General features: G+C 41.8%; 7 protein-coding genes and 1 non-coding gene across 8 annotated transcripts; 3 read left to right on the top strand and 5 right to left on the bottom strand.

Annotated features, from left to right (window-relative positions):
• Positions 1-2849: 2849 nt before the first annotated feature.
• Positions 2850-5341, bottom strand: ch25hl1.2 (cholesterol 25-hydroxylase like 1, tandem duplicate 2). Its single transcript, XM_036535545.1, has 2 exons — positions 5241-5341; positions 2850-3789 (listed from the first exon to the last, which is right to left on the bottom strand). Exons 1-2 carry the CDS (start codon positions 5261-5263, stop codon positions 2850-2852), a joined length of 963 nt encoding a protein of 320 aa, XP_036391438.1. The 5' UTR covers positions 5264-5341.
• A 1113-nt stretch (positions 5342-6454) lies between these two features.
• On the top strand, positions 6455-14735 carry si:dkey-24l11.2 (uncharacterized protein LOC100034462 homolog). Its single transcript, XM_036535254.1, has 12 exons — positions 6455-6549; positions 7133-7806; positions 9507-9566; positions 9794-9846; positions 9930-10074; positions 10451-10821; positions 10932-11160; positions 11526-11643; positions 11756-11879; positions 12719-12830; positions 13363-13475; positions 14124-14735. Exons 2-12 carry the CDS (start codon positions 7135-7137, stop codon positions 14188-14190), a joined length of 2064 nt encoding a protein of 687 aa, XP_036391147.1. The 5' UTR covers positions 6455-6549; positions 7133-7134; the 3' UTR covers positions 14191-14735.
• A 2853-nt stretch (positions 14736-17588) lies between these two features.
• Positions 17589-18440, top strand: ch25hl1.1 (cholesterol 25-hydroxylase like 1, tandem duplicate 1). Its single transcript, XM_036535544.1, has one exon. The coding sequence runs from the start codon at positions 17589-17591 to the stop codon at positions 18438-18440; it is 852 nt and encodes a 283-aa protein (XP_036391437.1).
• Positions 18441-26152: 7712 nt separating this feature from the next.
• On the bottom strand, positions 26153-35063 carry kti12 (KTI12 chromatin associated homolog). The gene is made up of 9 exons (XM_036535667.1): positions 34907-35063; positions 32490-32541; positions 30558-30610; positions 29954-30009; positions 29594-29673; positions 28361-28520; positions 28180-28242; positions 27827-27895; positions 26153-26604 (listed from the first exon to the last, which is right to left on the bottom strand). Exons 1-9 carry the CDS (start codon positions 35055-35057, stop codon positions 26461-26463), a joined length of 828 nt encoding a protein of 275 aa, XP_036391560.1. The 5' UTR covers positions 35058-35063; the 3' UTR covers positions 26153-26460.
• A 1740-nt stretch (positions 35064-36803) lies between these two features.
• LOC118781575 (neuromedin-B-like) lies at positions 36804-37720 on the bottom strand. Its single transcript, XM_036534541.1, has 3 exons — positions 37555-37720; positions 37186-37388; positions 36804-36860 (listed from the first exon to the last, which is right to left on the bottom strand). The coding sequence occupies exons 1-3, from the start codon at positions 37718-37720 to the stop codon at positions 36804-36806; spliced, it is 426 nt and encodes a 141-aa protein (XP_036390434.1).
• A 2502-nt stretch (positions 37721-40222) lies between these two features.
• sec11a (SEC11 homolog A, signal peptidase complex subunit) lies at positions 40223-44829 on the bottom strand. Its single transcript, XM_036535195.1, has 6 exons — positions 44654-44829; positions 43484-43593; positions 42720-42869; positions 42137-42256; positions 41477-41534; positions 40223-41178 (listed from the first exon to the last, which is right to left on the bottom strand). The coding sequence occupies exons 1-6, from the start codon at positions 44702-44704 to the stop codon at positions 41128-41130; spliced, it is 540 nt and encodes a 179-aa protein (XP_036391088.1). The 5' UTR covers positions 44705-44829; the 3' UTR covers positions 40223-41127.
• A 3037-nt stretch (positions 44830-47866) lies between these two features.
• On the bottom strand, positions 47867-59279 carry znf592 (zinc finger protein 592). Its single transcript, XM_036535495.1, has 9 exons — positions 58319-59279; positions 54300-56647; positions 52347-52525; positions 52040-52213; positions 51459-51612; positions 50935-51213; positions 49464-49576; positions 48928-49060; positions 47867-48674 (listed from the first exon to the last, which is right to left on the bottom strand). The coding sequence occupies exons 2-9, from the start codon at positions 56625-56627 to the stop codon at positions 48135-48137; spliced, it is 3900 nt and encodes a 1299-aa protein (XP_036391388.1). The 5' UTR covers positions 56628-56647; positions 58319-59279; the 3' UTR covers positions 47867-48134.
• A 10465-nt stretch (positions 59280-69744) lies between these two features.
• Positions 69745-69826, top strand: trnas-aga. The gene has a single exon. It is a non-coding gene; the product is annotated as a tRNA-Ser (tRNA).
• The last annotated feature ends 343 nt before the right edge of the window (positions 69827-70169 follow it).

Raw genomic sequence — 70169 nt, 5'->3', positions numbered from 1 at the left:
GATGTAGGTCTAAATATTCAGCCTGCTTTGCAAAATATTAACCCCACAGTTGAATAAATAGTAAAATGATATTCTGTAAAATATTATCTATATTACATTATCTGTATTATATGATATCAGTGTAAAATTACTTCTCCAAAAATAGAAAAATCTAAAATACTTGGAAACTTTAATGCATACATGTATACCTCAAATTTATAGGTAACAAATATTTGGTGTCACCAAAGGAAATGATGTTTGGAGGGTATTCTATCTTAGAAATCCAAACATACAGAGTGTGCTGTTTGTGCTCCAGGGTACTTCAGTAAGAAAACCTGTGGAAATGTCTTTTGCTAAAACATTTCTGCCTATTCAAGGCTCTCTTTTTAAAAAATACTGCACAGTATTTACCTTTTAAAGTCAGTAAAATTGAGGTAGTTGAATGAGTGTTGTAGTGTATGTACAGTCAATTTGGTACCCCTTTCTGGACAGTCAACATGACAGTACAAAAAGAAAATGAAATGGCCAAGACCACAGCTACCTTTATTACAGGGTACAGTAAGTAACTGATGGAGCAGTATTATGAACAAGATATGTGAGAGGAAAAGTGTTTTTTTTAGTAAAGCTGTATCTATCTGTCAGTATATTGTTGTCACTTAGAACTAGAAAGATGTAACATTTTTTGTAAACCAAATTACTTATATCTTTTGGAAGCACATTCCAGTCTTTTCTTTAATACAAGCTTTTCTGTATTCTCTGCATACTCTCTACTTAGTGATAGGCATTGTATTGTGGACAAATGACCCAGAGTTGCCACTAGTTTGTTATTTACTAAACCAGTATTATTTTGTAGCACAAACATTTATGGTGATGTGATATTTTTTTTTTCGTTTTTTATACTTCATTTGTATTGTTTTGTGTTTCAGTTTATCTTGACAAAGACGGAAATGATAATTATTGCTTTGTTCTGCTTTGTCCACAACTTGTACCGGTTTTATTTGTTTGTGGAACTGCAAGAATGTCTGTCTGCTAAGCCATCAGCTTGGGTCACTGATGTTGGACACTGGCCCATGGGTGTGCTTTGTACAGTATTACTGAATTTATGATGACCCTGATGAACCTGAAACCTGATGAAAAATACTTTTTCCTTTGAAAATGTCAAGGAAATATGAACAAGTGATTACCTTTTTACTGACTCAAAGACACTTTTTTCTAAATAATTAATAATAATAAACTAGGTATTAAAATGAACTAGGTGTGATTATCATTAGACATTATATTACCAGGAAGTTTATCTGAGGTGTAGTAATTTCTCAGAGACAGAATTCAGGTGGTGTGATCCGATTAGATCTGATTTTTTCAGCTCCAGCCGATTATCATTAAAAACTCAATTAAAAAGGTTGCTCTCTGAGAATACATCTTCAGATTATCATAGACTTTTACCTAATGCAAAAATTCAATCTTTTTTTTTAAAAAATGTTTTCTTCAGCGCATCAGAAACACCATGTAAATTGTTGAGTTGAACGTACTAAGCACAAAGGTAAATGCCCTTATAAGGTAGGTTTTGTAAGTACCTAATTTTTCCAGCCAAAATCCAATCAATTCAAACTATGCTGATGATTTAGATAAGACTATGATTGCCTCTCTTCATTATCTCCCTAAAGATCCATGTTTTTAATGATTCTGGACTTCCCAAGTGCTGTCATTTTTTCTCTGTTCACTGCCTTAAATTTACTTTGCCCTTATATATTTGTAACCCCTAATCCCCTAACGGTTTCCCCTTCCCCAAATATCATCAGCTTGCTGTTGACTACCTTTCATGTGAATTGCATTTCCAATTAACTAGTGTAATGGATTCTTTTCACTTAGAATTAATGTATGTAAGATTGTATTTTAATGAAAATTTGATACTCTATTTGTAAATAAAATAAATTGGACAATACCAGTGGTTGCACGTGATTCAGCTTGACAGGGCTGTCGCTGTGACAGTCATGTTAGTGTCATACTCTTGAGATGCAGGAGCACTTCATTCAGTAGGCTCATGCTGACATCTAGTGGCCAAAAGGTGTAATTGGTTCCTTGAGTGCGCTACCAGCTCTTCATATTCTGTGCTTGGTGTTGATGTTGTTGGTTCTTGTGGTGCCCCCATTCCGCAATGCAACGTTCCATTTCCAGATCTGTCTTATTAAGAGGACTACAACTTCCTCTCAGTGCACTAACCTAATTACACTACTTTACGAAGAGTTTAGCAGGGGACCTAAATACAGTATTCCAGGAGGAATGTGCTAAACAATATTATATCAGCATGACACAGTAAAGGTATTCTGAGAATTATGTATTTTATTTTTAATACGTCACAGAAAACAGAACAGGAAAATCTTCTGACGTGGAAAATAGTGAAATGAGATAGACAGACAGGTGTCAAACCCTGGCCGCAGTAATTTATGCGTGAAATGGGAACGCTGAGCTGAAACCACTGTCAGGTTCGGTGTGCGTGTGCACCAGTGAAGGACAGCATGACATTCGCCTGACCCTGTTTCAGTGGGAGAGTCTATGTTTATCTGGTCGACCGAACTGTACCACACTGTACTTGTTCTTCTCAATATTCTGTTAGTCTTTACCACATGCGATGATGAAACATCACAAATCAATTTATCCATTAACTCCTGAGTAATTCCTGAGGCTAACAATATGTTTGTTCATTTTTCCTTTAACCTGACTCAACAACACAGGGTTTTCCCGAAACAAAAATCATTCCTGGAGACGGCACAACTTTTGCAGTTTTTCTTCAGTGAAGTATCACGGACAAGCAAATATGAGCAACTGACTACTGCGTTTAGCTGATGTCAAAAATGTATACAGTGCATCTCTTAATCATCTTTCAAATGGATCCCCATAGTGGACCTCGTATTGTCCTCCTGAGATGCGTCCATGGCATCACCTTTGTCGTCATGACAACCGTCTGTTTTCGCTGGCCCCCAGTGGCCTTTCGAAAAGCTGCACTCGGCGTGCGTGCCAAACAGCTTATCCCAGTGGCCGAAGTGGGGTGCGAAGTTGGTGTTGGGCTTCCGGTGGTGGACGTCGTGTTTGCTGGGACCCCCGTAAAGGCCGAAGGGCAGCAGGCGGGACGTCGACCAGGGGAAGTCGTATCCGCAGTGGTCCTCGACGGACACGTAGACGTGCACCACCATGAAAGCCCAGGCGGTCAGCACATGGCACCTGAGCAGGACGGGGTTGAGGGTGGTCCAGAAGCCCACGGTGACCAGCTCCCAGCCCCCGAGGCACTGGGTGGCCAGGGCGAAGGGCGCGGTGTAGTCGTGGTGGATGGCGTGGAAGGTGACGTACAGCCAGCGGATCCGGTGGTGCAGCAGGTGCCAGATGAAGTACTGGAAGTCGAACAGCAGCAGATTTGCAGTGACCCCACCCATAAACTCCAACAGGGTGGGGGCATGCTCTGGGAGTGGCACTGGCGGGCGCCACGCCCACTGGGCCACCGCGGCGGGCAGCACCAGCAGCAGGTGGTTATACAGCGTGACGCCCAGGCAGCGGAGGAGCATGGCTGGGGTGGGGCCCCGGCTTGGCTGGATCTTAAACCGCTGCACCAGCGGCCACTTGTTCCCCATGAGGTCGCAGAGCAGGTAGGGCAGACAGAGGAGGAAGTAGGACGACACGGTCAAGACGATGGGGAAGAGCGGAGACCTTAAGGTGTCGCAGTGATGAAGTCGGAGGTGATCCCACAGCGGCTGCAGTAAGGAGTCGTTGCGGTGCCAGACGTCCCAGATGTTCTCGCTGACCTTGGCTGCGTCCATGCTGCGCCACGAGAGACACACACACAGCCCTTTTTATCTAAATGTCTCAGAAGAAACCAGCAGGGTTGGGAACTGTAGACTGTGAGGGTGCTGGTCTGAGCTTCAGAGACACCACTGATCTAAGAGTCTACCTGTCTGCTACTAAACCTTGGTGTCAACTGTAACCTGATGAAGATGTGCTGAAATATTTATAGTCTTACCTTAACTGATTCTCTCCTAAATAATAAAGTAGTCACCTATTCCAATTTCAGCTGTTACTGGTTAAGTAGATTGCTCTGTGCCACTTACATGTCTTGGAATAAATTCACACAGCATGTTGGGGGGCAGCAGTGTAGCATGGTGGTTAAGGAGCAGGACTCGTGACCAAAAGATTGCCAGTTCAATCCCCTGCAGGTGCACTGTTGTTGTACCCCTGGGCAAAGTACTCACCGCTCAATTGCCTCAGTAAATATCCAGCTGTATAAATGGATAACATTGTAACTGACGTAAGTTGATCTGGGTAAGAGCATCTGCTAAATGTCAATAATGTAATGTTAATTATTCCCAAAAAGTAGTAAGGTGACCCTCAAAATGTTACTCAGTTATTTTACTATCAGACATCCTTATAATTCAATTTTTGCACCAACATCATTTTTTTCTTTAAAGTTTACGTTTAAGCTATTTTATTATACAAAACTATTTTCTTGGTATTTTTCCACAATCATTCTGTGGAAGTGCTGTTAACTCCGCTGTTTTATTCATGTCTTGGGTCACAGATACTGAGAGCACAAGATTAATAATCTCCCTCATTTTACCATGTTGAAATTTGTCTGAAGGACGGGCAGTTCACGGACAGCTCAATCCTAATGCACAGGCATTATGTTACTAATTATTCTGAAGTTTTCTCTTTCTTGAGAGCCAGCAGAGGCCCTGGAAAGACCTCCTGCCCACCAGCCCTATCTTTTTCTCTGCCTTTTTTCTTTTCTTAGATGAATGAGTTTTTTTTTTAAAAAAAGGATGATCCTTTTGTGACACCTTCTCATTGAGAAAGCTGCCTAAATAGTCATACATGGAGCAAAAAAGTCATGTTTACTGTTACAAAACAACACACGAAGCACTTTGTGATGGGCACAGGGGATCAGCTAAACCACAATAAACCATAGTAAACAGAATTTTCATCTGAGGTAATAATACTGTATTAAAAATGAACCTGTTCTCTTTTCTATCAACGTTAGTGTTACCCAAATTAACACACACAGAGCAGCAGATTTTTACTGTTGTGTATGTTTTTCTACAGCAAATTAAGTCAGACACACCCATCAGATTTAAATAATTAGTTAGTAAATAATAAGTATTTTTGCAAAGCGCATTTCTCCTTTCACATTGCAGAATATTCTGTTTTTGATTATAATTTGAATATAATTAATAAGTTTATATGAGATCTGACAGAATTAATAACATAACCAACCTTACCTTATCAGTAAAGACCTGACCATCTAAAGTTTGCTAAATAAGCATATGTTTATGGTTTATTTTTTCCCCAATAACCATAACAATAATTTTACATCATTGTTTCCTTCACAAGAAATCAGTTTGTAAGAAGATACAACTGTTCATTCTCCACCTTTCACCCACAGGTCTATTGGTTAATGTTTAGCATTCTGTTTAAATAATGCCAAGGCAAGGCAAGGCGATTAGACTAAGCATGCTTAGATTCTCTTTTCAACTGTGAAAGATATAATTAAACAGAATTGAACAGCAGTATAACAAACTGTAATAATATATATGAAAAATTAAATGAAACAAATGTTTCTTTCATTTTTTGGGTAGCTTATTATTCAAATATTTCAACTCACTTATTCATATTATTCAGTCATCTGATTTATTTATTTAGGGCATCACATAAATCTAAGAAAAAACACTGACATTTCACCCACATCTTTGGAAAAAAAAATATATATTTTTTTTTGGCATTGTGCTTTACATTTGGAACCCCATATGCACGAGGTATCATGTTCTAGAGCCTTTGGTCAGCTGACACCGCCACCTCTTCTTGTTTGTGGCCGCAAATCTCCAGTCTCCATTTTTATCTCACTGACCCCCTAGTGGTGGAATGAGCTTCCTGCAATAAAACCACTGTACTGACACACAAGCACAAATACTCACAGTTTATCTTGGTTCTTTGAATACAGTCGAAAATACAGTCGTTTTGTACGTTTATGAGATTTACTTTTAGCCTGTAACTCTATCGTCCTGGGACAATGCAGTTTAATGTCCTTTATGCCTTTTATGTTGCAATGTAGCTTGATATAAAGGGTAGTGTCTGCCAAAAAAAAAGAAAAAAATACACTATTATTGTTATTTTTATGTATTGTATTATTATTATTATTATTATTATTATTATTATTACCAGCAGTTTCAGTAGTATTGGGAGGGGGAAATAGTAATTATAACAATTATAATTCACAATAATATAATAATAATAATAATAATGATATAACAACAATATAACTTAAATGAATTTGTACTTTTGACGTTTGGTCAACAATACTCAGAATTATAGCACATTGTACAGTGAAATCTTTTACAATGACGCTTTTATTTTGGAGATTCACATCTGGTGGCACCGTCTGTCATCCCACCGCATCTTCGTGTGATACCCGGAAGTAAATGTTTGCAGTCGGAAAGCTTTTAGCTACCGTTTGCTGGTGGTTAGCTTAGGTTGTGAAGTTGCAGCTTGCAGTCCAAAGTTTAGTTAAACTCGACCACGGAAGACGTGAAGGTAATGTCAGTCCTTCGACAACACGTTGTTGGGAAAAATATTTTGTTTCACTTGTATTTTTGTTTGCTAAATAATTCAGAAAATGACTTTCATAGCTTACTATTCGTGAACCAAGTTTTCAGTCTGTCTTTGAAGTAGGGGTTTAAATATGGCTAGTAGGTAGGCCTATTCAGTTCCTCCAAAAAACGGACACACGCTGTATCTGTTTTTTCATCTAGCTAGCTTGCTTGCTTGCTAAATATTACATGTCAAGAAACAAAACAAAATTGGGGAAGTAGGTTTAGCAGGTTGGTTAGCAGTATGCTACTTCGCCACTATATGTTTCAAAATTATAGCTTTATTATAACTGCGACCAACTAAGATTTATATCTTATCACACAGATACATATCGAAATAATGTAACTAATAATAACGTAACGTGTTATGTTGACATATCTACGTACAATTCATTTGTATGACGCTGTTTTCGGGGTGCGGGTGCTTGACGAAGCATTGGAGAGAAAGTTGGATTGATATAATGTTGTATGCACTTGTATTTAAACACGGGTTTGATTGTGTTGTCACGGTTTGATCCGAATTTCAGACATGGAAAGCGGAGAGGACTGTCTGTCACCTCCGCACTCCGAGAACAAGGAACAGACGGCGCCCCGCGGCTCGCAGGTCCGGCAGCTGTGTCGTTTCTATTCCCAAGGGAGGTTCTGTCAGTTCGGGAAGAGATGTCGGTTCCTTCATCAGAGAACGGAGGCCAGGCAGGCCCTAAAAGTTGTGGAAAACAGAGCCGACGCGGCAGCAGAATCGGACAGACACGCCGACGGTCATACCGAGGTCTCCAAAGCGGACGGCGGCGCTTCTGAGAACTTTGCGGACGTGGGTCGCGCATCGAGCCCCGGCGCCAGGACTGCTCTGGCCAGGAGAGAGAGAGCCAAACGCCCCTGCCGCTACTTCTTATCTGGGTACTGCGCCATGGAGGACAGGTGCCACTTCTGGCACCCAGAGCAGCTTCCCCCTCTAGAAGACCAGCCAAGACCCAGGAACAGGGGCGCACCGGCGGCCAGGGTGCCCGTGGCGCGCCCCATCACCGTTCAGGACGTGGTGAAAATGAGCGAGCTCACGCCAGACATCGCTAAGCAGCTGCGATACACCGAGATAACCCAGCTGGTGAAGCGCATTCCCAAAAACCAGCTGATCGTGCAGGAACGGGAAGACGGCCAACTGACTTACTACCGAATCGCCGTACAGCCCACAGATCCCGACTGGGTAATCGGTGTTTTTCTATCCTTTAATGAACATACACCCCTCACGGCTGTGTGGAGCGAAAATTCTGCTGAATGCGCGCAGTGAAAACAGCTCAGAGCAAGAATGTTCATACCGGCTAGTGCAGTTAATTTACCGATTAAAGTAACAATGGACCATTCAATTAATCTGGTTGTTTGGTACAGCGATGGGAACATTAGACTATCCAGTCTTTGAAGGTGCTATACAATATATTATTGGAATGAGTGCAGGCTAAACTGCTGTTTTTCTAAAATGTCTGACAATGTGCCCCTGTAAAATTACATTTACATTTATTCATTTGGCAGACACTTTTATCCAAAGCGACTTTCAAGTGAGGCAGAATACAACACAAGCAAAAAGCCACATAAGGAGTCAACAATATTAGAAGCACTGCATGACCAAGTTTCAGTAGCTGGCCAGACAAAGTACAAGCTAGCTGCTAGAGATACAGGTGCATTAAACCATCATTTCCCAAACCTCTCCTGGAGGACCCCTTGTCCTGCATGTTTTAGATCTCTCCCTGCTCCAACACAGCTGATTTAAATGATCAGTTTGTTATTAAGAAGCTTCAAGATTTCATAACGAGTTGATAATTTGAATCAGCTGTGTTGGAGCCGGGAGAGATCTAAAACATGCAGGACAAGGGGTCCTCCAGGAGAGGTTTGGGAAATGCTGCATTAAACCATTAGATCTCTTTTTTTAGTAAAGGAAAACAAAGTTTAAGGCATAAGAAATTGTGTTAGGTGGTGAGTTGAGCATGGAAGAGCTGTGTCTTTAGGTGTTTCTTGAAGATAGCGAGGGGCTCGGCAGAACAAATGAAGTGTGGAAATTCATTCCATCTTCGGGGGACAATGGGCGGAGAAAGTTTTAGATAGTGATTTTATGTCACGATGTGCCGGGAACACCAGACACCGTACTATAGCAGACAGTGGTGGTCAGAAGGGAGAACATAGACTTGTAGTACAGTGTTCAGGTACGTAGGTGCAGTTTTGTTGGTTGTTCTGAACGCAAGCATCAAGGCTTTGAACTTGACGTGGGCAGCTACAGGATGCCAGTGGAGTGAGACATAGAGAGGTGCAATATGGGCCCTTGTCGTTTGGTTGAAAACCATGTCATTGACATAATAGCAGGTATTAAATTATGTTTAAATTTGGACGATGTCAGTGTAAATCTGCAATCGCTGGGGACGAGCCAACAGTCAATGCGCAGGTGTATTACTTTGTTTCCAAAGGTGAAAGTGGCCAGGCTATTTCCTGCAGAAATTTTGCCAGGTCTGCAGATCAAGAAATTACAAAGGGCAAGAAAGGCTTAGCCTAAATACAGTAGCACATAAACAAGCTTTCTTTTTTTCATTCTGGACTTCCAGATTTCTGCAGCAGCTTAATAGCCATTAATTCCCCTGGAGTTCTCCCAAAGCATAATCCATTGAATCACCTGCTGTAATAAAATGTCATATTACATCTTACAGCCTCTGCCATTCCTGCTGTGTCATAATGACACATCATGACAGATCTAACTGATCTAACTGTTAACCACAGTTAATCTGACTGTTACTCATTTTTGTATGGTGTGCCAATTGTGCAGAATGCAAAGCACATTGCCTTGTATATCACTGCAGGACAATATATTTGTTAGTCATTAAGACAATAGATGCTTACTGTCTTTTTTTTTTTTTTTTGCAGCCTTTTGACTTGAGAGAAATTGACATCATGGTCAGTTTCCCAGAGAGGTATCCCCAAGAGGTAAATGCAGTCCTGCACATCCAGCACATTCAATATTATTACTAGCAACACCTCTGTGATTTCAGAATTGCCTCAGGAGCAAAGTGAATGTTAGATGGCGAGAGCAGGCCGTCCATCTAGCACTGTGTGGTGGTGTGTCAAGCCTGGTGGTGATTCATATTCAGGGTCATATCTGCAAATTCAGGGTCATATCTGCATATTCAGGGTCATATCTGCTCCTTCTGCAGGTCTTCACCGTGGACGTTCCAGTGGACCAAGATCTGCCAGCTGTAATGGGGAGGTGAAGTGAATGTGTGATCTTTGTCGTTTTACTTTACCCTCAGTAAAGGTTTGTCAGCCGCAGATGGGGTTTCTTCCTTGCAGACATGTTCAGCAAGCAGCGCAGGAGTGGTTGCAGGCCAAGCAGGCAACCAATGAGCTGATGGGGAAGGTAGAGCTACTGTTCCGGCCCTTCCTCCGCTGGCTGGACCGTAACCTGGAGAGGCTCTTCACTGAAGGAGCTCGGCAGGTGAGACTCCGTGAACTAACCAGGTACCTAGCTCCACATTGCTTCACTCCACCAAACCTCAGTTACTTTGAGGTTCTGCCCAAAAGTCCCTTCAGCTCTAGTGGACCAACCCAAAGACCTGCTCCCAGATTCTCTCAAATCAATCAGTTCTGGTGTAAACATACAGTTTAAAAGCACCAGCTATCACAAGTGAATTGTAAATTTAAAACTTTGGTGTCCCCTCTGTCCCCTGGCAGCTTGTCTGCATGGCCATTTCACTGCATCTTCAACACACTTTTGATTTTTTCCAAAGTGCAGAATTTAACCATTGACCGGTTGAGATGAGAGAGTGAGAGTGGCTAATTTATTTTCTCTTCCCATCACTCTCTGTCCCCAGCTGAAGAAAGACCTTGACGCAGAGCGATCGGGGATCCAGTTTGTTCCTTACCAGCAGCTCCAGGCAGCGGTGAACGAGGAGGGAAGCTCAGAGGCTGAGGCCACTGCAGACCACGATGCGCCAGGCAGCTGCAGCGCCTCAGATGAGGAGCAGGAGGAGGGCGAGGAGGAGGAAGAGCCAGGTGGACAGGAAGGGGAAGCGGTGGAGGAGGAGGAGGAGGAGGAGGAGGAGGAGGGTGGTCGGCCGGTGGAGAATGTGAAGAGCAGTGAGCCGCGGAGGGGCACAGAGGTGAAGCTTCAGGGCCTGGAGCTGGGGGAGGAGACGGCCACTGTGGTGGCCAAGCAGATCACCGTGACACTGCAGTGCAGCAGGTGTGGCTGTGCTGCGACGTAACTCGTCCGCGCAGACGTGCGTTTGCCAGCTTGTTCAGCCTGACCGGTGACATTTAACGCCCGTCCGTCTGTCCGTCTGTGTCCCGAAGGTGTAAAGTGACGGCGGACCTGACCCTTGCGGGGCCTCTGCCCTGCACCGCGCAGTGTGAGAAGTGCAGTTCCGGAATCTCCGCCACATTCCGTCCCAGCATGCTCCACCGCTACTGCAGCGTGCTGGGATACCTGGACCTCCACGGCGCCGTCCCGGTGGACCTGGTCCTGCAGGACTGTGAGCTGGAGGTGGGCTGTCTCAGCTGCTCTAAGGAGGGGCCCCTGCAGGTCAGTAAAAGCCTTCCCCGTCCTCTCTTCGCGTGCCTCTCCGTTCGGGTCGTATTGATCGACTTTAAATAGCAATTAAAATTTACATCGTACCTTAATTTCCACTAACTTCATCGATGCATGGATGTATATATGAATGTATGAATGAGTGTCCAAGGCCCGTGAAATATGACATCTGCTTGCTCTGTCAAATTTACAGCTGACAGAAGAAGTGAAAGTAACAGTTATAGTTGGGGCTTGTTGTCAGGGTGGGTGTTCCAATGGAATGTCACCCCTTCGCCTGGTTTGTGCTCATTTTCAGCGCTGCAGATGCAGTATGATTGAGGTGGTGGATAAAGTCCTTTCCTACTCTGTTGTTTCCCCAGAGCCTGTCCTATGGCCAGCGCAAGGAGGTGAACTGCCAACACTGTCACACCAAGCTCAGCCTCTTAGCGGAAAGCACACGGTTCCAGTATATCCAGCCTCGGTCCAGAGATCTAGCAGGTCAGGGGCCCGCATTACCTGGATTGGAGATAAGTCAGCCAGGAGGTCAGCGGGGTGGCTTAGTTATGGAGATCAGCTGCACGTGTTAAACAGCACTGTGCTCTCGCTGCAGGGCGGGGAAACGCCACGCAGAACAGAGGGGGGCGCTATCCCAGAGATCCCGCCATACAGCGAGGGAAACCGCTCCCTGAGAAGGGCACATGCAAGCACTATAGACAGAGTCAGCGCTGGCTGAGGTAACCACACCTTACGCTGCAACAGAAACCGGCAGAGACAACTACAGAGACAACCTGTGTGTCTGTGCACAAGCCACTACAGGGCCAACCTGTGTGTCTGTGCATAAACCACTACAGGGCCAACCTGTGTGTCTGTGCACAAACCACTACAGAGACAGCCTGTGTGTCTGTGCATAAACCACTACAGAGACAGCCTGTGTGTCTGTGCATAAACCACTACAGGGCCAACCTGTGTGTCTGTGCATAAAGTACTACAGAGACAGCCTGTGTGTCTGTGCACAAGCCACTACAGGGCCAACCTGTGTGTCTGTGCATAAACCACTACAGGGCCAGCCTGTGTGTCTGTGCATAAACCACTACAGAGACAGCCTGTGTGTCTGTGCATAAACCACTACAGAGACAACCTGTGTGTCTGTGCATAAAGTACTACAGGGCCAACCTGTGCGCAAACCACTACAAGGATCGCCTGTCTGTCTGGGTGCCAGCCGCTACTGGAACAACCTGACAACTGCTACAGGACCTGTGCATCTCTGTACAGGTGGAAAACAGAAGAGAATAGCAGTGTATCCATTCAGGATACACTTCAACAGTGTCAGACCAGGCTAACAACACTCCCAGACCAGCACAACGCTGTTCAAACCCTACCACAAGTTAACTTTCCGCCAAAATGACTAGACAGCAGAGATGAAAGTTTTACGCTTGCATATCACAACATTTATTTAATGCATTGGAACAAACCCATTTTTTTGGGTGCTTGTTTGTTTTGTAAGCTTTTCAGAGACAGGCAGGAGGTAAGGGACTGTCAGTGGGCAGTGGTGTTAAACACGGTTGTGCTTCAGGTTCTCGTGCTGTGGCCGGGCGTACCCCTGTGATGTGTGTCACGACGAGGATCAGGACCACCCCATGGAGATGGCCACCAGGATGATCTGTGGCCACTGTGCCAAGGAGCAGGTAAACCACCGCGCTGAAGGCGCATACTAAACCTGAATCGGCTGGGGCAGAGAGAGGCGAAATCAAAGGCCTGTGGTGATGTGTCACGCCGGTATACATTACATTACGTTACGTTACATTACATGTATTTAGCAGACGCTCTTATCCAGAGCGACTTCCAGCACAATGGAACATAAGTGTATTCATTCAATTTAAATGATCAACAGTGTCAGACCAGGCTAACAACACTCCCAGACCAGTGAGTGTGAGCCTAACACTATTCAAGCCCTACCACAAGTTAGCTTGTGCACTTGTGACAGAAGCCAAGTATACTACGATACGACAGTCCCTAGAACACAGATTCATAATACATCGTAATACTATACGCAAAATAAACATCAATTGCAAGAAGTAGCAGGTGTTAGGGGGTGGGGATGGAAGTGAAACTGTGATGCAGTCTGAAGAGGTGGGTCATGTGCGTGTGTGACTGTGTGATGGAGGTGGTGCCGTCGTCCTGTGGACCTGCAGACTCACGCAAGTCTCCTCCCTGCAGGCGTACAGCAACGGGAAGCCCTGCATCAGCTGCGCGGGCATGATGACCCGGGGAGCACACACCAGCCACTGGGAGGGAGGGCAGGGCTGCCGCAACAGAGTCAAAATGAACAGGTGGAGTATGCGCGCGCGCACACACACACACATGCACACACACACGCACACACATGCACACACACACGCACACACACACACACACACACACACATGCACGCACACATGCACACACACATACGCACACGCACACACATATACACACACTGCACATGGGCGCAGGCACACACACACAGGCAGGAACACACACATGCAAGCAGGCAGAGACACATACATACACACATAAAAACACAACCACATGCAACTATACACACTTGCACACACAGACTCTCACACAGAAATACGTGTGTGCTTGGACATCCATAGGTACCAATGAACACACATTCACTCTCACAAACACACACACACACACACACACACACACACACACACACACACACACACACACACACACAAACATGCACACAGCTAGTGAGTTCCAGTAGTTTACTGCATATTTACTGCTAATTCACTTGCTTGGTGTGTTGTCTGTCCCATGCTAAATGTAGGCTCTGTGTGATACATTACCTAGTGCAGAGTCAGGAGGCTTTCACATTTTTTCAGGCATATAACAAGTGGTTATCACTGCATGCCAATACAGGTCACCATAACGGTATATATATATATATATATATATATTATATATATATATTTTGTATCTGTTGACAGAAATGATCGGCAGAAGTATGCCAACACGAGTAAAACGGTGTCACGAAAAGCAAATGAGAAGAAGTGACTGGAGAGAAGCTGCTGATTTCACTCGTGCTGTGAAGCGCGATTCGTCTGCATCTAATTCAACGACCAAATTTACTGCTGCTTTTGTAGCCGAGATCACCTGACTGAAGCTGTCAAAACAACGATTATGTCATGTGGTCCTCTGGAATCAGTTTAATCTGTTCGCTCTTTCAAATATGATGTCACAGAGTACTTTTGTTACCATAAAATCACAAGGTTACAATTGAACATATAATATGAACATTGGCCAGAACGTTTCTTCAGCTAGGCTGTAATCCGGTGTGTGTGAAAGAGATACTGTTTTCTTGATTACTGCATTTTTTGGTTCGCAAATATTTTTCAGCTCAATATTTTTTTTCAGTACGCTTTGAAGAGTGTTGCCAGGGAACATTGTGTTGAAACTGTAATTGGAAGACAACTGGCATCTTAAGAGACTCTAATCATCTAATTTTCAAGCACAGTTAATTAGAACTATTGAGACATTTCTGGTCCTATTGCCGACACTGCTCTGTTTCAGAAAATGCATGAATAAAATCAGTTTAATCTTCCAACCAAAGCGAACGTGCTTGCGTCTGGGTGTTCTGAGTGAAAGGTGTGGCTTTTCGCTGGGATTTTGTCAGATTTGAAGGGTTTTGCCAAGGTGTCTGATCCCGGGGATTAGGGGCAGTTAAAAGAGGTGGCAGAAGGGATCTGGGGTTTTCACAGATACCTATCAGCACCTCTGCGCTGATAGGCTGGCAGTGTGAGTCCCCATTCGGCACCTTTTCATTGATGGAAAGCAAAGAGCACAATGTGCAACAGGAGAGATGTTCCTGTGCTGCACCTGGAACGGTCATGTGCCATTCCACACACTCACCACAAGGCACACTTCTACATGCTCTGCATCCAGCAGGCCGGTTCAGTAAAACGCCACATTTCTGAGAGAGATTTTTCCAGACACCTGCACTATTTCTTATATAAATAGGTTTACAATTTGAGCACAGCAAGCAATGTATCTAAGGAAGCGCAAAGCATTAACAAAGCTAACAAGAGTTCAGCTCAAGGAAATTCTAGCTCATTCGATTTGTTCTTGCAAAGAGTTGAAACGGGAGCATTTCGTCTAAACCCTCAGATGCAGGGCGGGATTACCAACCAGGGAAGCAGGGTACATACCCCAGGGCTCTGGGCTACCAGGGGGCCCCAATTGTCGATCCCCGCCCCTCAGTTGGCATAGCAGTGAAGCTCGGTATTACAGTTTTTCAACTTCAGTAAGTAAATGCTAGGTCAACATAAGAATGAACTAGCGGTAGCAAGCGTGCGGCCATCATTGCACGCGCTCATGACGTTTGTGCCCCGGGGCCCCATGGTCCTATGATCCGGCCCTGCTCAGATGCACCGTTTCAGCAAGAACCGGACACCGTATGAATTCTAGATCACATTAAGATCAGAAAATGGTATCGCTCAGGTGACACAAAGATCAAGCTGGCCACTGAATTAACCGGGAAACCTTTCACCCATTACAATTACCTCTCTTAGAATAATGTTGCTTGGCTCACCGAGAAAGTGATGGCTCAAATTCAACTGGGGAAAGCTTCATAGGTGGAAGGGGGGTTTATGGAGAAGTAGTGCTTGTGTACTTTAGTTCAACTGACCTAATTCTATGGATAAAATTCTCTTCATTTAGATATGTTTCAGCTGAGAAATAGTGGGCGACAATTTTTATACAAAACTAAGTTAAAAAAAACTTTCTAAAAAAGGATAAATGGAAATCACACAGTGATGATACCCTTACAATTCATTCCATATAACTACTGGTATATAAACTGACATTTGTTAGTTTTACAAACAGATAATGTGCTGTTTGTTTGAAATAGAATTGTATCTGAGACCTACCCCCCACCAAGACAATGAATGGTTTTTTTTCCAAGTTTTCTGTATGAGCCTTATTATAAACATTGGGAAAAGTCAGAAAATCTTGCTTTCAAGGTGTGTCCAATGAGAGGAATGTCCAAAGTGGTTCACTTTGCTTTAGGTTCCTAAATAACTTTTTTGTTTACCTCTACACGCATGTGAGTATGATGTCTCCGTTCATTAATGTATACAGTACCAGTCAAAAGTTACACACACCTGATTAAGATAACGGGAAACATGCATTCAAAGACATTTCGATCTAAAGACCTACACTTAAATGCTCCAAATTTCTTTCTTAGGCATCAACTTCTCAATTTATATCTGTCTGTTTATGAATTTCTTTCCAAAAGTAAATTTAATTTTAAAACATATTTTTTGTCTACTTTTACTTTTACTTTAAGAATCTAAAATGTAAGATTTATTTAACACTTTTTGGTCACTGCATATTCCATTCAAAACTATATTATTTCATAGTTTTGATGGTTTTACCATTATCCTCAAATATGCAAAATAGTAAAAATAAAGAAAATAAAGAATAAAGAAAAACCCTTCTTTGAGTTGTGACTGGTACTGTATGCCTCAGAGAATAATGTCAATAAGGAGCTATACTGCTTGTATCATGAAAAAAGTTGTGGTTTCCCATAAAGCATGACATTAGCCGATAACAGCTCAGGTTTCCAACAGCACAGCATACCTTTCAAAATGATGGAGACCACATAAAAATATGAGCAAGATTTCTTAGCTCAGCTTTCTCTGTAGGTTTTCAAATTAACGGGAACCCGTGATTAATTCAAACTTTATGTTCATTAAGAGTCCTTCATTGATTTGGGGTATTTATTTCATTTGCAGCTATTCTTTTGCAAAGTCTGAATAAACCAGTACAGAAACAATCTCTAAATCAGTACCAGCAGCAATTTTACATCTGAATAACAAAGTTTTCACCTTTAAAACTTTAATTTTTTTAACAAAAATACTTTAACTTGTTTTTTTTCTGCAATCTTGGCTGAGCAGGTTAGAAAGTAGAATCCATTCCAGTTAGTTTCATGTCCTTATGTTGCGACCTCTGCAATTTGTGCCAAAACAAGGATCAGGACCCTTTCCGTTAATATGAAAGTATGAAAAAATATCAGCAAGACAGGGTTTCTCTTAAGAGTCTGTAATACCCTCATTTTCAAACACACAGTTCTGTTGAGACGCTTCTGATGGTGTCGCTGACCAAGCTCAATTTAAAACAATGCATGAATAAAATCGGTTTAATCTTCTAACCAAAGCGAACGTGCTTGCGTCTGGGTGTTCTGAGTGAAAGGTGTGGCTTTTCGCTGGGATTTTGTCAGATTTGAAGGGTCTTGCCAAGGTGTCTGATCCTGGGGATTAGGTGCAGTTAAAAGAGGTGGCAGCAGAGCTCTGGGGTTATCACAGATCGGCATCAGCAACTCCACAGCAACAGACGAAGAGTCTGAGTCCCGGTTCGGCACCTCGTCCTCTGACAGAGAAGCAGAAACAGCAGCCATGTGGAACAGAAGCGAGGTTCCCCTGCTATTCCCCGCTGTGCAGTCCTCCGACCGGCTCCTGCAGCCTCTGTGGGACCACATCCGCTTCCACTACCGGCCTCTGGTCTCCTCGCCCTTCTTCCCCGTCCTGCTGGCCTTCTCCGCCTACATCTTCTTCAGCGTCCCTTTCGCCACCCTGGACCTCCTGGGCGAGAAGGCACCTTCCTTGTACCGCTACAAGATCCAGAAGGGGAGGCGGCCCACGGCGAGGATGATGGCGGTGAGCCTCAGCCGGGCGGTCTACAACCACCTGGTGTTCGTGGTGCCCGCCGTGCTTATCAACAGCTACATAGTGCCAGCGCCCCCGCTGCCCACCCTGGCCCCCACGGTGCGAGAGGTCCTGGTGGGGGGTCTAGGCGCCCTCCTCGTATTCGACACGCAGTACTTCATCTGGCACCTGGTGCACCACAAGAACCGCCACCTGTACAGGTGGGTGCACGCCGTCCACCACGACTTTGTGGCACCCTTCTCCTGGTCCACCCAGCACCTCAGCGCCATGGAGCTGCTGACCGTGGGCTTCTGGAGCAACATGGACCCCATCCTGCTGCGCTGCCACCCCCTCACCACGTGGTCGCTCACCCTCTTCAGCATCTGGATGTCCGTGGAGGACCACATCGGCTACGACATGCCCTGGACCCTCCACCGCCTGGTGCCTCTGGGTCTGCTCGGGGGAGCGCCTGCCCACGACCTGCATCATCAGAGGCCCAGCAGTAACTACGCCCCTTTCTTCGCCCACTGGGACAGGATCTTTGGAACGGCAGCCAGGCTCGAGGCAGAAAAGACCCTGCTTCAAAAGGAATGCGACGACTGAACTGACTGTGTGAACACATTTTTGTCTAAGACCGTCAGTTTCATGCCACACCACTGCCGGTTCAATCACAGGTTTATAAAGCACTTTTGACTCAAAGGACCAAACGGCTAAGGTTAATGGATTCCAGAAGCTTGTTCTTTGAGACAGCTATAATACTGTAAGAGAGGAATCATAGGGGTGGGAGGAGAGAGAATTGAGGGAGGGGGTGGTAGTTTCAGAAAGGGAAAGAGGACTTTTTACCTCTTCTGAGGGTGTTCTTCTGTTCTTGTTAAATATCTGTTTTTTGAATGTTTTGTTTTCATTTGTCTGATTTGTACAGCTGTTTTATTAAATGTACTGTTTCCTAAGTTATAAAGCATATAAAGTAAAGTTATAAAGCTTTCACACGTAACTGTAATGTAAAAAATTTCACTCACGTTTCACAATAAAATATTCACAGCAATATTACTGATGTCTGCTTGTTTTTTTGTTTTTTTTTTACATACTGACAAGTGCCACACTGAAGACATTTTCCAATCACATTAAGTTTTACAATTAATATATGAGTCAAACGAAGACCATGTCTTCCACATCGTCCTGCATCCTGTAGGCTGGTTCAGCAAACACCACATCTCTGAGGGACAATTACCTGAGAGCTGCTTTATTTCTCACATTTGCAGGAATACAGTTTCAGCAAAACCAGTAACGCGTGTAGAGAAATGCATTATCAAACTTGACAGGATTTTGGATCAAGGAAATCCTGTCTTATTTGAGAAAAAAAGTTAAAAATGAGTAGGGCTGCAGTAGGTTGGTCAGTCATTACAAATAAAATACAGAAAACACATTGTGGCTATATCACCTGGCACAGCAAAAATTATGGATCATAACAGGAACAGAAAACAGCACCACTGAGAAAACACAAAAATTCCTCTAACTGGGAAACTTTTCACCCAATATATCTGCGTTCTTGTAGAATGATACAAAGTTCACCCTTAAAGCAATGACCCAAATTTATAAAAACTAATTCATCTGGAGAAACGATCAAATGTTCGCAGAGAGGAAGGGGGTTGTGTGGAAAAGTAATGCGTTTTGATCAACTCAACTGGCCTAAATCTACTAGCAATATTCAGTTAGGTTAAATACGTTTTGGCAGAGAAATAGTGGGCCATAATTTTCTGGGTAACCATTATAATTAACACTGAAAATGATTTGAAAATATTGCTTTCAAGTTATGTCTGATGTGAGGAATGTAATGATACAAAGGTCACCCATAAAGTAATGACCCAAATATATAAAAACTGATTTATCTGGGAAAACAAACAATGTGAGGAATTATTCTGATAGGTTCAACCCACTGTACATTCATCTTGTAATTATATTTACCTCTATATGCATGCATGTACGATTTCCCCGTTCATGGATGCGTATGCATCAGAGCATAATGTTGAGAGTGCTTGTAGCATGTAAAGAAGTTGAACTGAAGGTGTCCCATAAAGAATGACATTAACCAGCCACAACTCAGGCTTTGCACAGCACAGCATATCTTGCAAACTGATGGAGACCACATGGAAACATGAGGGGAAGAATAAAATTCTGGATTTCTTTCAGCTTTGTCTGCAGCTTGTCAGTGTGATAAAGTGCAAGCTTTGACCACACTTCACAAGAATACTGTAGTGTTTATGGGTTTTAGATTTTCTGTATTGTAAAGGTCTGCCGTCTGGCAGCTTATCTTATTATCCTAATGTATTTGACATGGTCCAGCGTGGACTTCAAAATCGTCTTACGTTAATCGCTTGGCATTAGTGATGTAAAATTGCATAAAAATATGCAACTCAATCACACTTTAGTCCACAGCTTACCTGCGCAACAACATGCAGGAGAGAGATCAGAGAGGAGAATTACATGCCACACATGCAAAGTTTTGCTCTCCTCAGACATGTGCTCTGAAACTTCCTGAGTGGTTATCAGAGACATACAAAGAACACTCATTTCAATAAATGAATTCCAAGAGCAAAAAAACAAAAAACCAAAAAAAAAAAAACTGCAAAAACCGTGCTATCAAAAAGATTTATTGTGACTATTTCAACATTAACAATTAATTATATATATATATATATATATATATATATATATATATATATATATATAATCTTTTTATATTACTGCGCAGTACAGCTTAAAAATTGGAATAAAGAATGCCATGTTCCGTATTTATTATGTACCACATGAGAAGTAAGGTTCAGTTCCTTTAATAGCATTCATATATATACATATCGTGATATTGATTATGATCATTCTATGACACTTTATACTCATATATTTGTTTTTTTTTTCCAAACCACCATATAAATTGAGACAGTATAAAGAAACCAGTCCCTGGTAACACCATACAAACACCATTTTCTAATTAAAATGCAGAAAAACAAGAACGAAGTGAACCAGCTTAGCAAAGTATGAAGAACGGTGCGAGATATAGCCTTCTCAGCAGGTCAGGAAATCCAGCTGATCTCTTGTGAAATACAATAGATTTCGGACACAACCACTTGATCTGAAATGGAATGACAGCATGCTTTTCGAAGCAAGGTTCCAAGTTGGTCACAAAACATCACACTAATCCAGAATAAAGGACAGAAACAATTATTGTTTTCTGCTTGCCTTTGAGCTGTATGGTGTAATTTTGATATCATTAGTTGTAATAGCAGATGTTTTTACATGTAAGCAGCTTTTTTTTTTTACATTGAAAATGGTTTTTGTGGAAATCAGGGACTTGGTGTTGTCGGGCATGTAACTAGATATAGACATGCTACAGCCATAAAAAGGCAAATAGGATGGATGATACATAGAGACAAGTATTAATTGCAAGTCAGAGGAAATTGTGTCAACATAATACAATGCTTTTGACAGACCACATCTGGAGTACTGTGTCCAGTTCAGGGACTGATGCTACAATAACAAGGACACAGATTATGTAGAGAGAAGGCCCACAAGCCTGGTTCCAGGTACAGAACATAAAAGGTACGGAAAGAGACTCAACACACTTAATCTTTTTGGCCTAGATCTAGGTGAAAGGAGTGTTTGGGGAGATTGAGTTTTGAGGTTATTTGAAATTGTTTGAGCTTTTTACATTTTAAAAAACTGAAAAATAAAGAGCACAATAGAAATTATTTTAAGTATAGTTCTGTTGGCAGAAGAAGACAACACAGGTAGAAATAAGTTAAAGGTAAATTTCATAGTGATACCAAAATTTTTTTTTCCTCTCAGAGACTTTACACGGAATAGCTTGCCAGGATTTGTAGCGGTAGCTGAGTTGTTGTTCTGGTTCAAGACAAGGCTTGACACAGTCCTGTATAAACTCTACATCACACAAAAAACAAGACATGCTGAGTTTCTTGGCCAGTTGTCATTAAACTTGTTGTGCTCTTATGCTGTATCATCGCTGACTCCCCTGTGGGGAGACCCTGGAGTGTAGGGGGGCCCACCCGCTCGGACCGCTCCAGCTCAGCATCCAGCAACAGCAATTGCACCACCGCCATCTCAGAGCGACCTGAGCAGCGCCATCGAGAGCAGAAAATCTGTGAGTGAGACTGCCATCATTAGTGAAGACCCTGCGCTGTGGCCAGATAAATTGACAAATAAGGACAGAATTGAAATTGTAAAAAAAAAACGTTCCCATACAAATAAGGGATCTCAAGTTCTGTACTATACATTTGTCTTGAAAAAATGAAAGATTATATACTTATAATCTTTTTCTTGCCATATTGTCTTCTACTAACTGACTGAAGGTCATTTGAAATTCTTCAGTTAGAACAGTTAGAATTCTCATTTGGGTCTGTCCTTTAGTTCTGTGGTTTTGTTAACTGAAAAAGAGCTGCCTCCAAATAGTTTTTGTTCACTAGCTATGATTGAACAAAATGGAGAAGGGCCTCACATTGGTCTTTGTCTGGGGCCTCCAAATCACTAAAACTGCCCCTCCCCTGTTTATATATCTAACCATTCATGCCTTTTGCTCAAGGACCATGTGTACAAGTCAAAAGCTGAGTTCAAGGAAATGCTAAGACTTGCTTGTAACATGTTTTTAAATGACCAATTTGTACTACGTTTTTAAATTTAACTGTGACATGAAATGCTGAATAAAATTTGAATTTCTGTACACATGTAAACCTGGTGTTATCACATTATTCCTGCATGGTGATACGTGTGTGTTGCAACCTGTCAAACAAACATTTTCAAAGCATGCAGAGTTACTGAACTGTAGCAAATGCTCAAAGGCAGAGGCTAAAGACTGTCATCCTGGATGTGACACACAACTTTACTCTGCATATCAACCTTGTGTTTTAATGGCAGAGAGACTGGGGAAAAACCCAGGCATTAGGCCATGTTTGGCCACTGTACACTCTGGAAATAATGAAGTTTACATCATCCTGCAATATATCAAAAACTTTGGCAACAGTACAGGGTGGAATAAATATTTGAAAAAAATATTTCCCCTTCGTGTAACAGCACGCTGTTGATTTTGTTTGTTTTGATATTATTAGAGTAACCTCCTTTTGGCTTTCAATTCATTCAGCTCACTAGCTTGCAACCTTGGCCTTGCTAACAATCTGGTCTGCTTCACCCAGAGAAGGTGGAAATCATTAAAAGGTGAAAATTTTCATTCTGCAGAGCAATTAGTCTAAACACTATCATGAAACACAATATTCAAGTAATCTTTACCTGTAAGCTATCAGTAAACCTGTGCCACAACATGTGAAACGTACCCAATGTAGACTATAACAACATCTCAAACATGGAGTGAGCATACAGTAAAATGGAATTACATGAAAAGAGGATGTACTTTTGGCCTAATCACACACACACATATGGGTGGCCTAATAGGAACATGATGGCATGACTATATTTTTGATGAGGACAGTCAATTGCCAGATTTACAGCAATTCATAGACAGTTTTCTACAGTATTTATCAATTTCTGTTTTTTCCTCATTACCTTTGCACAAAGGTGGAAGCAAAGTGTTTCACTGCCTAACTCTATAGTCTGAATATCTCTCAGTCTCAGTGAACGGGTTTAGCTGTAGGTTACTTTAGGTTAGCTGTCTCTGGTTGAAGGTCTGTTCTCATTCGGGCTGACTTGCTTTAACATTATGGACCGAATTAATCGGATAATGAGCTGTGACCTGCTGCTGCCCAGTTCCTGCACTGAGTTTATTTGCCTCAGTTCGTTCTCAGTCAAGCAAATTCTCAGTGGAGAAAATTCAGACCGAGTTTAAAGGCCTAACAAACAAAGCACGTTTTAATGACACCCGAGTTAAAGGCAGTTCAAAAGTGTTCCGTTTTACAAATGTGTTCCCTGTAACTTTGACAATTGACTGATAAAAGTACAGAAAGTAGTCTACAGCAGTGTGTATGCATTTCCATTTGCGTCTATACAGTAGGCCCACGAGTCAGTTGTGCAGCCTGTCTAAATGTCTCTTCTGTAATGATGTCATCAAGCATTCATCAAACGTCTCTGCTAAGCATCTAACTACTGAGCACAGGGAGGCCCTGAGGCAAAAATAAGGGGCTGATCTTATATAGCACTTCTTAAGCACTTAAGCACTCTTTACTCTTCAGGCTACTGCGGTGTCTGTGCATAGTCAGTAGGGGCAATTCATTCAACCCAAAGAGCAGCCTTCTTTTTCACAGTAGCCCACAGTAGCTTTGAGGCAATCAAAGCAATTCAATCGGCAATGAAATTGTTGAAATAGTTGAGTGCTGCTGGTTTTGCCCCTGGAGAAAAATTCAGGTCTTGTCAACCATATAAATGGATGTGGAGAAAAGGAATTTCAGAAAGACAAATTCATTTCCAACAGTTTATTGTAGTATGTATTACTCCATATTTGCTCTTTAGGGGATGAAAAAAGGAAATTTTCCACTTGATCCCCCAGGCAACTAAAAAGACAGCTAAGAGCAAACTTATGGTATCAGTTTGGATGTTTGACTAAATATAACCATTTGAATTTCAACAGATGAACCTGATTAACAGCTGAAGCGGAGGGGAGGACGCCCATGATCCAATGCGATAGGTTGCTGGGTCTCCTATTTGGCTCAGCTGACCTTAAAATTCTCGCACCAGCCTGGATTACAGTAGGTGTAGAAGAGGATGCTGGATTATAATGAGCTCTAGGCTGACCTTTGCTTGAATTTCCTTCCATGGATCCAGAGTGAGGAGGTACTGAGGTGAAAATGGGGAAATTAAGTAGATAGGATCATGCAAAAATGGTCCTACATTACAATTCATCCAAAGCAAAATGCATGACAAATGCATGTCATTAGCCTTTACAGTTTCCCCGTGTGTCTGCATTTATAACGAACCAAAATGACTTCACATTTGAATATTCAAATGCATGTGAATGTCATGTGAAATCATTTAAAAAGTAATCCTTATGAACACAGCCATTGTAAATAAAGTCATAATGTAAATAAAATCACTGAAGCAATATTGGTATAAAGAAAAACAAAGACATGACTTATAACTTCAAAAGTATAACTGGTCTTTTACTTTCAATGTAAAAACATATACAATAATTCAATGTCTTAAGAGCCTCTTTTGGCATTTTCATTTTATCTTATCAAAATAAAACAATATATATTATCAACATAATTCTGTCTATCAGCATTAAAATATGAACCAGGTATTAGGCCACATTTACCCACTGTGCATTTTTTGATAACACAATGCATTACATAGTGTTGACACAGGTTAGCATGTCATGGAAAATTAACCTATTTTATCTAAATTCATGTTTCTCCAAACAGATTTAGTCCACGCTTTAGAGATCACTGCCATATTAATCCAAGGCTACAGGCAACAGATGAACTCCTCCTGGTGCAATATGCCCACAACACAGTTGGGAATTAACTCGGATCTGCAAGTCCATTGCAGCCATCTTCCTACGGATGTCAATTTTGTCTACCTAGTCTTCAGAACAGTTTACTGCTTATGCTGTGACCAAGATTTTAATAAAACTCTTCACAGAGTTTTAATGATAATACTGCTTACCCACATGCAATGGAACTCAAACCTCTTAAACCTCGTGCAAGCAAAGTATTGACAAACTCTGACAAATTCATATCCGATTTTCACGTTCTGATTAACTTTGTCCCCGGCAACGTAGCATCTAAAGCTTCACATTGTGCTCATGCGAGCAGCAGCGGACAGGTAGCTTTCCATCAGATAATTCAATTAAAAGACTGTATGGCCAGATTGGCAATTGGAGAGAGCATGCCGGCCTTGTTGGGGCTGAACGATCCTTTGCTCAGCATTTCAAGAATACGGGATGTGCATATCTTCGCCTCTGAAACAGACTGAAACAGTCGGCTATTCCCAAGTAAGACAATATCATCAAAGCTGGTGCCTTTTACCACAGTTTTACATCTGTAAAAGGGAACTGTGCCACCTTCTGGCAACTACCAGCAACTACACTGGATCCCTTCAGAAATTACCCATCCAAACTTGCAACAAATCTGCCTTCTCTTAGCCATGGTCTTGTAAGGAAAGGCCATTGTAGGGATGCACTGGCAATATGTTTCTATATGTAAGAAACATGAGGAAAAAATACTTCAGGACCACTCTGTAATTATCATAATTTTTTTTAATCCAATGTCAAGTCAACCATTTTCAGCACAGAGGCTGGATCCATCCTTGCTTACTTAAAGAGAGTTGTCTAAAAAAAATTCTGAAATTAAAACGTGGCATGTTCCTCAGCCATACAGACAACCTTGCAACTTTCAATTTAGCCACACACTTACAGCCAGCTGCAGGGTCTCCTCTGTGAGCAATTTGGGTTAAAAATAACATTTAGCCAAAAATTCAAATAACTACATAGCATCTTTAATACCTTTCAGATGTTAAAATCATGACATTTCTGAAATACCCATTTCTGCCCACCCCATCTCCTACAAGAAAAATAATGCACTGTAAAAGAAAATTGAGAGCACAGTTATCCAAATATAAATAAGATCCTGGCTATGATCATTAAAAAAAACTCAAACAAAATGACCTATCAGTGCATACTCTTGTTTAAATACTGCACAAACATGTTGGCTATTTGTCCGATGTTCTCTGTCGGGTGCATCTTGGTGTAGCTGATGAACTGCCGGCGGAGTTTGCGGAGCTCTGACATGTTGATACTCCTGGTCAGTTCTATGTGCCGTCAGGTTAAAGAGAAAAAAAAAACAGCTGACGATGGTGGAAATTCCAAGGGAGAAACGCACATCTTGTGATTAGGGGTGCTTGTATGAGTGAAAGAGTGAGCCTGGTACATAGTTGCATTGCTGTGACACTTAGCACCCCAAAATCTCACAATGAGAGTTCTCACCGCAACACACCTGTGAGAAAAGGTCAAAAGGCCTTGCATTCTCTTCCCTATCACTGGGGTGTTGCATCACTGTGTCAGACTTTCAAGTTTTCTGTCAGTTAAATTATATGTCCTGCAATACCTTGACAGGCCACAAGGTGATCCACTAGACCAGCTTCGGTGTGTCTGCAAGTTCCAAGAAGGGTTGCAATTTACCCCAATGCTCTGATGTCACTATTGTTCACAAATTGTTAATTTGCCCTTGTGAAACAGAAACTAAACCCCCACACACTGTGGTGAGATTAACACTCCACATTATCATCCCTGTAGTGTATTATTAAATTTTTATCCTCGTCTATGCTGTAAAATACAACACCAATAGATTTGAGAATGCAGAAAAATCATCAATGTTCAATGTCCCTGAAAATATCTCAACCAACAGAGTCAACAGGCAAATCACCTCTTGCTGGAAGGTGGAGGGACAGGGGTTGATCAAAATTGGAAAAGTGGAATCAGAAGTTCCAAATTTTAGAATTGTGTGCGATGGCTTCTCACATGTTGATGTGCCACAGGACACTATGGGATGTTGTACTGACCACAAATGCACACGTATATTCAAGTTACCTATGGATATATGCATTTATATGCATATATGCATGGATATATGCATGTAACAACTGCAATGTAACATTATAAAATATTAAGTTTCATTTTAAATGCGTTTGTGCATTTATTTATATTTAGTGTAAAGCCATTCTTCTGTTCACAGCACACGATGTGAACAGACTCAAGCAGACAGATGCTACGAGAAAAATCAGAGTCTTGATTGCAGAAAAGGGATTGAAGTTGATGGCAGTACACCTGCATGAGCATTAATGATGCAGTACAAAGTGTCCATTAGGCTGGTGAAAAGTCATGCAGAGGTGGATCATATGTGGATAAACAGCCTGGCTTTCCTGCTCACTACCCTCAAACAGAACATTTTTCTGAAGCAGAAGAGTCTCCACATACGGGAGGGAAAGAGAGCTGCATAAATTCACACAGCCAGGCACAAAGACACAAAAAAGGATATCTTTTCCGTGGCTCCAGGAACAACAATTAGATCCCCAGGGACTGATGTCTTCTGTGCGCTCAGAACTGCCTGTCAGGTCATCAAAAAGCATGAATCCATAAAGACATTTCTGAAACCGACGTCATTCACATGACAATCATAAGTCACCGCAGAAAAGAAAAACACTTTTCAGGCTACCAAGGGAAAATGGTCAACCCACTCCCACAATATTGATAAATACGATCTTTAAATAATCTTAAGTGTGTAATCTTAAAATTGCTGTGACGTGAAACACTGAGGAAGTCGGCATTTACCGTGTACTCTTTTGCTGAACCTAAACAGAATAACACAAGAGTGAAAGAATGTTCCCATACCGTCAGCACATCCTGAGTGACTTTGTCCAACTCATACAAGAAGTTTGTGGAGGACAGTGGTTGCTGCATTGGAGAAGCAAAGGCAGTCAGTTGAGTACACAGATAAGCGGTCTGCATTTCGACTACATACCCTCGCCATCACAGAAACACAGTACAACGGGGGGGGGGGGGGCTTCCTTACGCTTTGTGTTGACTGGTTAGGGGGAGGGGCTTTTCTGTGAAAGATGGCATCCGAAATGGCCTCGAAGGGTAGCGTGTCGTCTTTCTGGATGGCAAAGAGAGGGCTGTCCCATCTGTTCCTGGAGTCCGGAGCTTCAAATCGCATTACCAGTGCATCCAATCTGCAGCAATAAGAGAAAGATAACCCACCACTGGTACGGCGGATTTCAAAGACAAACACATCTACACTTGGCTTCCCTTGTCTAGTCAGGTGCACAAGTTAACTTGTGGTCGGACTTGAATAGTGTCATGCTCACACTCTCTGGTCTGGGAGTGCTGTTAGCCTGGTCTGACACTGTTGCTCATTTAACTTGGATTGATGCACTTCTGTTCTTATGTGATGGAAGTCGTTTGGTATAAGAGCGTCTGCTGAATGAATGTAATGCAATGTGTGCTAAAAGCCCTTACACAATCAGTAGGCAAGATCACATAATCAACACCAGAGTGGCAAAAAGTCAGCAGACACACAACCACTGAATTCCTTTCCAGGTGCGACTCGTCTTACCTTCTACCAAATATAAAGTCTGCCCCAGTTTAAAGGGTGTTAACAAAAGCCTTCCAACATACAGGTGGCCTGTTCTCTTTCTGTGCACTCCTCACATTATAGGTGCAAATAGCTGCACAACCCACTCTGGGAATGGTAACACCTGTCAAACCTTTACACTAACAAGCACAGGAGTTGAGTTCACAAATCCTCTATATTCAGTGACACTCCGGCATGGATCAGAAACGCGATCAAAAGCAAGTGTTCCCCGCTGCTTGGGTTTCACATCTAAAGTCATACGACGTAAGGACTGAGTCAATTTGCAGCAGTATGTGCTGTAGAATGGATTGGACAGTTGATTTACTCATATATTCCTGATTACAAAACCATTAGCAATTATGTCATTATGAGGCAAACAGTGCCTGAACTGCTTAAAATACAGATTGTATTTTTAGCAGATGTTCAGTTACAAAACAAGCAAAACAATGGTAACTGAAATTAGGTTTGTACATGCATTAAATAAGGCTTACTCATAAAAATACAAAAGGCCAATATTTGAAATCAAGAAAACTGTTGTGCTGTACCTTTCTTTAAATAAAGTAGTTTAATAGCTCATTCATAATCCCCAAGTTCTGTGTGACGACCCATTGTGTCCACAAGACAAAATAAGCACTGCAAAAAAAAGCCAAAGACAACTTAATCAGCACCTACATCTCCTGTGTGTACCGCTTGTCCGCCTCTCTGCCGGCATTCCACGTTGAGCTAACGTCCGCTGAGGTCACGCAATAAACCTGCACAAATATGTTTACATATATTAGGCTGAGGTAGAATTACTGTCAGCGTCAGTCAGTAGTTTACTTAACAAAACAATTAAAATACAATTTATAGGCTCCGATTCTAATACTTCTGCTAAAGGTCGAAAGTGATATTGTTGTCTTAATTACTGAACAGATGGTGATGGGGTGGGTCAGTTATTAAGATGAGAACAGCCATGAAATTGAGGCAACACTGTGTGTCACTGATCAATAGTGATGAACTCAAAGGGACAATGCTTTTCCAGTGTTTACATACCAGACAGTGGGGAGTCTGTGTGTGCTTGATCAGACAAAACAGCTCATATCTGTAACCTGGAAAAGAAAGTAAACAACTATCACCTCACTGATATTCCCGAACGTTTTACAAATTCAGAGCACTTCCTTCAAAAAGCAGTCATGTGAGCAGGTTAAATCTGTCAGGGGTAACACCCCCAGCTGCTTCAGAGGACAGACACTACATTAACCATCACCTCACATGGCCGAACAGTTTACTGCCATTAAAATCTGAAATACTGTGCTCTTTGTGATAACAGCTCTTGAGTTATCAGCATGAACACAGAAGCAGCCCAGACAACTAAAACTGAGCAGAAAACTGTGTTAAAACTGAGTAAAAACTGGCAAAAAAGTTCCATTTCAGTGCAGGGCTTTGCTTTAGGTACATTTGTGATGTTATGTGGTAACAGTGTTGTTGTCCTTGTTTATCTGCCACAAAACTGTGAAAAAACTTCTTTTCATTTTTTCGCTGCTGAATTCCATTACTGACTGTAATTCCGAGTATCTAAACATTAAATTGCAAGTCACGTTAAAATGCTGAAATCCATTACACAGTATGTAATAAACACGATCAGCAATTTCGTTACCTTTAATGTAATTCAGTGAGTCCAAAATCACGACATCATCTTTGTTTACTTTCCTGCAGCAATAAACGGTAATCAGTTAGCACTCTGTGAATAAAACCTCAACATCAAATGACAAAATACTGAATTATAACATCAATTGCACACGTTTTTCCACTTAGAAATGACCTTGCTGATAACATGCAGAAAATGCTGCAGCACAGAAACTCAGTCCAGGGCTATGAATAAACCCTGGGACACAAATGCATGTTTAATGTGGCTCAACACCACGATATGCGGTTTTACCGCCTTTTTTTTTTTTTTTTTTTTTTGCTTTCTTCTTCTTTTTTTTTTTGCAAATTACTTCATTTATCCTCATTTTAGTGCTGAATAAATAAGCTTTATCGTTAGGCTATTATTAGATATGTTGTTGCTTTTCAAATGACAAAGATGACACAGTTTTAAAACAAATTAAATACCATAAAACTTCCAATAAACACGGAGGCGTTTACTTGCTTTAATTACTTAACTTTACCGATGTTTATTGGAGGCTCGGCGATAGTAAGAGACCTGCGTTTATTTCACCCAAAGCCCTCAGGCTTCTGCAAGTTATTGGTAGCTGAACTGACCTGGAAAATTCACCATGTTTTTTCCCAAACATTATACAGTGCTCTTTGGTAGTAACGGAAACAGGAATCAGTAATAAAGTTAAACATTGTCATTGCAACCTGTGATGGGAGAGCACAGTCTGTAAGAATAGCAGTATCACTGTGAATTTAAGCCGCCATGATCCGAAAGACAGCTTGTTTTGTCTAATCTAATTCGTGAACAAATGTACATGCGCGCATAAGGCATAATTCACGCGCGCCTAATTCACTAAAACAACCTCATTTAGCCTAATGTAAAAAATTATTTGTGTTATTTCGTTTTTTAGCCACAAAAATTAAATAGGACTACTGTAAGCATTTATATATATATATAAAATTTCCCCGGTGTTTATTTGAGGCAGGCGTTTATTTCACTGAAAGGGTCGAGCATACCCGCGGGTTTACAGGCCTTATTGGAGACTCGGCTATTATTGGACGTTTTACGGTACTTGTTTATTGTTAAATGCAGAACACAGAAGGGTGCAATAAGAACGCAAGGCAGGCTACACTTCTCCTTTATGAAAAAAAAAAAAAAAAACGATTAAGGCTAAATCTTAAATGCAAATCTACGGAGGGACATGAGCAAAATAAATAAATAAATAAATAAAATTGAGGGACAGTTATTAAATAGCTTACAGAAAACGGCACGTTATTGTGCGGCAGCCAAATAAGATGTCTATTTAAATCATAGTTAAATTGCTAAGCAACGAAATTTATTCTTCATGTAGGGGAATTCGTGCCCTTTTATTTTGAAATTTTCACCTCCCATGAAAACCGGAAGTACTCCCCTTTGGTGATGCACTCAAAACGAAGTGGAAATCCGTTGCACACGTGAAAATGCCTTTGATAGTAATGCGTGTAATAATTATATATGTTTCTCGTGCGGTTTTGCGGTTGCTTTCCATCCCCTACGGTTGGCTTGTCAATACCGTGGTATTGCAATATAGCGGTTACGACAGCCCTAATTCTTGTCACCAAGAATTCAGCCAAAATACACCAGTTCAGTGACCAACACAATGTCACCGATTCTTCAGAAAAAAACTCAAGTCCTCAATCATCCTAAAGTCACGTTTTTAAAGGCAGAAGTTGCAAATGTTGTGCAGGGGTTTTCTAAAGGGAAGTTAAGCTGTGCATTTTCCCCACATTTCTGTCTCACTGATAAACACAAACTGCTGTTCAGCTTCTTTGATCACTTGGTAAAGAAATGGAGTGATTAGAGGGACCTATTCATGTCACCTGGCTGCTCTAAATGTCTCTAGTTAGCAATATTGACTAAAATGTCTTTAACTACAGAGAGAGAAGAACCCACCTCTCCACTTCAGCTCGCAAGGCTCCTCTCAGGTTTTTCTCCTTCTGGGAGTCTGTAAAAACACCAGATGAAGTGAGCCTGGAGGCCAACTATTATTTACTGTGCAACATTCCAGCTAGCAACAATACGCTGTCACACGGTTGTGACAATATTGTGTTTACGTTATGGAAATGCCACAAATGTGATACTGCAACAGTGTAAAGCAGAAAGGTGTGAGTGACAAGACCGCCGCATCACCACACCGCTTAACAAGATTGCAGCCACGTCTCTGAACCCTCACATTTACACTGTCATAACACCTTCAGCTAAAACAGCCGTGTTAATAATGCTATCCCTTATTAAAACGGCTACATTTAAAATCACTTCATTTCTGTTAAGACTCATTTACAGCAGGCCATTTAAAAATATTTCATCATATTTAGTGCGGCTGTTTTTTACAGTAAGATGAAGGCTATACACACAAACACAGGCATAATCACTACATGAGTGAATCAGAGACAAAAACAATCAGAGCCAGAGCGCACTGCAGATGGCGCCATTTGCAGCTGAGCTTGGTGCATGCATGCTGATCCGCGGGAAAAAAGTGCGCTGGTGCACAGGTGCAGTGTGTGTGCAAACACATTCAGTTCTGGTTGGAAAACTATCAGCTCCAAAAGTGCTCACTTGAGCTGCCTGCTTCGCATGTCATCCAGGAACCGTTTCCAATAGGATGGCATCCGCCACAGAGACATACAATATTTTTTTAAGCTTCAGTTTCAGCTCCTACTGCAGTTATTTGGTAATGTACCAAACAACACAGAAAAAAAAGTACAAGCACTGCACAGTAGAGTGTCTGTATTCTCAATATATAACAAGCACACTTTCAACATTCCCTTCACATGCTAGAAAGGTGAACTAAAGAGCAAAGCTGGGAGGGCACTTAAAAGAAGAGAAAAAACAGTTGGTACCATTTGTTTGGAAAAATGTCTCTTACGTGCATGTAAGGTTATGTGGACAAAACTGAAGTTTTCAGCTGCGGTCATGTTGATATCAATACCGTGAGTAGCAGTTATTTTTTGCAAAAATCTGTACCGAGATATGTAGGATATGTGATTTGTATTTGTAAGTAGCTCGGCATGTTTGTCTGAAGTCACCTTTGTTGGAGATATCAAAACTGAGTGGCAGACGTACCTTTGTAAATGTGTACAGCCTTGTAATATGGTTTGCCCTTGTAACATAGCATTTTTGTGCTGAGAATGTTTTTTAGTTATGGATTTAGCATATCTTTTGTTAAAATACTAACATGCAGATGTGTCTGGGGAAAAAAGACAAAGCAAACACATACAGACTTGTGTGAACAGTGAAGGAAATGAATGATGACCAAACTTAAAGAATGGGAAGTTGCAATGCAGCAATGCGATGTGCCAGTTTACTTGCTGCAAAAAAGTACTGCATTCCAACATGATTTCTGCAAAGTAAGACACTGCAATATTGGGACCATTTCAAGGGGGTACAATTTAGGCTACCTTGGACTGGATATTTTATTTCCGACTTGCCCAACCTAAAGGCAAAACAGCAGTAGACTATTGTGGCTATTCTACATTTACATTAATTCATTTGACATTCTTTTATCCAAAGCAACTTATAATCACTTATAATCACATCCACAATAACAGTGGCCATTACCTTATCCACACTGGTTCGCAAACAATAAATATGCAGACAAGTGTAGCTACAGAATGAATATGATGCAATTTATGCTTTGCAGACACGACGGTGCAATGGTGAAACTTTAGAAGCCTGGAAGCTTTACAATATCGTAATGGGGCAGAAAAAAAAACAAGACTAAGAACGAGTAGAAGACAAAGTAAGGACGAAAATCTACAATTCCATAAGGCAGTGCTGTGAATTCTATTTTCACATGAGGTTAGATGTAAAGAAGTAAATGTTTGTAAATAGTCAGACCTCCGAGTCATTCTGAGTACGTTGGTAGGACACCCCAAAACGGACTTAACTCGAGGTGCTGTACTGCTGTATGTGAAAGTGGCCTAAAGCACGAATATTGTACAAGTTAACAGCCTATGCGAGAGATATTTTATCCCAAACACGAAACTCGTAAGAGTATAGCAACAGTAACAATTTAGCCTTACCAATAAAGCAGTTACACAGATACAACAGCTTCAATACTTTAACTTTGATAGCTAGCTAAGTGTTGATGTGGATTGTGTACCTAGCTAGGAGAGTTAGCTTGAATAGCTATCAAACAAAACTAGCCATCGAGCTAAAACAAAAATGCTGCCTAGTCGAAATAAGCACAACAGTAGCTAGCGGGACCTCCTTCGTGCCATGATCCCAAGTTTTCCAACTCGCTTGAACGCTAACTAGCTGTCGTTCTTGTTATGGAAATCCACACAGCTAGCGTATTGTATAGCGCTTACCTGCATAAACGTCGTTCTTATCAATACCTACGGTGTCATCTCCAACTACAAACACTTTTCTTTCTGTATTTTTCAAAAAGTATTCCTTCAATTCGTCTGTTCTTCGGCTTTTTCCACTACAGGGAAACCCACACATTACTATCAAAGGCATTTTCACGTGTGCGACGGATTTCCACTTCGTTTTGAGTGCATTACCAAGGGGAGTACTTCCGGTTTTCATTGGAGGTGAAAATTTCAAAATAAAAGAGGGCACGAATTCCCCTACATGAAGAATAAATTTCGTTGCTTAACAATTAAACTATGATTTAAGACATGTTATTTGGCTGCCGCACAATAGCGTGCCGTTTTCTGTAAGCTATTTAATTGGTCAGTTGATCTATAAGGAGTCAATGTATTGGTTATAACATTTTAAAAATGCTATATCATTAGCTATATGATTTTTTTGTTCATGTTGGAGTTGTGGACTCCAGTGACTTGCCTTGGATTGCACCGCGAGACTTCTTCAAGCGTGACTTGCCAAGAAAAAACTGAAGTGTCTATATCAGTGTATACCAGATATTAACACAGAATAATTGGTTATCAAAGTGCCATTGCAGTCGCGTCTACTTAGTGTTCTTAAACCCGTGCTTGGTAGCCTATCCGGTAATGGTAGCCTATCCGGTTGCTTGAAGAAAGCGAATCATGTCGTTATTTATGTCATTTGGAGAATTGCGTCCTTGGTAATCAAATGTTGAATTTGGATTACCCTTATTGCCGCTATTTAAGTGTACATTATTTAATCGTCTGTTTATACACCAAACTCGTTAGCATTCTAAGGCCTAGTTCTAACCCATGAAAAGATGCACCGTTCCTGACCCCGCTTCCTTGTCTCGGGGAGTAACAGTTGATAATAAAATTCATATTTTGTAAAATCTGTTGGAGAACAAAACAAGTAATGTGAGTCACTTGTTGTATGGTCCACTGCCGCACCGACAAGCGCAAAGCCAGACCCTCAGCTCCAAAATTACTACGGAGGACCTGGTGACCTGGACTCGAGTAGGCCTATAAATTATGGGTGCTACTTACCGTCTAGAATAATGCGGCATCGAAAAGTGACTTTGTTTATGTCTTGCGTAGCCTGTTTGTTGACCATGTCCACACGGCATTTCCTACGTGTTGCGGACCCAGTGACTAGGCACCGAATATGTTTTTGTCTTGCTGAACCGGCCACCGGAAAATATCACAGGCCTTTTAAAATAGGCCATTCCAGAAAGCGAATCGTTAGCTGTCCACTTCGTTTACTGTCCGACGTCTCTGTTATTGGCCATTATGTGTCTTAGTAGGAGAAAACTGGAATATTTTGACGCAATTCGTAGGAGTTAGATGTTCTACTGGAGGACTATCATTATTGCTTAAATGTGCTTTGAGTGTAAAATGCAAGGAAGTCACAGTGGGAACTGATACATTCAGCTCAGATTTGAAAAAAAAAGCTAGTACGAGTGCGTAACACTAAATGGCTGAAATGAGCTCATATTTTTCAAAAGAAAAACGCCATTCACATTCTGAACTCTTTTTCAAACAATAATTTTAAACTCTGTCTCTGCAAATAATCATCTTTATTGAAATATAAAAATAAATAAATAAAAATATGGACAGTCTAACACAATCTCATAATAGTATTTTATCATGTGCTAGTTCTTTTCTTCCTTCTTTTAATACATGATTTTAACAATAGTACAGTAACTGACAATAAAAATAATTAGACAATGTTACAATCGATTCAGAAGTCATTCAAACCTGTTCCTAACTCCTCAACGTCAACCTTTGGAGATTAATGAAGTTTTCAGATTGATGTCGGTATTGATTTTAACACAGATGCTTTTTGTCAATCTAGTCACAGAAGATTCGAAAAACAGCATCATTTTTTGCTGTTCCGAATGTAGCTCTCAATTATCTTCATCAACAACGCCGTCTCCTGCAATGTGAAAATACCATTAGAGAAGGCATTTGTTGGGATAATTCAACCGCTAACACACACTCATGAAAATTCTCTTTACATAGAATGCTTTACTTTTCTCTGCCAGCTTTATTCTTATTCGTCAAAACTATTCTTGCATTTCATAACGAAGCCCAATCCAACGAAATGCAATGGTTTTATAAACAATACAAGATAATTTGAGCAAACATTTGATAGCACAAGTTTTTTTTTCCCTTTACAAGTTTTTGTGCTATTCTTTTCTTTTTTTCGGATTGTAATAATTTATTCTCAAGTGTCATTTTGCATAGGTTTGCCGGCTCACCTCGTCGTTAGAATCTTGCTTCCCGCGGGGGACCTGCAGCTGCGCCTGAAGCGCTATTTTCAGCACCTCCTGTGAGATCAGCTCCTTCAGGTCCTGCGCGTGCATCTCCGGGTTCAGAGCCACTTGGACTGCGTTCATTGCCGGCTCGCTAGGAGCCCCCAGCAACGCGCTATCCACCACACTCTTCTTGCCCATGAAATGACCTTAAAATTTTAAGGATAAAGGTAAATAGGACACAGTATATGTTTGTGTATTGTTTGCTTTTATGTGCTAGGCAAAAACAGCCAATGTTCCTGGAAATATCGCAAAGAGGAAAAGACGCAAATAGATCGAGACATGTACCACTGCTGTTGGTTGTCATTAACTTACCAGTCGCCCACAGATTCCCCCGTGGATTTACCTTGATTTTCGCAACTTTGTTTCTAAGTTCAGTTAAGTCGAGACTCACTGAAGTGGTCACAGAGATGTAGGAGAACAGCAGAAAGTAAGTGAGGAGCCCCAGTTGGTAGATCCTGTTCCAAGTCGTTCCGGCCATCTCTCTTTGATGAAAACACAGTGGATGTGCAAAATTTCCCCGGAGCTGCTAATTCACCGCTCCCGGAGAATACTATGGGCATGTACAGAACTGAGAAATTTAATTGAAGGACACGCCTCTTCGTCCCTGACCGTCTCCTGCTGCGGCATCTGTGCGCCAACATTTATGTGATACCGCTGGGGAGGGCTTTGTTTGGGATTGACATGAAGTCATTACCTTCAAAGCGATGACCACGCTATGACGCTGCGAAGCACGGCTACGCTCTTGTCCTGTTTCTGACGCTATATTTTAGAACGCGTACGCTAAAGGTCAATGACGGACATGAGTCCCATCCATAAAGAAAAGTATTTTAAAAGATCGATTGAAAACAAAAACACAGACACGTATCTAGGGCGGCATACATACTCTGTTTGGCAATAGCATTTAAAATTCTGAACAGTGAGGCAGAAAAGAAAAAGATTAAAAAAAAAAACATAAAAAACTTATGTACTGGGAACAGCACATTTTATGAAACAGAAGGTGCAAATCAACCCAGGTGCGGTTGAGAGAAGTTATGAAAACCCCCTGTGTTTAAATATTTGTGTGGCTACTGGTGCTAACACTGAGAGCGCATCTTTTAACACAAATACCCCCTCAGCACATTTGTTCCGCATAGGGCAAACAGCACCAACGTGCCACGTGAGGTTACATGCAATTAACAACTCTGTTAAACCTAAATAGAAGTCACTGTGGAATGAAAACCGGGGGCATGGACTTCTCCCAAGACGAGCTTGGCAAACTTTATTTCACAAAGGGACGGGCTACTTGGGGAAATCATTTTCAAAGATGCAACCTCTAGTGTGAAATTTTCAGAAGACTGCAAGGGCTGTTTCTTCCAGCAACGGCCAAGGGAGCAGGTGACAGAGAGCATTCATGTGTCAGCGGCTATTTCGCCATTGTTCTGAAGCGAACATTGTCAATCAGGAAGCTTTAGTGAGCCATTAGTCACCACGCAGTCTGAGGAAGTGGCTGGAAAGATATTGTATCTCTTCTTTTCAGTAAGATAGTAAAGGTCAGTTTGGTGCTGTTCAGTGCATGCGCTCAGACTCTCCATGTACCTGCGCTCGGGACATGCCTCTGGGCACGTACAGATAAGAAAATATAGTTTTATCCTTTTGACGTTTGTAAGTGAAAGGGTTCTGAAATACAAGTGCAGTAATAGCACTTAAAATAGATGTCAGAGGAGGTTAGGGTTTTAGCGTGAACTTAAAGCACTTTGCAAGATGGATGAAGACACTTCACCTCCCGCCCCCATCATATCTGAGAAGGTAAATGCACCTCTAATAGTTTTGTCAGCTGGGTCCCCTAACATTATGTGGACCCCATCAAAACTTTCCTCATACCGCTCGTTTTTCGTTATCCATTAACTATGAACCACTATAGTAAAGAGTGTTGTTGAAAGCGCATTCACGCATAGGAGTTTATAAGATGGATTTTAAAAATCTATGGTCTCGGGAACATTAACACAATACATTAAGTTATTTTTGTTTATTCGCGAAGATTCCGAAATTCAGATTTCACAGTATGCTTGTGAGTGCAGTGCACCCTGAAGGTGTCGTGCTGAGTTTATATTAAGTTTCGTCAAAATAGTCGAACAAGTCTTTAAGTGCACGAAATCCTTACGTCATTGGCTTCAAGCCTCGCGCGTGCCATGCTTGTCCATTTGGTTTCATGGGACTTCCCCACAATAGACCGCTGCGTTTTCCATGGAACGGAAAGTTGGGAGTCATTTGTAATCTCGCTACATCATTTTTCTCCCGTGATCCGCCAGGGGGCGCTCTCGCGGATGACATTGCATCTGGAGCCGAGTCCAAAGCCATCTGCCACGAACAGGATTCATTCGGGCTGAACCGTCTAGCTTGTCGCGGTAAAAAAAAAAAAAAAACCGAGCCTCTCCGTTCCAAGCTTGTCACTTCCATCTATATCAAGTCCGGCTGCCAAATGTTAAGTTCATCTTGGAGGCCGTATGTTTTCACAGCCCCTGGACGTGAACTTTTCTATTGAGATTTAGACCTGATATTATTCTTGCCGCGTTCAACGTGCTAACAAGCAGCTTTGTGACTAATGTGAAGTAAACTTGTAAAGCTATGAACAATAGGTGATCATCATCTGGAAGCCATCCATAGCGTTTGTGGTAAAAATATCAATGACTAAAAGATCTAAAAAATTCTCTAACAACACTATAGTGAAATAATTAAGATGTCACTGCCATTGCTGAAAATTAAATCTGCTTTCTAGACTGAAATAGGAACACCCCAGGGTTTTTCACTGGCTATAATTTGGTTGAATAGCATAAAAGATGTACAGAAAGGTAATGCTACAGTCTGGACTCTCACTGTTGGACACATTTGTATTGGAAGGCAGACCAGCAATTTTGAGTTCAAGTTTAATATACAACTTGGCAAACTACTATTTGATTTTTTATTAGAACAAAATTGTGCTTTGCATTACAAAAGTCTCTGTGTAAACAATGTTTTGCAGTTCATTAGATGTCTTTGACAACAGTTCTTACAGGGCCAGTTTGTTGACTAATTCTCCATGACTTTAGAAGCCAAGGACTGTGGTAATTTATTACCATTGACACCAGCTGTGAATAATGCAAAGGTCATGCAAATGTGAATAAAAAACAATGCAAAAAATGATGACTGAAGTCCAAAATGATACTCTGGAGACAGACAGGTGATCGTTTTTTTTTTTATCTCTTTAGCAGACAGACTTGCATTTTTTTGCCGTTTTCATAATAAATTACATGGCTTCACAGTATGGCATATCTATAATTTTTTTTATAAACCTTTCATTACACAGACTAATGTTCTGATTAAATGGTCTAAATCACTGGTCATTTCCAGAGACTGCAGATAGCCAAAGGTTCCCTACACCTGTAGAGTCTAGCGTGTATTAAGGCTGCAGTGTCACAGCTTTCACTGTTGAATAATCAGACAGCTCAAACTAATAATTTTTAATACATATAAAATGTAACACTTTAAAAAGACATTAATCATGATTTGAAATTACACGGCAGACTACTTGGGTATTCTTATATTATTTACATGTATAAAAAAAGTTAAGAACATGCAAAAGTCAAAGCAACCTATGCAAAAAAACTGAAATGAAGCCATGAAATGCCTGTGAATCACAGTACCCATCTTTATTTTGAAAGAAATCAATTCCCTTTCTCAAAAAAGCTTGGGTCTTGCAACATACAGAACCCCTTCCCTCCCTCCCCCAACCACACACACACTGAATGCTAGATACAGAGGCAGGATTTCCGACAACATCTGAATCAGTGCATTAGAAGAGAACTCTTCCTAACACAGAGGTGTGTCTGTACTGAGCCCTGCAGGAGTTTTGCAGACGTGGGACCGGCCTCACTCCCGATGGACCAACACGAAAAGACCCAGGAGGAACAGAACAGCATACTGAGAGATTAAATCAAGAGAGCACAAGGTTAAAACACAAATCCAAGTCAACCTATGTAATATCTATATCAACCTATATCTGTCTCTCTCTCCCATGGTCAAAGTTACTTAAATCAGATTTCCTACCCATTCTGATGTTTGGTGTGAACAGCAATTGAACCTCTTGACTATGTCTTTGTGATTTTATGCATTGAGTTGCTGACAGATGATTGGCTGATTAGATATTTGCATCAACGCGCAGGTGTACGGGTGTACCTAATAAAGTGGTCACCGAGTGTATATGTATGTAAAATCTTACCTTGAATTTAGGGTAGTCGTTCATCAGAATTGTAACAATGCCTATGTATGGCACGAACCTGTGAAGAAAGTTGTTTTACACAAAGTTACTGGCAAAGATTTTCCTGGTCAACAACAGTACCATGACATTGTTTTTTCATAACAGTGCATTTATTTGTCTGTTTTTAATTTTCATCTGTCTTGGGTTAGGCCAAACATTTCCCAGATCAAAGAACTATGAAATTATTCCAAATATTTAAATCAATGCTTGCCAACTCAGTGTGGCGAATATTCTGGTGCAAAACAGCTGACTTCCCAAATGGAGGCTATTCATTTGTGGTTGTTGAGCTGATTCACCACCCCCCTTCTTTGGTGAGTTTCCCGGAATGGTGTTATATACACACAGTTTATTAACTGATGGATAAACGAACTGATAAGTCCTTTTAAGTACAGGTCCAGTGTGGCATCACTGATAATATCATGAGCGCACATAGCAACCCCTCATTGTAATCACACAGGCATGACACATGAACGATACAACAGATAAAGTGCATTTTATCTTTGGTTCCAGTTGGAGGACCAAGGGGAAGGATTCTGCTTCCTCCCTGGCCAATGACTGAGGTGTATTTTTTGTGGGTGTTGATTGCACTGAGCGTTTGGTGCAGCAGGGCGGCGCTCTTACCCCCGAGCTCTTCCCACCACATCCTTCTTCTCCAGCCAGTGCTGGCCCTGCTTGTACAGACCTCTGTCATCCACCGCATTATTGTCACCCTTGGTTAAGAACTTTATGTCTCCATTTTCTCTGTAGACAAAGAATCACACTTCAAACAGGAGCAGAGAGGCTTTTTGTCTGATAGAAATTTAATGCAACACTCCCCTACATCTCCCTTTCCAAAAGATTCTCCAGCCTCCCAAAAAGGAGGCAATGTGTTGTAACAGACTGCCAATTTAATATTCTAAAAAGCTTTATTATCTATGTTTCACCCAGACAATGTAACCTGATTCAGAGTTAAGTGTCCATGAAATCCTGCAAGGTTATTCAGGGTCATTAAACCATCTGCCTCTATGTTTTGCTGCGACTTTCATAGAACACTGCGCAGTGGAAAGTTGCACGGAAAACATCACAAATGTATGCCAACCCTTTTAACCCCCCATAAATGATGTCTCTAAATAAACCTCAGCTTGTGGAGCTAAGCCACTACAATGCCTCTTTCCATAGAATTAACTGAACGGTTTTGCTGTTTTGACTGTCATTCCTGACTTACTTCTCGTGAATTTTTAGGACTCGGTGGACTATCGGAATCTCCCTTCCCTCTATCCTGAAGACCACAATTTCTCCAACTCTGATGGGATCTTCCACTCTATTGGTCAGGAAGAGGAGGTCCCCTCGGTGGAAGGCTGGCTCCATACTGCCACTACAAAGACACAATTGAAATAAGGCTCATACTGTAGCTACAGAGTAGTGATGTGAAACGGAGGTTACCTGAACCCAAAAAATGGCCAAAGCTCTCATACGTTATCTGTGAGTCACTGATTTGAATCTATCATAATATTTCTTTGTGGAGCAAAGACATTTGATTAGTGCATACAGGGGCATGGGGGCACTGCTCCTGTAACCTTGGGCAAGGTACTTAACCTCAGTAAATATCCAGCTGTATAAATGGATAACACTATAAAAAATCTGTAATTGATGTAGTCACTCTGAATAAGAGCATCTGCTAAATATGCTATAATAATGCATACAGGTCATTGACATTATCTCAAGCTGAGCACAATGCCACAGGCATGATTCGGCATGGGGGGCAGTTTGTACGACATAAATGTCGTTTTAGAATGAAAGCACACATATAAATCAGGAGAGGCAACACTACTCTATGCTCCATGCCGGATTCTAATAAGGGAAGATAGATAGTCAGCAGAGACTGGCAGCCTATGGCAGCTCCGCCATGCACGAAGCCTTAACTTCTCATCATTTCTGCGTCTGAATGTTTAGGCTGAGTTTTGCGGATGAGACACCTGTACTGCTTACCTGAGAACCACCACAATCGGACTCTCACTGCCAGTCACCACCATCAACCCCTTCCAAATCATCAGAGCTGAGGACACTATCATGCCAAAGTTCAGTACCTGGTAATAGAGCTGAAACAGGAAAACAACGGACTGTTACACGTCATAACTGGGAAATGTCATACTATTACAATAGACCAATTATTCATCCCGGTGGTTCGTAGTAATATGAGCTATGTAAAGTAATATCAACAACCAGGGATCTGTAAAGTGACACGAATAAACGGAATGAGAACTGCGTGGGAAAATTAGCCTGCTCTGAAACTTCGTCAGTGATTGCTTTTAAACGTTAGTTCTCCATTGCCACACCATAGTAATTAACTTAGCTACAAACATAAACTCATGAAATTAAATCGGATATTGTTCTTTACCTAACAACATATGAAGAAAAATAGTGGACTATGTAGCTACATAGATTAAAAAAAACATATGGAGAAAAACATACCGCTAGATAACGGCAGCGATTATTTACATTTGCATTTATTTATTTAGCAGACGCTTTTATCCAAAGCGACTTACAAAAGTGCATACAGTGCATACAGCAAGTATAGCGACATTATTTAGTCATTTTTTTATATTAGTCAATTGCTGTTCAAAAGGTAAAAACGGTTGGGGGAGCTACCTAGCAAACGGTAAGCAACTACCAGAGCACCATCATTTCCTGTACCTAGGTAGCAAGCTAACCATATTTAGCTTCGCCACAAAACAGTTAGATTTTCCATGTAGATTGTCTTCTTAGTTTGCTAGCTGCACTTTTTATATTATAGTTATCTACCACTGGCTAGCTCCCTAATGGTAACTGCATGCTACACAGTCTAACTTGCTAATGGTGAAGATGCATTTATGAAATTGACAAACCAGCTATCGTCAATGAATTTTGAAGAAGAAAACATACAATTTAGCGTGCTACTCTGCGTGACAAATATTGTGCTGATATTATCTATCATGTTACTGTGGTAAATAACGATAGCAACCTCCCACATATTCCAACAAGTTGCGGTTTTAGTTAGCTAGCTGGCTACCACCTGCAACAGTACTGAGCTAAGGCGACGTGTTATTACTTCAAGCACTGTCCGCTATCCCTTCATAAACCCTACCTATGAGCAAGCGCTAACTAGCGAAATATTAATACCTGGCGTTTATTCATCCGCCGGACGTCATCGAGGAAATCTAGAGAGAGCATTTTGTAGGCGCTTATTGTTCTCTGCAAAGCCGTTAGAAATTAATTTATACTCAAAACAAAAATACAGAATGAAAGAGAAAGCCGGAGGAACATTTACAGCGCCTTTCCGGTGTGTTTAGGCACCAGAAGCCACGCCCGCTTTTTGAAAAACTTTATTGAAAGAAGAGCGGACTGGCCCTTCCAGTGAGCACAGTGGCCAATCAGAGCTCAGTGCGTGTGTGCGTACAATAGGGAAAACAGCTCGGGCCAATTCTAATTTTCAGTGTGGCAGCACTTCCGTTTCAAGAACATTCAGCGCATCTGAACGCACATGCACTCTGCTTTCAAAATCGGCGTGCCAAAATTGTTCTGATATAAGCTCTCTTGCCATTACACCAAGCCTTTTGTTCTATGAAATCATCCATGGTTGTGTCAGGGTTACATGTCTTTGGCTCCTGATATTTGATCGGCCCAAGTAGAGATGATGGTCTTAAATTAAAAAATCAAATAAACACATTTGAATCACAGTTTAAGACTAAATAGATTGTGTTACAGCGATATCACAATATAAAAGCATATGATGGTTTAGGGTTTAGTAAAAGCCTGCAAGCCAGTGAATAATGACAGAACAGAGTGGACAGAGTGCTTTCTCTGAGGAAAAGATGGGTGTTATTTAAATAAAAACTACAAGGGACATGACAAATGAATGCACTGAGATTGAAGAGTTGTGTCTTTTGGAGACAATGTGAGGTAGCAGGCCTTTGTCTCAGGTACAGTCCTAGCCTCCACTGACATCACGTATCAAGGCACCTCATAGGGTGAGAAATAAGCCAATCAGGAGCACTGCTTCAGTTGAAGCATGAGTCTATTGCTTCATTAATTACTGATTTTATCCATTGGTCCACTGTGGAGAATAAAGCAATTTGATCATGAAGGCAGCATGTCACTCCCATTCAATCTGGAATCCCCCCCCCTCTTTTCTGATCACTTGAAAAGCCTTGCAATGCAATGGACAAATGTGAATAACAATGTAATCTAAATAGCTACTAATTTTGTTTGAAAAATTAATAGCCAAGTCTAGACAAACTGAATAGCTAGGCTGCTGAAAAATTAGTGTTTGCAGAGTTGCAATACCTCCATGGTGGAAGAATTATTAAACATCCACTTAAATTTATCTAGCACACAATTCCACAACAAAGTACATGTTCAGTATTTATGTAACACAGTTTGTTCAACAAATAATGCTTGGCTCACTCTGGCTGATCCAAACTGTGTGTTGGAATGAGACAAGAATTCTCCCATGTGTCACTTCCTCTTCCTTAGGTACAAAACTGATAATCCAGATAAGACATTTAAAAGGACATATTTCTTACATATGGATTTTATTTGCTGTAATATGAAGTAAACATAACAAGGCACAAAGGCCAATGCAAGTTAAATACATATGTGATGGCTTGGGGAAAAACCCTGATATAGACATGTCAATTGCATTAGCTATGTACACAGGCTAGCTTGTACAAGGTCCGTTATACTACTGTACATATTATCAAAAGGTACAAAGTTCCTCTGGATTAGCTGTATCAAAAATGCTGAAATTCAAATGAGTATAATCTCTGTCCATTATGATAAATATTTTAAATTACTCTCCAGTAAACAGTTAAAGAGGATTCTGGTTTTGTGGAAAGAAAAACACTTACGTTATAAACGTGGAAAGAAATGCACAAGTTACACAGCACTTAAATAGAAAGTTCACATGAAAAAGTCAATATGACCATAAATACAAATCTCCAAAGTAATTTATAAAATTGAGTAATATGGGAGATAAGATATTTTATGAAAAAAAAAAAAAAAACAAAAACAAATGCAGCCATATAAGACAGTCAGTTTCCACTCAAAACACGTCCCACTCAAGTCACCTCAGTATACAATAGAGGTAGAAACAGCTGTTGAGCTCTTGCTTACTGAAGCAGACTTATTCTCGCATACGCGCCAGCATTCGACCGGCCATTCAAACACACCTTTTAAACATGATTCGCTCTACAGCCAGCCACAGCGGTGTCAAATTTCACACCACCTCTATGTTCAGTCACTGTTCATCAATGGTATTCTTTTACTTTAAACTCACCCAGCTTTTGAAGCAAGCTGTTCTCAAATGTACCTGATGAATACACATTGTATCGGTTGCCCGGTTTGCCCAGATTCACACATACCAGAACACAGTTTCCAAAGCAAAATAACCAAATTTAACCAAAACACAATGACATGTATAACTCACAAGTAGACGCCTAACTTCAGGGGAAGATAATGGTAAATGCTCATTTTGTTCCCTTACAACTGATATGTAGAGTATGGCATCACGGAGCATGTTCTATACAAATTATACAGTGATGTCTATGTCAATGGTACAAAGAGCTACATGTTTTACAGAAAACATTCTCCTCTGTAATGCATACATAATTACCTTGCATTAAAAGTGCTACTTTGGTTAAAAGAATGACACACTGAATAGAGAACGTATGCCAAATTTTGCTTCCTTTTTTTTTTTGGTATGGAATGGATATTGAAATACAGGTGATCAAATGCACAGCGTTTCTGACTTTGGATGCAACATATCTGCAAAGTCTCAATACTGATCAACACAACTGTCCATTGAGTGGGGAACTCAGGCTGTCCTTCGAGGTGCGAGGTGGCACCGTGCTGAAACGGAACACAGGCGGAGTGGCTGGGCAAATGAATGATTTCCAAATCGGTCTCGAACGAACCATCAATTGTGCATGACACTTTTCCGCTGGGGTTCCTTTTAGAGTATTTGGTCAACTCTTTGCAGTAAAATTTAAATTAATTTGGAGCTCCAATAAGATCTCCATGTTCAAGGATGACTAAAGTAAACTGATAAGCATTCAGAGAACAGCCCGAGGTGCACTTTAACTCCCTGTCACAGCACTCCCCAAGACCAGAAGCAATTCAGAACGAACTTGCGTTTCAATGCACCCTACACCTTCACCTGTCTGATTCATAAAGCACTGCAGTGTTGCATTGTCCTGTATTATTTCACAGCTGATAAATATATATAATACTATACGGAAGAAAACAATAAATGCTTCAAAAATAAAAGAACGTGAACTTACATCAAACAGAAACAAAAAACGTAGACAAAAACGCATGCTATCCATTCAAACTGGATAAACTCTAGACTCAACTTGTGTCTGGATTTTTTTTTCTTTTATTGTTGCTGTTCAGAAATGAATTGTTTTTGAGGCGTTCTAGAGCACGCATGTAGGTTCAGAAACAGAATATATATTAAATTGTAAGGCAATTGATTTGAAGTACCACATTTTTTTCGAGCTGCTTGGAAACCTAGATTCAGCATTTGAAGTGTCCTGGGTCACCCGCGTGGGGTGCAGCAGCAGCTTTAGAATTGTCTGAAGTCCTGCTAAAGTGGGTTGTGCCCTCAGGAGGACTGCCCGTGAGGCTGTGCATCGGGGCTCGGCGTCGCCTCACTGTCGAACACATCGCTGTCGAAGGCCTCGCTGCTTGTGCCACACCGGAGCCTCGATGCCTCCTGCTCTGCGGCGGCGGAGACCATCCCTCCAGCCGGGGTTACCGAGTCCACCTCCTCACCTGCAGGCGGCGATTTCGCTGCCTCCTGCTCTTCGTCCTCCTCTTCGTCCTCCTCTTCCTCCTCCTCCTCCTCTTCCTCCTGAGCTTCCTCCTCCTGCTCCGGCTCCTTGATCTTGTGCACGATGAAGAGGTGCCTGCTGAGGGCCAGCTGGGAAGCGAAGCACAGGCCGCAGTGCAGACACTGCGGGGTGGAGTCGTCGGCTTTGTGCTGGGGTATGTGCTCCTGGAAGCTCACGCTGTCCTCCGCGGTAAAGCCGCACTTGGCGCAGCGGAACTGTGGCTTCGGCCTTTTGGGCGGGGTGGCCTCCAGGGCAGCGCCACCTGCTCCCTCCCTCTGGACCTCCCCACCTCTTCTCTTATCTCCAGGTTTCTGTGAGGCAAACAGACCACATGTGGATACTGCCTCTACTGGCATCTGGCCAGCCAGGTAGAGCACGGCACGTCACATTTATCATCGCGTATTTAAAAATACGGCTTATTTCAACACATTTTACCATTAGGAGACAAGTCTACGGTGAAAATCCTATGGTGCTATGGTGAAAGCTATGGTGAAAATCCATTCCTACAGTAGACCCCTTGCACTGACATTTTTTTCAAGAACAGGTGGTCAGATGTGACTATACCTTTCCTGAGCCCTGGCTTGTCTCCTGGGGGGCCATCTGGCTGAAGTCAGGGTTTTTAATGCCATGCATCAGGCTGATGTGGTTTTTCAGCATGAAGTATTTGGTGAAGGTCACTTTCTCATCCGTGCAGTACCTTCATGAGGAATGATATGATGTTAAAGGCATTAAACACTTCAATGTTCATTTTATGCAAGCTTCAAAAAAGCATTTCACATTTTCTGCACTTTTTTACATGAATAGCAAAGCAAATCAAAAAGACAATATGAAACCATTTCAGGGCAACACATTTTGTAGTAGTTTTAATACAGATCAAGTAGGTGCCATTCAACTAACTGTACCTGGTTTCTTGCATGTGCTTATATCCTATGCATTTGCTACATTTGTACTTAATTGATTCAAGATGTTTTGCACTGTAGAGGGAAGTTTATTTACCGTCAGAGGTCAGAGTCAATACTTATCTGCCCACAGGTTAGAAGCAAGAACACTGAGTTGACACAAGACACCGCACCTCAGCTATGACACAGAATGACACTCACCAGCAGGTGTAGGTCTTCCTCTTTCCCATGTGGTCATTTCGGAGGTGTCGCCTCAGACTGGTGGAGGAGTTGAAAGACCTCTCACACTGCTGGCACGGATACCTCTTCAATGACTGCAAAGAAACCATTACATTACACCTGCTAAGCAGATGCTCTTAACCAGACTGACTTTTTACAGCTTTTATGTTTTACATGTTGTCCATTTACGCAGCTGTTAATTTACTGAGGCAATCTGGGTTAAGTGCTTTGCACAGGGGCGCAACAGCAGTGTAAAAAAACAAAAAAAAAAAAAAAAGGCAAAGCAATGCCCTCTTGCTTTATCGACGGGCGTAACTGACATTTCCAGGAAGTTCGTTACATGAAACGCAGAACTGCTCTCTGGAGGCCGAGGCGCCACACGAAGTCAACCGCAAACATGCAGCAGGTGAGGGATTCGGTACAGGAAACCAGCGTGCCTACGTTCATACCAACGCAAGGGTCTGTGGGACTGCGCACCTGTGGCAAGTACTTGTGCAGCCAGCGATAAGCGTCTCCGAGTAATTATGAACAATTTCCATGACTGCACGTCGAATAAATCATGAACACACGAAGCCCGGTTTTTCCAACTCTTTCGGCCAACCCCATTTTCACTGCAATGCACTTGTGTATCAGTCTGCAGTTACCTGAACCTTCAACACAGGTGAAAACCACAAAACCAGGTCTATTATTTCAGCTTAAAGCAAAAATCCCTGCAGTCACTGTCTCTGTTCTCTCTTGCTCCATGAATACAATAAGCCTGCACAATTTACATCTGTTCCTAAGGTACACTTCACTGGGTCGAAATGTGCTTCTTATAGGCCTCTAGACTAGAGTTATGCTAAGCCAGTAGCATTCATGTGGAAATAATGTTTTGGTGCCAGAGATGAAAGAGAGGTGAAATGTCTGCAGTTCCTATCATGACCATCAGGAATTACCATTTGAACTTATAAGCATGCTTCATGAAACACTATTTAAAACCAGACATTACTTTGATTAAATTATTTCACTGATGAAAATGGGGAACATTTAAGTACTATAAAAAAGTATTTTTAACAATGACTATTCATTCCATAATTCCTCTTTGTTCCCGTAATTTATGACTCACCAGCCACATTGCCTAAAAAGAAAATGTACAAATTCTAAACACGCACACCTCCAAAAAAAAAAAAAAAAACCCCACTGTTTGTTAAAGCAACAGCTGAATTCTTACTGTTTCACTTATCTGTTGACCCCAAGAAAACATGCTGCAGCTATATCCAATAAAACTCAAATGTCTATATATTTGGAACTCAAACATCTAATGAAAAAAAAATGCACTCGCAAACACACAACATATAATCCTCAACGGTGTATGTATGGCCTTGTACTGGCTTCCCCTTCAGGGTTATTCCGAGATATGCATCACACACACACTATCCCTTGCATTTAAAAGAAAGGACAAATCTCCTCTCACCTTTCCGTGGCTGGTCTTCATGTGGGAGACGTAGGTCTCTCTGTCCGGGAGCCAGTGCAAGCACTCTCCACAGGTCCAGCCAGCATTCCTCAGGTTCAGCTTGCTGTTGGCCTTGAGCGCCGCTGAACCGTCCCTCTGCTCCACTGTGGCCGTTTGCCTCACGGAGCTGTTTGCCTTGGGCTGGTGGGATGTCGCTCTCGCTTCCCGGACCGAGGCGGTCTCCTCCGTCTGTTTCACGCTTTCGTCTGCCGCTGCGCTGAAGACGCCTCCGTGCACGCTCTGAAACAAACAAAGGCCTCAGGCTCTGAGCAACAGAAAAGCAGCAACAGAAAAGGCGCCAACACCGCAGCCTGTGATGAAAGCCCACATGCAGACCAAAGACCAAAATGGAAAACATGCAATCTTTTTTTTTTTTTATTTTAGCTGTATGGTTCACAAAAAAAAAAAAAAAACAAGAAACTGACCGCAAGAATTGTGCAATTGCGTGTGGAGAGTCACGGTAAAAAGCAGGTGAACGCGTATACCTTGAAGTGCTGCATCAACGGCTGCTTCTGTGTAAAGACCACGGCACACTCTGGGCACTTAAACACACACTGCTTTTTAGCATTCAGATGGAAGTGATCAAACAGCAGCTGCTTTTTCTTAAAAACCGTTTCACAGGCGCACTTGTAGATTAACCTGCGAGAGAAAAACAAAACAAGTCAAAATACATTTTAGTCCTTCAAATCACTTTTGCCCTAGTCCCCACTTGAAATATGAAATCCTGAGCTCTGGCTCTTTCAGCGCTGTTAATGCAAGTCATGTTTTGGAAAGAAAAATAATGACGCACAAAGATGTTTTATCATCCCTACGCACAAATCACACATCATTTGTCTGGAGGAGGATGGCTGTGTTCTAGGCTTAGTTCAGAATGCTCCGTTAATACTTCATACATAATATGAAGTAATGAAGTTCTACTTAAGGTTTGTCAGATTCAATATTATATGTTACTGCTTTGCAAACACCGGTGAAAGCATGGTAGGAATCTTAAGTCAAGCAACTGAACTGGGAAATTCCAAATGCAACATGCCAGGGAGAGGGAGGTAAGGGGAGGAGAGGAACTTACTGAGGGGCCGCGGTGGTGGAATTGTGCTTGTTTTTGACATGTGTCAGACAGCCGTCAGCAGTCTTGAAGGCAACAGGGCAGAGAGCACATTTGTGGAAGACCTCACAGTGCTGTTCCTCTATGTGTCTCTTCTGAGCTTGAAATGACAGGTAGAACACGTCACAGTGAAGACACCTGCAGGGAAAAAGAAAAAAAAAAAAAAAAATCAAATTACACCAGCGAACAAAAGCTCAAATCCACAAAGAGAGTGATTTAGTTACAGTCCATTAGGACGTCAGACTGAAGCCCTGTCGGGTCGCTGGCTTACTTGTTCCCAATCTTGCGTGAGTAATGGAGGCAGTTCTCTTTGACGTGCTTTTGGATGTCGACGGAGCGGCTGACCGCCCCGCACTCTGGGCAGCAGTAAGGGGACTTGTGTGTGTGAATGCGCTGATGGGCCTTGTAGCTGCACTTGTTGGGCAGCATCATCGGACACAACTTGCACATCTGCAAAAAAGGTGAGAGAGCACACATGTAGAAAGTTCATCACCCGCGGATATGACCACACGCCGGACAGGACAAAATCACCGGCACCTGCACGCAGTTCAAAAATCACAACGGGCCATCAGATATGTGGAATTACAAACTTATGCCTGCAAATAATTTCAGCTTCACATTAGAAATATGGTTTCTGTACTAACACATTCTGAAACAAAATGCTACCACAAACTAAATGTCAATCAGGAACCCCAATTACCCTCTCTGTGTCTCCAAAGCACAGCGATGGCAAATGATATGTAAAGGATAAGTTCACCGCATCCAAAATTAAATACACTGTCTCTTCCATCTCTACTAGATATCTGTATCTTTAACTAAGGGCGTTTTCATATTAGGTATGATTGTTTCGTACCGTGCCTGAGTACGACTGCCCCCCCTCTCCACTCCCCCCACCGCTCAGCTTTCACATTAGTAATGTTGTTCCGTACCTGAGTACACTTGTGTATCTACACACTCCGATACAGTAGGGGGCGGTATGCACCTAGTTGGTTTGCAATCCACCAATAAACACAAAGAAAAAGAGTACACTTGCGTCAACAACTCCGTGACATTTGTTTACGTTGTCGCTCCAGTGTAGAAAAGTGCGCCAATCGCAAGATCCCAAGCCCATACAACGGAGTCGACCTTCGCACTACGCCTACCATTATTGATATTTTGGAGACAATATTATGAACGACCCTTTCGCCTTTATCAGCTAGGGCCGTGCAGTTCCGAGGATGGGATCAACGCGTGCTGCATGCATACGCAGATTTTGAAGTTAGTTATGACGTCACATTCTAAACAGCAGTCCACTTCCGTGTTTTGGTACAGCAGTTTTCACACCTGATGCGAACCGTACCCGAGTACACATGAACCGTACTCGAGACCACCTTTTCAAGTGGACCTGGGCACGGTTCGTTAATCCGTGCCCGGGTACGGTACACAGTGTTCACACTAATCAAACAAACTGAACTTTGGGGTCAAGTGTACTCGGATCTGGGCCCAGGTCCCTGATGTGAAAGCCCCCTAAGTAACTACGAACATATCGTTCTGTTGTTCCTTAGCCAATTCCCACTGCTATCTAATCCTCATACAAAGCCAAGAATGAGGGAATACTCCTCTTCCCTATGCACCCACAACAAGCCACAAATTTCATTATTACTCGTTCCTTATGTTCATTATCACTTACAGAAAGTATCACTTATTTATTCATGTTACTACACAATACAAAACAATTGGCTATGCGGCAGATACAATATACTCTCCTATATGATTTACTCTTAAAAATGAAATTTGAATTTATACCCATTTTTGCACCATTGTAGTCCTTGCTAACAGTAAATGGAGCACCCAGCATCACGTATTGTGCTGGTGGGAGGCAGATGGGAATCAAAGTAAGAAGACCTGAGCTCAGATTCGTCTGAACATCAAGACATTTCTACATTTGATGAATAAATGGCTGACAATATTCGGGACAACCACCTGTGCATGCTTTACAGGCTTTGGAATACAGAAAAAAAACCTTCTTCAGCAGCAGTGGCAGGGAGGTTTATATCATGTGTCTTTTCATTGAACACGCATTAAAACAGGAGAAATTATGTGCAGATGGGAGATTTCCCAAATGTGACACCAGTTGCTTACTTTGCAACATGCATTCCAAATAAACTGTAGAAAAAATTTTGATTCAACAGATTTTTTCCTGTGAAATTACCCCAATAAATCAAAAGTCAGTAGTTTCACTTACCAGTCCCTCCGTTTCCTCAGAAACCCTCTGGTAATGTCCGGCGAGGGATCTGTAGTCCTGTAGCTGAATGTTGCACTCCAGACACTTGAGGCCGTGGCGAATGATCTTGTCCGGATACAAAGGCATGACTGGTTTGACCTTGGCTGAATTTGCCGAAGAGGTGGGGCCCGCCGGGGTGGCCTGGGAGCCGGCGGGCATGGCGGGTTCGGTGACAGCGGGGGTGAACATCTGGTCGGCAGGGATGGGTTTCATGAAGAGCTGCGTGCACTGCATCACCACCCCTTTGCTCTTGTGCTCTCGGGCGTGCGCCAGCAAGCTACACTTGTTGAGGAACACCAGCGACTTGGAGCAGTGCATGCAGGCCACCTCGATGTGCACGCTCCTCCTGCTGTAGTGCTGCGCCAAGCTCCTCTCCAGACCGAACGAGTCCCCGCACTCCAGGCAGCGGTAACCGCGGTCGGGCAAGGTGATGCCAGACTCCAGCGGTGGGCTTAAGTTGGGCACGTAGGTCGGCACGGGGTTGGTGCCGTTTAACAGCCTGTTAAGGGTCCCAACAGCGCCGGTGGGGACGGGAGGACAAGGGAGGTGTGTGGCTTTTTTCACCTGGTGTACCAGCGGGACGGTGCTGCACACCATGGGGGTGGAGATCTGGGGCTGGCTCTGCCGCTGGGTGCTGGACCGGGCTGTAACCGAGGCCGCCACGCTGTGAGGGACCAGATTTAGGTTGGCCAAATGCACAGCTTTGGGGAGGAAGCTGGTGTTGGGGGTGTTTGCCATTTGGACCAATGCAGTCTTCTGCTGTCTGTGCTGCTGCTGCTGTACGATGTTCACAGCCCTCATGAGCGCGCTGCTAGCGGTCTGGAGAGGAGCGGACGACTGCACCCTGGCCTTCTTCTTGGAGCTCCCGTCTGCCATGACCCGGATGGCTTTTGATGGGAGGGTAGCCGATGAAGTTACTTTGAGGGAAGATTTACTCCTGCCGTTTTCAAAAACAACGTCGGCGGTCAGATAATGAGGAAGTGGCCTCGGCTGCGGACTGGGCGACAGCTCTTCGAAAGACTGCGACGGAGTCGACTCGGCGGGAGACTGGATGTCCTCGACTTCAGAATCGGGCAGCACACTGGTAACGGTGCGCTTGATTTGCCCAGACGAGGTCTTGATGGTCTTTATTCTGACTCTTGGTATGGCAGGAGGTGACCCCGTGGTCACCGAAGGAGACGCCTTGCCACTGCTGTCGCTGCAGACACTTACTGGGCTGTCTGGCTGTTTGATAAACCGTTTCACAACCTCCAGGGGACTTCTTGGGCTCTTCGGAGACTTGGGCACCACCGGGTTAACCTTGGCAGTTTCCTTCATGGTCACCAATGGGTCTCTGGAGTTTGTCTGCGTTTCCTTTGAGGCCTCGGCGTCCTTTTTAGCGTTCAGTGCCACCAGCGCGGCGAGGCACGAGGACAGCTTAGAGGCTGGAGTTTTGACGCACTGGGACGGGCTCACGCCAGACTCTGACACAGAGTAACGGTTCGTCTCTTCAAGCTTCGTGCTGCGTGGGTCGTCCAAGGGAAGCCCTTGGCTACCAAGGAATGTTTCCATTTTGACATGGTCTTTGTAAGAGCCTTCACGATGACCCTCTGCCCTGGTCTCCTCTGGTCTGACTGATACTCTCTCCCTCTCATAGCTGTTCACCGTTTCATTAAAAGCGTCTCTATTATAACATTTATCGAACATGCTGTAGGCCACCAATTTCCTCTGACTGTCCACCATGAGAAGGTCTGCTGGCTGAGCCATGGAAACAACAGGGAAATAAGGTCTCTCCTCTTGTCTTGGACGGACATCAATCCCGTTCCCCTGGGCATCCTCGGATTCCGGGCTGGAGATGGGACTAAACTGGGAAAAGGACGGCACTCTGTCAGCCCTGTGGGCTGCTGTTTTTTCCAAAGGGCCCCTCAAACTGTCCCCGTTTAGGAAAGATGCCTCAAACTTCCCGTAGCTACCGTGACCCATGTGACAGTAGTCCAGGGCGGGTCCTGCACTCCGAAATCCATTTTGGACCAGGCCTCCCAGTCGGGTGCCATCCCTCTCCACAGCGGACTCGAAGGAATCCTGCCGGCTGGTGTTTTTCACGATCACGCTGACAGCTGGGACGTCCAAGGTGGGCGCGGCATGGTGGATGGAGATGCCATCGTCCATGCACATCCCCGCCGCTTTCAGGGGACCCTCCCCCTCATCATGGCTGGTCTGGATGGCCTCCTTAGCATCCAGGCTGGTGGCATCCGGGATGTCGAAGGCAGCCAAAAGATCATCAAAATCCGGGGTCTTCATATCACCCATGTTTGAAAATGTAGAAAAACCTGAAAAGGATGAAAAAAAGACTCAACAAACAGCTACTGACTCTGGATGCTTTCAGCGCTGACTGTCAACCTACATGAAGCATTGAGTCTATGTTCTTATCTCACAATCCAACTGTTGTGGTTTCACTTCAGATAACAGTACTTTCCAGTTTGAGAAAGCTGAGAGACTTGATTAATTTTCAAATTCATTCAACAGTTCAGTAAAATTCCCTGACAGAGGCCCTAATGTCAAGGTCACTGACAATACAGGATTTCCTTTGATTTGAGCCAACATTTCATTTGTATTTTTATTTCCTTTTCCACTTACAACTTCAGCCATGTTTGATATATCTCTTTCACCTTTCCATTCAACAGGATAGAGGCAGCAGTCTCAGAGATAAGTATACCGAGGGTGAAACCCATACATGCTCTCTCTATGTATCATTTGAGTCAGTCTCATGCAGTGCACATATTCCAAAAGATGTGGATGAATTCATCTGGCCATTTCACAGTGAAGTTTCACTCCCCACATAAAAGTGATACAAAAAGTACTACCTAGAAAGACTGCAGGCTTAGTAAGAGTTGTGAAATAGAACTGAGCAATGTTAACAGTGTATCTGAAACAAAATTTACAAATGGGTTTATTGGCGATATCCCTGCAATTTGACTGAATTTTATACATCAAGTCAAGCACATGGGTAAATACAACATATGCATTCATAAAAGGAAAACATCCTCTCTCTATCTTGTCTACATGGTTATCTCAGACCCAGCTATAGTAATGGAACAACAATAATACCATACAAAATTCTATGGTACCACCACTACCAAAAAAAGTTTGATCGGTTGTATCTCAGCAAGAATTTTACCACTAAAATGATTTATTTTCCACCTTTAAGCTACAGTACCCACAGTAACTTAACTTTTCAGACCAGATACAGGCTGAGGATGAAGACAGGATTGCTCTTGTTTCTCTTTACCCAGAAACCCCAAACCTTTTGAAAATAATCCATCTCAGTTTCTTTCCTGAATGCAAAAAAAAAAAAAGTTCTTCTGAGGATTGAAATTGAGCAGCTTAGTTAATGGTGCTGATTAGCGATACAAAAAGAGCGAAACAATAGAATAATATTTCAAAGAAACAGCTGTTTTAAAGTTTTGAGGGTGTAAAAGCAAAATAGCCATATAAATCTGACGCAGGAACCACAGTGCTATTCATCTTCTGAGAAGTAAAAGCGCTGATGTTTTATCTCAAGATGAAATATATATTAGAATTGGTTAAAGCCTCTGCAACGCGCTTATCCTTGCAATATGAATTGCGCGGGCCCATACCGACGCGGTATGCGTCCGAAGCTGAAACAACAGAAATTCATACTTACTCGCTCAAGCCATTATCTGTTACTATATGTAATCATTAATTCAATAAATGTATTTTCCTCATACTACAGATGCACTGTACTGTAAAAAACAGCTTTTTTTACTGACCTATGCTAATAAGATGCAGCTACTGGTGTATGCTGAAAGAAATAAAACAACAAAATTACAAGCATTGACAATAAATGCAGTTAGAATGCACCCCTGCAAATTGAAGAAAATATCATTAAACATACAAACACACATACGTCTAACTTTTCTTTGTTGCAGTCAAACTTTCCATGCATGTCTTGTAAACACAAAAAGTACAGTTATATTTACCATTGGGATCCTGTTTATTCACCGTTGCGACTCTGCGTGGTTAATGCTTTCATGGTTAGCGAGCTGAGTTAGCAAGCTAGCTAGCTAGCTATCTTGACTTGCGGAGTTCTCGTTACATTCCTGAAGAAACTTGTCAGCCTGACCATTTTGTCATTTTTTTTTACTCAGTTCGCTAGCTAAAACTAAATTATTCATTTACAGTTATTGCTTTACCATCACTTTGGTAAACTTGAAATCTGTATCTGAAGAACAGACTGATGTTAGCTAGCTAGCTACCTCGCCACATACCCACTCTTCTATAAACACTACCCAATAGTTAAAAAACTAGGTAGCTAGCTTACTACCTAGCAACCCAGTCTATTACGACTGCTAGGCTAGCTATAGCAACACACTGTCTACCAAATACCTATACCAAACCTCCCCCGCGGTATGTCGTTTTTTATTGTCGTTTCTGAGAAGCTCGGGTTGAGCTGACTGACTAAGCGATCCTCATTTCACAATAAAACAGTTAAATTTAACTTCTGCTGCAAGCTTGGCAGCTTACTAGATATAGGCGGCTGTGCATACCAGTTAACTAGCTAGGTATCTAGCAAGCTATTGGTCTTTTACAATTGCTTTTACCCCGTTTAAGAGACAAAGATTGACAAGCTAGTTACGGCAAATAGCGATAACTAAGCAATATATTTCCCTTTTCTTTAGCTTTTCCCGCATTAGCTAACGGATCCGACAGCTAGCTGGCTAGCTCGATATTGCGCTCAGAGGTTAGGTAGGCAGCTAGTTAGCTATCCGATGTAGTTTGCAGCACTAACTCTACGTAGCCAGATATGTTTCTTACATTTAAGAAACTTCTTAGCGATTAATCATGTCACAAACCACGAATAAATTGCTACCTGACTACACTTTCTCGAGTAGATTTAAATTTAAAGCCAGCTCGCAATGTAGGCTGTTTCCACATCGCCTCTCCGCCAGTCCTTCCTGTCTGGGTTTGGCTACTGTACAGTGCTGCTCTTTGTCAGGACCCTATCAGAGTGCCACAAGATTACATAAAATATTTGGATCTTAACTTTAATCCACAAATGGGTTACACACATAGTATACATTGTGACCACGTATAACCACCATGATTTCGTTTTTTAAACACTGAAACAACTGCCAACGTTTAACTGCAAATGGGGAGAAAGTATGTCTTTGATTGCTACATTGCAAGGGATGTCTTGCATAATGCCTGATTGTAAATATTCCAATAATATATGGCATTCCCTCTTTCCATCAGAGTTGTAAATTATGTTGAATCAAGCACCAATGTATACAAAACACCCCTACAACTACCACAGAACAAAGCGACATTTAGGACACACCTACCCACCACCCACTACGCTAATATTAATGAGGAATGTCACTTCTTACCCAGTGGCACCCGTCACACGACTGCGTTTGCTCACAGGTCACTGGCCTTGTTAAAATCTTATCTAAACGACCAAGCCTTTCGGCAGCTGGATTCACTACCATACCTGCTGCTACTGGAAATTGATTTACTTATTAATATAATGCATATTTGCACCCTTAGTGAGAAAAAAAAATGTATCCCAACAGCTACACTGAATGGTTTTCAAAGCAAAATGTTTGCTTTGATGCCTCATTTCATTAATACAATAACTCATAATCATTATACCAAGGACAGTAGAACAAGGCTGTAACAATTGTCCTTACATGTTACATAACATTTGGCGACATTACACTCTTAATTTGTTTGCCACCGCAGATCACTCTGCTTTGTCTCATTCTCAGTCAACTCCTTATAGAAATGAGTTCTGTGGTTACGCTGTGTAATATGTATTTTTAATACTTAACTAAGCAGAAGTGAGAGTAAATCGGGCAGATTAAAAACAAAACATAGTGACTTTGATGCTGAAAAATAAATCATAGGAGAACAGCCTGCGCTTTCTGTGCTGCGAGTTCTGACCCTGCATCTGTCTGTCGGTAAATATTAAATGAGCTTTCCAACAAATAGCAAGTAGATCACTTAGTCCGAAAACCCCATTGTGTGTTAATACAGCTGTTAGAAAATTTTAAATTGCACCACACAACATTGGGGAAGGAGAGAATAAATATTCCAGTTTCCAGTTTTCCAGGATTTGTAAGCCAGAGTGGTGGCACATGAGAGCTCCTTGCATATTTTTGTATGTGTCAGATATGACCACTAAAAGTCTTTCCCTGCTGGAAAGGGAGGGAAAGCTTTTATTTGATAGGAAAGGCTAACCAATGCAACAATGTTTTATGTTCTGAAATAAAACAGGTTTTCAAAGAGTTAATGTTTCTATTTTGAATATCTGTATCCTATGAGTGTGATTGTGCTGTTTAAATGGAAGGCCAAATGGCCAGTTCAACAAGCTATACAATGCGTGCTTATTGTGTACAATCCCCATCCAGACAATCTCTTTGGTAACCAAATAATAACCTTGCCTGTGTGAGAAGATAAATGAGGGTCCAGTCCATGTTCTGTTTTAATTAAAGTAATTTATGTTCCTTTTCATTGTTGGTTTTGTCCTTTTTGACTATGACTGAATAGAAATTATGTTAAGATAATTTCTTCCTTCTCCATTTAGTGCTTAATTATATTCTGTTAAGATCAATTAGTATTTGTGTATGAATGGCTATTTATAGCTTGAAGGTGACAAATGCGTGCAACACCTCAAAGAGATGAGCATTCTTATTGTTAAAGGTGAAACTGAACTGCTCTGGGTTAAGTATAATCCTATTTATGCCCCTGTCAATCATATTTTCTGTTGTCTAAGAAAAAAGGATTATGTATTTACATATTTTGCTGACAGAATCTATGACAGATGCATACATATGACCGCACAGAGCTAAAAAAAGAGTGAAATATAATCCAAGATATACATAAAAACTGCTCTGTCATTCAAATGATGGGACATAGGAAAACTACAAATAATTAGAATAGCAAAAATACATTACTTACCACTGAATGCTGAATGCTGAATACATTCCAATACGCCGTTAAAAATGTGAAATTGAATATTTTTATAGGGGGATTTTTTCAGAGTACAATATCTTTTGCTTCATTAGTATTAAGGTCAGTTGCAAATAAAACACTAATCCTCTTATTGAGAGTCCAACAATAAATCTGGATGAAAGTATAGTGGTTTGACCAACAGCATTCGATAGTAATATGTGGGACTTTCCACCATACTGACTTTTCCAGATTCAATCCTTGAGGAAGCTACAGATTCCTTCTCACATTCCTTTTATGAAGATGTATTACTTTACAAGTTGTGAAGAACAAACACAGCCTGAGTTGTTGCCAGAGCATGGAATAATTCCTCAGAGTCACGGAGTCAGAGAGAGTCATGTATAGGAGAATATTGCAGCAACAGACATGCAGTTCTGTTTTATGACTAATAATTTAAAATTTCATTAGGATTTTGAATTTAGACTGAAACGCAACTGAGACCACCCAGCACCCCGATAAAATGTAGCCTGTGTTTTGTAGTCCTGTGCATGGTTTTGCTTTTTTAAGACAGTGTCAGGTTGAGCTACAGGAGAGTTATTCAAGCTGAGTTTGTCAGCACCTTTCAATGGTGTGCTATGGATTTGGGAAAATACTGTCACTGCGCGATTGATTGCTGTACTGTACAGGATTTCCTAGACACCGAAGTGTTGGGTGATGAAGGTGAAGGAAGAAAACACATGAGTGAGATAGAGAGAGCTTTGCACTGGGGCTGCCACCTTCCCAGAGATGAGGCTGAGATGAGCCAAAGTAGCAGCGATGTCAGAATTTAAGAGACTGTGAGACTTTGAGCGTCACAGCTTTAGCACAAGACATACTTGTGCCATAGCTACCATAAGCCTCTTTGTGACTTAAAAGCAGCTATTAAGCTCAAACAAATTATATTTTAAAAACAGAATGCACAAACAGAGTCAACAGCAAACTGAAATTGGCACAGCGGTCGTAGAATATTGTTAGCCATCCACCCTAAATGGGATGTCACCGGCTCCCTCTGTATGGATTCTGAGAGACTGACACGGATCCATATGCTCTCTTCCTGACTTTGCTGTGGATGTGTGTGAAGCTGTTCTGAGCTCCAGATGGAATCCCGCCAGGACGCATTCCTCTGATCTGGGAGCAAACAAGCGAAAAGTTTCCTGGGGAAGCAGTCAGAGGGCTCGGCGTGGCGGCGGCACATGTGTACGGTGGGACGTAGTAATGAGCTTGCGTGCGTCAGCCTAGCACTCTCTCCGCCCCGCTTGCCATGTGATGTTGAGTCAGTGCTCCTCGGTAATGTGTTCCTGATCACACCTCCTCTGTATCACTAATTAAGGGGATGATGTATAGACAGTGGCGTGCAACTTCCGCCCAGGGTCGCTTACAGGCAGTGCAATCAGATAAACCGGGTTGATCCGAGGCAACTGCTGATATTATCTCACACTGGATGCTATTGTCATTGTCACAGCCGTATGGAATTGTTATAGACTAGGAAAATCTATATACTACAGACACATGTATGATCCCTCCAAATACTTGAGGTACTTTATTGACCTACCCATTGTGGTAATATCCTTTTAAGGATTTGAAAAGGGGATTTGTTGGAAAATGTCAGTCATATTAGGTTGTCTCTCCTAACACAGAAAATGTCTGTTCAAAGATAATTTGAATTTGAGTTCAATTTTTTTTTTTTTACTGTACCATGCATGACACCTCCATCCTGGAAGCAATTTGGCCATTACCAGCTGAATTCTAAAAGGTATATCTTTCCTTGACAGGACAGTCAGTGCATTTTTAACACAATACATACCATTAGCATTCATTCCCGTCTTATTGGAAAGTCCATATAATGAACCTTTGATCCTTCAGAGAGCATTGGCATATAATTTGTCTGTATTTATTTTATTCCAGCTCATGAAGCCTTCTCACCAAGGAGAGGGGACAATGTGATGACCACATATCAGAATGTCATCATTTCAATTGTTTGCGGAAGCAGACTTGATGGGGTAGTTTATCGCGCACTGTGACAGCCACCTTGGTGCTACCAGTTCGACGATAGCTGGCTTGGACTTTTTGTGGATGGGAGATAAAAGTTCTTGAAATGCCATCTGCCCTGTGACATTTAATAGCTTGTGATGTTTTCCATACTCTCTGCTTAACCGGCCAGAATTATAACCTCTAATCAATGTTTAATAACCTGACATGTATTGTAGGAGCAGAAAACCCTATTAGGCAAAAGGAAGGTAGGGCATTTCAGCAGAGAACGCATTTTGAGCCAGCTTCTAATTCATCAGCCAACCTCATCAATGACATGCTGAATTCCATTGTGCTGCTGTGATCAGTGCTTTGAATATTAAACACATATTTAGTAACTTGAGTGCATTCTTTTCTCATACCCTAGTCCATGCTATTGGTAAAAATAGCAGCATCAGTATTTAGTAAGAGTCAATTATTTTAGAAGAATCTGTAATCAGTGAATTTTAATATAGCCTCATGTTAAGTCATTAATTAGTAATATTTGAATGGTTTATTATTTTCTCTCATTAGCACATTCTGCATTACAGGGTCTGAGTTTAAAAATCTCATGGATGATATTTTTTCTGATGCTCAGTTTTCTCCTTTTTTCAATGTGGGCACATTTATTCATCAAATTTCTTAGCCCAGGGACACTTTAGGAATTGAAAGTTCAAATATTAACTTAAATTCTCTTTTTCATTAACTCACTTTGCAGTTTATTAACTTACACTAGCGTTTTATTGGGATTACTCCAATTGTGCTCAATTGCTTCGTCCTGTCATGAATTCTTATATTCTGATTACACTAATTGATGTGAATAGCAGGTCTTTACATCCCTACGTCGTTTCGGTTCAACGCTGTCAGAGAAACCATGCTACTGTACGCTTCACAGCATGTATCATAGCACTCTGAGTCCTGTTCGGATTGATAAACGTCTCATTTTCCCAGTTTCTGGAGACACGCTGATGCAGACATTTCATTCAAAATGGTCTCTCACATTAAAAAAGGAGAATGACGAGGACACATTTAACTAATGAATGTGAACACATTATACTGATCAGCAGTGGTAGTTAGTTACTGTCATAATCCTCCCTCAGTTCCTTAAAAATGACAATAATATAACATAATGTCGGTGGTGATCTGAGGGTGTATATATGAATGATAAAATTAGGATGGTGTCAGTGTGTAGCTTTGGTCCTTTGCTTACTACCCTTGCAGTGACCAAAAGCAGTGAATGAAAAGGTGGCTAATCTGAGGATGAAATCAAAAACTTATTTTATAATTTTCAGCATGAAGACATTTAGTGCAAATGGGTACTTAGTTTCCACAATATGGATTCGGTCTTCAATACTCCCTGTATGAGGGAGTGATGTGGAAGCAAGCTTATTCATCGTATCGGGCAGGAGGACTTTTTTCTCTTGATGCACACCTGAAAATTATGTAGCAATAGAAAGAGGAATACTTTATTCAAAATGCAAAATTCAATCTTAGTGAGAAAAATGACTTTAATTTACACCATATCTCATAGTTCTAATGCCTGCTACCAACAGAATATAACAGGAGAAGACCTCAGGAGAGTCACAACAAAGACTGTGATGTTGTAATTTTGTGAAATATGATACAGGATGTTCATTGGTTCAGAAAAGGAAGCAGGGAAATAATGAGAGAGAAAAGCAGGAAAACAAATTTTTCAACATGTCAGGCATGGTCTGTATTGTAATAATATTTACCAAATGCACCCCCCCCCTGCCCCCCCACCCCATCAATTATAACACAGCATAAAACAATGGTGAGAGGAAACTGGCCTTTCAGTACCTGGGTGTTTACATAACTTTTGTCTCACAGCAATGTTGGGAGATGACTGACTGGCACCAAAATGCTTGTGCCCTCTCCCACACTACAGCCCAGGTCTCGGTTCTGCTTTCCCCGGCTGTCATCGCCTCCGCCGCTAAGCGATCCCTAACGATCCCCCATTTCCCAGCCCCGGGGCACCAATTCCCAGCCCTGAGTCACAGCCTCTGACACTTTCGCCAATCCAGACAAGACTCGTGAACCAGACATCGCTCGAGGAACTTAGCGTCACGCCACATCACACTTGCGGCTAGAGGCAGTTAGCGGGTGGAGGGAACTCCGATGTCCTCTAATGATCGGTGGCTGCTCTGTGCATCTGAGCCCGAGAGAGACGTTTGGAGCAGAGTGTCTCAGCTGAGAATTCGTTAACATTTCCCGTGCTGAACGTCCCAGCATGCAAATTTGTATTTGCTATTATTTTGTTCACAATCAAGGACTCCAATCAAGAGCTTTCTGTTTCTGTGGTGGGGGGGTGTGTGAATGGCGAGGTCAAAGTTCACGGATGATCCTGCATGGTATTATCATGGTCTTATCTGTGAACCTTTTGAGAGGAAGACCACTGAAGCCACCTTGAGCTGCATCTGGGCTTAACAATAGTGTTGACAAATATATAACCATGATATAAAGATACCGTGTTACCGTGAATAACATAAACCACACCACAGAACAAAAAACAAAATGTTGAATAAACAGTGTGGTGTTTCCCATGTACATCTCGTCCAGGGTTGCTGAAGAGCGAAAATTATTCAAGGCAGGAAATTAACAAAACATTTGAGTATGTAAACAAAAAAAAAACGCAAAGAAATAACATATGAAGTGACAGGAGACATAAAGGGGTGGCTCTGGAATGATCCAGCAGGATTTGATTGACGGGAAAGTTCTTGATTCCATAGTTCTCAACACCTGCTGTAGCACACATCCGTAATTAGCAGTGGGCTGTACATTTATGAAAGGGATGGGCAGCTTTTGTGAACCGAAGGCTTAGATTTCAAAATGTGTTGATTCACTGAATCCAACCTTTATGAACAATAGCTGACAGTGGTTCAGTGGTTTGCAAGCAACAGAAAAAAAAAAACCATCTCCTTGTTTAGAATATATATTTACACAGGAATACAGTTCACATGTTATCATCTACAGCTGGATAATTAATTGTCTTCTACAGTAGCTGTCAATTTGGAGCAAAAAGAGAGCAAAACAAAAAATGTTAAGTACCTTACTGAAGGCTACAGCAGAAGTGCCACACCTGGTTTTCACGCCTACAGCTTTCAGGTTAAGTCCCTCCCTTTTCCCGCTGTACGTTAAGTTTGCTGATATTAGGCATCTTCCTTGTTTTTTAATAACTAACTGCAAACACCCAACAGTTGATGTCTTTATATAATAATGCTACACTATAATACTATAACAAAACCAGCACAGACAAAATTCATTTTCACTGGTTGCCGTAGCAGCGAGTGCAGCTTGTGTACTTATAGAGTGAAATTCAGTGAAGCGTGCGTCATAAATCAGATGGTTCATTTGCTCAACAGAATTAATAAGACACATCCGAGGGAAAGATGTAATATCATTCAACCTTGTCCATCTTCATTTTAGCTCAGATGACCAAACCCATGAAATGTACCCATTAACATCTGCTAATATACCTCAAAGATACAGGAAGACAGCGAGAGAATGCGGGCAGAACCGATTGTCGGCTCGATCTTGAATGAGCTACAATCTGTTCCCAGACAGCTTAGCCCTGGAGTGAAGGCCTGTTGGCTTTTATTGCAGTGCATCCAGACATCATTACTGCCCTAACTTCCTGTTGACTGTCACTGCATATCTTGTTGGTTGTGTTTTATTGTTATCAGGCAGCATTGGATGCAGTTTGGGACCAAGGTGAGCAAACTGCTGCTGGTCATTATAACGATTAGCCTTTAAAGCTAACATCAATTGCTGAGGTATTCGGTGACGTGACACATTTTCATGCTGTTTATCGACAGTCTGAAACACAGATCATAAACATGTCTAGAATTCCATGTGCGATTATTTCTTGGGCCTCTTGGACATATGTTTGACTCTTTGGCACCCCATCATTAACATGCCATTGACTTCTTGTGAATCTACATACGGTGCTGTACCATTTAACAAAACAGTATGTGTGATGGTAACCCAGGTCAGACCAGCCAGAAAAGTCAAATACTGGACCGTGATGCTTTTTTATTTACTTGACGTTGTTGATAGCAAACATTAATATCAATAGCAACTGAGATCAGCAGCTGTATCTGTAGGCCTTATAACCCAACTGACAGCTCCTTACTCCATCTGCAAGGTTAACATCATTGTTCAAAAGGATTCATGTCAGACTTCAACTATTTTGTTTTACATTATAATAGGCTATAAAGATATTATATCAAGCCGTCAGGAACTGACATTGCATAGATGCTAATCTCAGGAAAGCCAAGGAGGAGTCACCAAACTAAAATGAACACATTTCAACAACTGACAGAATGGATAAAAATTGAGAATTTGAACTGAGGAGGAGGGAGGGAGCATGAAAAAAAAAAAAGATGTCTTCTGGATGTATGGTGATAAGGAGGGATATCAATACTCTTGTCAGAGAATGTTTGATGAATGGCTGAATTCTCCTTCCTGCTGATCAGTCTGATGCGGAAAGCTATTATTATTCTCCAGATTCTGCCCTTAAACAGGCCCTCAGATACCATTTGCGTATCCTGTGTTGTCTCAGGAGCTTGCATTGGTGCATCATATACGGGCAGCTCTAAAGTGAACAATGTCTTACAGATACCTCAACAGGCCTCTGATGATAGGGGCAGTTTATCTATTAATGGACCTCCAGGTTCCAGGTTACTGCAACTTCCGTTTATTTTCCTCAACACGAAGGTGCTCCTGACTCCGGCCAATCACGAAACAGAAAAACGTTTGTTCTAGACCAAAGTTTTTCGCTTCACACTGTACCTGTATATAACGTTTCGTTTTTTTTTTTTTGGGGGGGGGGGGGGGGGGGGGGGTGTAGGATGTGATGTAGGTCTCATTCTGCTAATGAGAAGGTTTAGTCTCTCCTTAAACCACCTCAGCGTCAGGTTTAAGCAAATAAGCACTAAAAGTGACCTCTAGTGGTTGATACGAAACTTCTTGAAGACACAGCAACTGAGATCAAGCTGAACCTCAGCAGTAGGTTAAACCACAGGTACCGATGACACAGCAATGGGGCTTAAGAAGCCACGTGACTTCTTCCGCAACATGCGCGTTTAAAACCGTGTTAAACTCTAAACCGCAGCTAAGCTAACGACAGAGCAATTGCCCTGGGGTGTTAGACTTCTGAAGTTCCGTATTCTGTTTCCCATGTTCCATTTTTTCCGAAGTCTTCTCTCAATGAGCTCATCACCTTAAGACATTCACACAGTTTGGTGCCTCTTTTAAATTTATGTTAGCAACTGATGAAAGCGTAGTGAAAGCGTAGCCCAAATGCCTTTTTTTTGGGGGGGGGGGGGGGGTGTAGGATGTGATGTAGGTCTCATTCGGCTGTCCAACAGTGTTGCTATGCGATGACTGGGCCATTCCGCATACCCTTGCACGGTATATTTAACCTCCTTTTAGTAAATAACCTTTCGCAAATTGATACTATGGAAACATGTAATTATATAAACCAAACATTACCATGCCTCCATATACTGTATTGTAATAATAAAATACAGCTTGCCTCACAATGTCTGTATGAAAAGGTCGATTTTGCAGGAAGTCAGAACTCACCACTTCGTTGAAGGCAGCGATAATCATGGAGCAACACTACCACCTAGTGTCTAAATTGTGCAGTTCACGTTAAACAAGAGTCAAATCAAAATTTAGGCTTGCATATTTGACCACGAGTATCACTATTTCGAATGAGCCCTGAAATAAATTACACACATCGATTTGTGCCGAAAAGGATAGCTCCCCCTTCCTGTTCATCTTTTAAATCAGTTCCAATTAACGACACCCCCACAATGCTTATGTTTTTACCAGGCTTTTCTCTTCGTTATTTAGTACTGCAAAGCCTTCTCCCAGTCATTAAAATAATATTGTACGTTCCCAATAAAGTATTTTACCGGTAGTATACTAAAAACATAGATTAGTATGGCTGTATGGAATGTCTTTCTGCTTAACTAGAGGGCGTCGTGGAAAACTGCGCATTCACTAGCATAGGGTCGTTTTTCCTGTTCACCGAAACTAAATGTGATAATTCATATGTTTTGGTTTACCTTCATAAAATAAATAAAATCTATTTTATTCCCCCCATAATTTCTTATGCAACACAAGTAAACACGCGCTATAATGTGCAATCCCAAGTTTTTTTCCCACTATATCCCCAGTGACAATGTTTCTCTTTCTTACATCGCTCGCAATCCTATTTATCAGCTCAACATAGTCAAATGTGAAAATAAGCCAATTTCTTGGATTTTATTATGTTTTTTTCAGACAAACTAACAGTAGTTTATGAGTTAAACAATGAAATAAAACAACCGTTTCCGCAATTAGTGACTACGGGACCTGTGTTTCTCCGCCCTGTTTCACGCATGTAGTCGTGGCCGAGTGGTTAAGGCGATGGACTAGAAATCCATTGGGGTCTCCCCGCGCAGGTTCGAATCCTGCCGACTACGAGTGAGCCTTTTTGCGAAATGTGCACAAAGTTTGTTCTTCAAAATCGGTTTATTGCGGAATACCCATCCTCCCTAATACAAATACAACTCTCATAATGCACATTCATTGTTTTGTTACAGCTGTTAAACTAGTGGTGTACGACTGAACAAGTAATTACACCTTACCTGTGAAAAAAGGTAATCAGGAAAGTCAGCTGCGTTAGTCGTTGTTGACATGGGTGTTTACTAAATCAAGCGGGTATCACATGCTCTTTATGGATCAGGCTTGATATATGGCTTAAAAGGTGTGGCTAGGTTTCATATAAATGTAAACAACTGATGAACTGATTGGGGAAGGAACGTG

The sequence above is a fragment of the Megalops cyprinoides genome, chromosome 8 (assembly GCF_013368585.1).
Source record: "Megalops cyprinoides isolate fMegCyp1 chromosome 8, fMegCyp1.pri, whole genome shotgun sequence".
NCBI classification, from domain to species: domain Eukaryota; kingdom Metazoa; phylum Chordata; class Actinopteri; order Elopiformes; family Megalopidae; genus Megalops; species Megalops cyprinoides.
This window is presented reverse-complemented; position numbering and strand designations above follow the sequence as displayed.

Excerpts from the sequence above, each read along its gene's own strand:
- ch25hl1.2 (XM_036535545.1), bottom strand. The coding sequence starts at position 5,263 with ATGGTCAGGTCTTTACTGATAAG. Across the intron at positions 3,790-5,240 it reads GTCAGGTCTTTACTGATAAG|CATGGACGCAGCCAAGGTCA; the intron begins GTAAGGTTGGTT and ends CTCGTGGCGCAG.
- si:dkey-24l11.2 (XM_036535254.1), top strand. The coding sequence starts at position 7,135 with ATGGAAAGCGGAGAGGACTGTCTGTCACCTCCGCACTCCGAGAACAAG. Across the intron at positions 7,807-9,506 it reads AGCCCACAGATCCCGACTGG|CCTTTTGACTTGAGAGAAAT; the intron begins GTAATCGGTGTT and ends TTTTTTTTGCAG. Across the intron at positions 9,847-9,929 it reads CTGCCAGCTGTAATGGGGAG|ACATGTTCAGCAAGCAGCGC; the intron begins GTGAAGTGAATG and ends TCTTCCTTGCAG.
- ch25hl1.1 (XM_036535544.1), top strand. The coding sequence starts at position 17,589 with ATGTGGAACAGAAGCGAGGTTCCCCTGCTATTCCCCGCTGTGCAGTCC.
- kti12 (XM_036535667.1), bottom strand. The coding sequence starts at position 35,057 with ATGCCTTTGATAGTAATGTGTGGGTTTCCCTGTAGTGGAAAAAGCCGA. Across the intron at positions 32,542-34,906 it reads TAAGAACGACGTTTATGCAG|ACTCCCAGAAGGAGAAAAAC; the intron begins GTAAGCGCTATA and ends GTGTTTTTACAG. Across the intron at positions 27,896-28,179 it reads TCACTCAGGATGTGCTGACG|GCAGTTCTGAGCGCACAGAA; the intron begins GTATGGGAACAT and ends ATGACCTGACAG.
- LOC118781575 (XM_036534541.1), bottom strand. The coding sequence starts at position 37,720 with ATGGCCGGAACGACTTGGAACAGGATCTACCAACTGGGGCTCCTCACT. Across the intron at positions 37,389-37,554 it reads GGGGAATCTGTGGGCGACTG|GTCATTTCATGGGCAAGAAG; the intron begins GTAAGTTAATGA and ends TAAAATTTTAAG. Across the intron at positions 36,861-37,185 it reads AGCAAGATTCTAACGACGAG|GAGACGGCGTTGTTGATGAA; the intron begins GTGAGCCGGCAA and ends TTCACATTGCAG.
- sec11a (XM_036535195.1), bottom strand. The coding sequence starts at position 44,704 with ATGCTCTCTCTAGATTTCCTCGATGACGTCCGGCGGATGAATAAACGC. Across the intron at positions 42,870-43,483 it reads CCGATTGTGGTGGTTCTCAG|TGGCAGTATGGAGCCAGCCT; the intron begins GTAAGCAGTACA and ends GTGTCTTTGTAG. Across the intron at positions 42,257-42,719 it reads GTCCTAAAAATTCACGAGAA|AGAAAATGGAGACATAAAGT; the intron begins GTAAGTCAGGAA and ends CTTTGTCTACAG.
- znf592 (XM_036535495.1), bottom strand. The coding sequence starts at position 56,627 with ATGGGTGATATGAAGACCCCGGATTTTGATGATCTTTTGGCTGCCTTC. Across the intron at positions 52,526-54,299 it reads CTGAGGAAACGGAGGGACTG|ATGTGCAAGTTGTGTCCGAT; the intron begins GTAAGTGAAACT and ends CCTTTTTTGCAG. Across the intron at positions 49,061-49,463 it reads AGGAAGACCTACACCTGCTG|GTACTGCACGGATGAGAAAG; the intron begins GTGAGTGTCATT and ends TTCCTCATGAAG.